We start from the raw sequence: 65787 nt of genomic DNA, 5'->3' as shown, positions 1-65787 counted from the left end.
ATTGCAATAGCTTTGTTAACTCTGTGTTTTGTGTACTTACAACTGTAAACCTACTTTTGCCCACACCTGAATATGTGTGTGTGTACATATGTATACATTCCATGATTTGTCACCTTTGTGTCGTTGTGACCCAGCACGGTGCCAGACAACGTGACAGATCAAGAATGCAATTAAATCAATGCACAAAGGAGTATGTGAATTCAAAAGGGAGGAGCTGGGGAAAGCTAAGAGACAGAAAAAGCAGGGAAGGGGCCAATATCTACCACTTAAAGAATAATCATGATGTTTCCAACTTGATGTGATCCAGACCTTGTTTACCTAAATAGCGCCAAAAGAAAGAACAGAAACACACACACACAACAAGCTCAACATACACCGGTAAGTTGCAGAGGCAGGATTTAGACCCAAGTCTTTTGGCTTCAGAGTTTTGGCTCTTAATTACTATGATTTTACCCATGATTCTCTGAAGATGGAAGATCCTGATTTTAGGGGAAGTTAATCACTACCTCCTACACAGCTGTAAGTGAGGTCTCGGCAGATACAATCTCACCAGGAAAGAATGACTATTTTCTAGATAACAGAGTAAGGACATATGCCCCAAATGTTTTGCTTGTGGATTTAGAATATAAAGCAATGACATTATTTTCTGAAGAGTCATTTATATCAAAGACTGTTACTGTTCATGGTCTTATCCATGGGACTAGGACAGATTAGAGTTAGGGGGTGGAAGGTAGCTGCTGATAGGAAGAAGGAATTAGGGGTGAGTTAAACCAGGGGCTGTAAATATGAGGGGATTAACTGGGATAATCTGTGAGCACATTAAACCAAAAACAGAGGTCACACAAAGCTGGGAAGACATTCAAAGCCAAGGGAAGAAATGCACCGGATCAAAGGAATAAGACAAGGACATGGTGGGACGAGAAGCAGAAGCAGAGCCGGGCGTGTTGGGATGGGATTAGTGAGCAAGGCACAGAGCTGGCGAGGCGGGACAGTTCGGGAAGCCAGGGCTGCAAACTCCAGTCGTGCTGGATTTGCTTGCACGCAGAGTCTGGTATGAGCAGTCAGAATGGGGTCCCTGAGCCGCATAACAGCCTCCTCTTCAGTCCCTCCTCGGCTAAATGGGATAAACTAGGCTGCCTCTGTCACTAGGTTGTGACCTGTTTGGGTGGCATAGAATTCTTGGGCTTGCCTTCTATTTGTGGCCCTTCTGTGCAGCTAACTGTTTAGAATTGATGTCCAGCCACATCAAGCATTACGACTCTTGTTAGGAACTGCCATGCAAGGGGCTATGGGAAGCAGGGAAAGGCCCCAACTGAGATGGATGTGGCGGAGGATGAGAGTACACCCATAGTAGGTGTCTGGAGGGGGTTGGAGGAGCTGGGAACTCTGGCTGCAGGGCAGATGGTCTCAGACTCCGAACCCGTGTCCTCCCTGGACGCCTGGGTGGTGTGGTTTTGGTGGGAGGAGAGATGAGCTGGTAGATAAAATCTAAACAAGAGCAACAATAATAATACTGATGATAGTAACGTTTAGAGAGTGCTTGCCATATGCCAGGCACTGAGGTGAGCATTTCATAAGAATTATTTATCCTTTGTGAGCCTGAAGAATGGATATTTTCCCAATTTTATGGAGAGTGAAACTAAGGCTTAGGAAATTAAATGATACACACCCAAGGTCTTATAGCTGGTGAGTGTGGGGGAGCCGGGTCTTGTCTGACCACAAAGATTTTGTCTTTACCACAATGATAATACATTATCTATGTTCTCCAAGGAGAGTGCACTCCTTGCTCTCCCTTAGAGTAAGGAATTCTAATCTCTTCTTAGATTAGGACTTGGGAGAACAATACCCACTACCAAATGGAGTCCAAAGTGAACAGAGGCCTGTTAGTGGAAAATGGAGCAAAGAATCAGAAACCGCACAGAGACCAGAGCAGTCAAGTGAAGCTGGAGAGGGTCCTTGCACTGCTGGGGGGTGGGGGGGCGCTTCACACCTTATGTGAGTGGGCAAGCCTGCGCAGCTTCTGGGGAGAGCAGGCAAAAAAAGTGGTCTTGGGGGGTGGGGAAAAGGGTGGGGGAATAGAAAATTAGCTGGAAGGGTTGGCGAGGGTAAGAAGGTACTTTGCCCTGATTGTCGAGGTACAAGAGGCTGGAATGAGGAGAGCAGCGAGGCTGGTGCCCCAGGATTTGAGAGGAGGACAGGGAGAGGGCGCCACCAAGAACACGGACCGCAGCCACAGCTCCTGCCCACAGCCGCCCTTTCTCCCAGAAGGAGTGCTGTCTGCCCATGGGTTCTAGAGCAGTGTTTTCAAAACAGTCACCCATTAATAGATTGTGAAATCAACTTAGAAGGTTGCAACTAGCATTTATTAGAAAATAAGTAGAAAATAACAGAGCATTGCACATAATAAGGGTAAGTACTGTTTTTGTTTCAGTGTGTGTGTGTGTACTCAGTTGCAATACGAAATGTGCTTCTTACTATGTAAGATTAAAAAAAAAAGAAAAAAAAGCCAATGGTCTGGAGCTTTCTTTGTAGATTTTGAGTATTAACCAGCTATTCCACTGAGTGAAGGCCGTTGTCACTCCATGCATTCCTGACTGTTGTATGCTAGTCATTAGCAAATCTTCAACCACAATATAGGACGGACCAACTGTCTAGATTAGTGAAAAGCCTGAATTAAATTCTACTACTTTAAAAGAACTTAGGGTTTATTATTTCTGAGTGAGTGGAAGCAAGCTAACCAACTGCTGCCTGGTACATGGGGTGGGTTTAGTCCTGGTGAATAGACAAGAGTAATTTGTAATTGACATTTCAAAGAAGCCTTAGAAATAGGCCAGCCTTTGTTTAAATCATAATTACCCTGTTTGTATGTAAAAGGATACTTCTAAAGCTTTTCAAAACAACTGGCTCTTTTAAGTAGATAATTATTCCCCTCCAATCTTGTTTATACTATTCGAAACTTTAGTGAACTCTCTCTTTTTTTTCCATAGATAGTACAAAGGTTAACTTCAGCCAGCCCTTCCTCAAATTATCACAAATTCCCAATTAGTGAATTCTAAACAGGGTTTCCCTGTAACAATATACTGGAGACTTGTACGATGTGTTCTTTATTGCTTTGAATAACATCTGACAAGTTTCCAAGTACCAGGCCACCTGGATATTCTCTGTCTGTCAGGAACATGTGGTCACAGAGGTACAAGGGGCGGTTGAAGGTGGTGGCAGGGGCGGGGGGGGCACAAACCTGCAGGCGTGGGGACCGAGACAAAGGGAGGAAATGCTTTTTGGGGGTACTGATCACATATCAACAATATTAAATTGTGGTCACTTTCTTAGTGTAAAACAGAGCTGCACTTTTCATCTAAATTTAACAAAGGTGCAGATGAAAATAGAAAACTGAAATTTTTGAAAAAATACAGTAAAGATGAAAAGAGTGATGTGAAAAAATAGAAAACAATTTTTTTTGTATGTCAACTGGAAGTTATTAGAGAGCCCTAGAGAAGCTGGTCAAGGAAGGCGTATTATGAAAAAATATATACTCGGCCTTTTCTGAATAACTTATTTCTCATTGCAAATTTCCACTCAGTGCACAAAAGGAAATGCATGACGTACTTTAAAAAACCAAAAAGCAGAAATGCTATCATCTAGGCAATACTGTTTTCTTGTTCTTATCCTTTTTTCCCATCTTCTGAGCTTGGCCTCTGTCACAGGCGGTTCCTCCTGCTGCCGTGTCTGTCGCACGGTCTGTTGTCCGCAGTCGTCTTTGTTTATTGGGGCCCTCTCTCACCCAGAAGTTTCACGTGTTCAAAATCTTGATTTAGCAGCGAGAACATCAGGCAGGGAGCCAGCTCTGCTACTAATTAGTATAAATCAAAATGGGGGAACCAGGAGATAAAAACTAGGTCCCAGGGGAAGGGTCTGCAGCCGGGGTTGGTAAGACTGACTGGCAGGTCAGAGTTGAGCAAGAGACAAAGGGGCTTGGAGAAACGCCACTTAGGGCCAGAGTCTTTTGTGTCTTTCCTCCGATTGCACCCCTTCAGATGCAGAAACGGTCGGTGGCAGCCTCCTTGGATTGTTTTCCTTCTATTCTAGCAGGCCCTCATTTTTGTTCCATGGCTCCACCCCCGGAAAGACTTAGAATTAGGTCCTGATTGGTCCAAGCCTCCCAGGGCAGTGCTGTTCCATCCAGGAGTGGTTTGTGCTCGGGTTCATGACCTAATTCTGGGAAGGGTAGTTTGCTGTTGGAGCCACTGTGAGAAAAGTTTCTTCGGTCTCCAGAAAGATTTGCACAGGGAAGAAATGGTCCCCCCCTTTTTTGGGTGGATAACGTCAAGTCTACACACGATGACTGCAACTGTGACAGCCACACGTGTCCACGAAGGCACTAGTCTGACAATGCAGGAGTGAGGGTGCGCACAAGACCAAGTCCTGGCGGCTGCATTAACAAACTCTGAAACCATTGTACAGCCAATAGAGGAGCTTCTTCTCTTCTCTAGTCTTTAAAGCAGCTCCTTTTCCCTAGAAAGCGCTCATAATGCTTCAGGTGTTAATGACTGAATACAATGCTCGTACTCCTTTGACGGGGCCTGTGGCTTTGTCCCTACTGGTGATAGTGAGAGCCGTTAATAGCTGAGGAAAGGTCTTTAAAAATGTTATGGGCCTTTTTTGGGTTGACTGCCTTACTCCTCTTCTTTCTGGGAGCCTCTTATTCCACACGTCTCGTGAATGTTGGTACACCATGATCCTGCCAGGTGGCATGGGGAAGCCCACCCAGACATACAGACTTCAGTAGGACTTTCTCACCAAATTCCCTTCCTGAGAATTTGGAAAGGTGACGGAGAAACAGATCAGCCTCTTCAGGTGACTGGACTTAGAGCAGGTTTTCATGGTCCACACTTCCTTCCACGCAGACTGGGAACCCGAGAAAGCAGGTTGGGTCTGAAAGAAAAGAATGAAACAAATGGAGAAGGACAGAGAGAGGCGATGCAAAGTCTGATGGGTTTGAAGTTCTCGGGTCGAGTTCCTTCCTGAGGCCCATGTGTTTACCCACTCGGAGGGGTCATGACACTTCACTAGCAGGTTCCTTTTTAAAAAATTATTGATTGATTGTAGAGAGAGAAGAAGGGAGAGAGAGAAACATGAATTTGTTGTATTCCACCCATTTGAGCACTTACTGATTGATTCCTGCATGTGTCCTGACCAGGGATCGAACCTGAAACCTTGGCATATCAGGATGATGCCCTGTCCAACTGAACCGCCTGGCCAGGGCTCACTAGCAGATTTTTATAATAAGTTTCCCCTTGTTCTTATGCTAGCTCAAGTGGGTCCCTATTATTGGAAACCAAACGGATTCTTAAAAAAGTGGTGTGTTGGTAAATGTTTAACAATAGGCTCTGATTGTTAAAAGCCCTGATTTTATTGCACTTGCTGATTTCCATGATATAAATACTCCCACTATTGCTTACTTCAAGCTACCAAAGTGACATCACTGAGTGTGGAGTTGGGAAGGGATGAGCGCATTGGCTCTGGAGAGACAGCTCCAGCTCACCACTCCCTAGAGAATACGACACGTAGCACGCTTCCCAGAAAACCCATAAGTTATGTAGGAGATTTGGGGCTACATACCGATGGCTGCTAAACTGGGAATTCTGGTATTAAAATCTTTTTAGTTAATTTAAAACATGCTGAGTCTTGGGGCTCAGGGAGTAGAGAAAGTAGGATTAAGTTTTTAAGTAATATTGAAATAACACTTTTTTCAGTATGATAATAATTCAGGTGTATTGGGGTGAGGTGGAAGGTACGGGGCTTGGACAGAGGAAAGGAAAGGGGCTGGTAAGGGGTGGGCCAAGGTGACCTATGTGAGGGCAGGGACCAGGCCTTGCAAAAAGGAGACCATTCTGCGAGTCAGGAGGGGCTTTCCAGGGGTTGAGAAGCCAAGGCCACCTGGTACTCCAGGTCACCACACCAACAAAGGGCTACATTTGGTCATTTGGCCAACTCCTATACAATCTCCTGACCTGCTCTGCTTCTGTCTGAGGTTCCTTTATAAAGGGAAAAGCCTGGTACTGCACAATTAAAGATAAGAAGGCATAAAATGCATATGCAGGGTTGCAGCAATGCTTTAATTGTGAGTGAGGTCAAATAATCAATCAGTGAGAGAACATTGGCATCAGAGCCGTCCTTCCTCTGAGGAGAGGAAGTTGGGAGGGGTGGAGAAGGGTAGTGTCAGGGCTTTAAGAAGGTCCTTTCCAGCTTAGCCACCTTCCCACACTTGATTCTTCTGCCTGGAAAGCCAGTCACAAAATCTTTGTGTGTGTGTTTTTAAGATTTTATTTAGAGAGAGGGGAAGGGAGGGAGAAAGAGAGAGAGAACTATCGAACACTTGCCTCTCAAACGCCCCCAGTTGGGGACCTGGCCTGCAACCCAGGCATGTGTCCTGACCCTGGAATGAACCAAACTGGCAACATTTTGTTTGGTGGAAGGACGCCCGACCCACTGAGCCACACCACTTAGGGCAAACCAGTCACCCAATCTTTAAATATTGGACTCTTCACAGTATAGATGGACCTGGAGAACATTATGCTAAGTGAAATAAGCCAGTCGGAGAAAGACAAATACCATATGATTTTACTCATATGTGGAATCTAGTGAACAAACTGAACTAACAAGCAAAACAGAGACAAACTCATAGATGGAGAGCAGATGACAGTGGGTGTGATATGGGCGGAGGTTAGTGGGTGGAGGGATGGGGAAAAAGAAAAAAGGACTCAGGGACATGGACAAGAGTGTGGTGATTGCTGGGGGGAGGGGCTGTAAGGGGATTAAATGGTAATGGAAAAAATACAGTAAAGATTAAATAACAAAATAAAGTGAAAAAATAAATATTGGACGCTTTGAGTGTTGAACTTCTTCTCAATTTTAAGACTAGTCTCAAAGATCACCCTTTCACCTTTCCCATGACTCTCCCAGAACAGCTGGCTTCCCACAGCAGAGGCCCCTGTCAGAGCCCTGATCATACCTCACTGTCATGCACCCCAGGCTTTCTTCTCCTAGATTTGCTGTTCCAGTATAACTGGAATTTTTGGACACTGGGCACTGACACTCCTCAATTCCCAGAACTTGCATTTTTGTACTTAAGCTCATAAATGGATTTTTTAAACAACTGCATTGTTTCATTTTACTGGCATCAATATTTTTGTGCATCAGTGTTTATACATCTATTTGAATATTTAGTCCTTGACATTTATACATGGAAAAGCAAATGTGTTGATGTTAGTGATAAGAAGACTGGATTTTCATAAATTGAGTGCAGTTGAGACAAAGCTGGAAATCATTAGGCATGTTGGAAAGGGTACATTTGAGCATCGATCACATATTTGGACTTAAGCCTGTTGACTCTGTTCATTTGTGGGGGGAAAAAAAGATCAAAATTAAAGAACACATATAAAATGTTGAAAAATATATTCCTGAAGAGTATATCTGAGAGGTGATGTGAACTAATTCCTTTTTATAAATATTAATTCCAGATGAAACAAGATTGAAAGATAAAACAAGAAAACCATAAAAGTACTAGAAAAAAGCACTAGTAAAGATTTTCTTAATCTCAAAGTAGGGAAGACTGGTCCAAGCAAAATATAAGTAAAACCCAGAAGCCTTAAAGGAAGAGGCTGATACTTGAACCACATAAAACATTGAAACCAAGAAAGAGAGAGGAGGAGGGGAGATGGAGGAAGAGAGAGAGACTCAGTAAATAAAGTGAAAAGACAAAGGCAAATGGGGAAAAACTTTGGAACACAAAATTAGGGCAAGCCCTAATACTCCCTAATACATAAAAAGTTTTAAAATAAGAAAAAGCCAAACAAGTTAGTAGAAAAATGGTCAGAGTATATGAATAGAAAGTTCACAGAAGAGGGATTCCAAATGACCAACAAATACATAAAAGATGCTCAACTTCACAAATAATTAAAGAAATACAAAATAAACAGTGAAATATTTTTCTTATTTTAGATTGGCCTAGGTCCAATATTTGATGATGCCAGTATGGGGAAGGTAGAGGAATCAGGCCCTTTCAAAGCAATGTTGGTGGGAAAGAGATTTGGTATAATTTCTTTGGAGGGCAACCTGAGAATATTAAAAAATGCTTGTACTTTGTGACCTAGCAATTCCCATATTAGGAATTGGCCCAACAGAAATATCCTTTCAACTGTACAAAAAAATATAGATATGTACTTATGGATATTATTCACTCAAGTACTGTATCTGCTTAGGTTATTATGTTCCTAGAATCTGCTTCTTAAAATGACATTTTTATTGTGTTGTTTTCTGATTAGAAGTACCCATGTGCATTATAAGAAATTCAAATGACAGCTATATTAAAATAGAAAGAAATAGGTTCCTGCCAAGATGGAGGTGTAGGTAGAAACCCTTCACTTCCTTGCACAACCAAAAGGAGGGTAACAAGCAATCTAAAAAGAATACACAAACAGAAGTGCCAGAAAATCAAACTGCATGGAACTCCAACAACCAAGGAATTAAAGAAACAGTCAACCAGACCAGTAAGACACTGAGAGAACCCGTGGCAAGGCAGTGGACTGAGGCCTGGCTGAACGGGAAACTGAGACTCAGAGCTGACGGTGGACTACCTAGGGGGTTGCCATGGTGGGAGAAACTCCCAGTCTCACAGGAGAATTCATTAGAAAGCAGTGAGTGTGGCATTGTTCCCTCTCTGATCCCTCCCCCATGGACAGCACCACAATGCAACAAAGAGGGTTGCCCCACTCTGGTGAATACCTAAGACTCCACCCCTCACAACATGACAGATACAGTGAGACAAGATATACGGCCCAAATGAAAGAACAGATCAACACTCCAGGAGAAGAGCAAAGCAACGAAGGGATAGCCAACCTATCAGATGCAGAATTCAAAACACTGGTAATCAAGATGCTCACAGAATTGATTGAGATTGGTTGCAAAATGAAGGAAGAAATGAAGGCTATACAAAGTGAAATAAAGGAAAATACACAGGGAGCCAACAGTGAAGGAAAGGAAACTGGGGCTCAAATCAATGATTTGGAACAAAAGGAAGAAATAAACATCTAACTGGAACAGAATGAAGAAATAAGAATTCAAAAAAATGAGGAGAGGCTTAGGAATCTCCAGGACAACTTTAAATGTTTCAACATCCAAATCATAGGGGTGCCAGAAAGAGAGGAGGAAGAGCAAGAAATTGAAAACTTATTTGAACAGATAATGAAGGAAAAGTTCCCCAATCTGGCCAAGGAAATAGACTTCCAGGAAGTCCAGAAAGCCCAGAGAGTCCCAAAGAATTTGGATCCAAGTAGGAACACACCAAGGCACACCATAATTAAATTACTCAAGATTAAAGATAAGGAAAAAATCTTAAAAGCAGCAAGAAGAAAGGAGAGAGTTACCTACAAAGGAGTGTCCATAAGACTATTGCTGATTTCTCAAGAGAAATCTTGTAGGCAAGAAGGGGCTGGAAAGAAGTATTCCAAGTCATGAAAGGCACGGACCTACATCCAAGATTACTCTATTCAGCAAAGCTTTCATTTAGAATACAAGGGCAGATAAGGTGCTTCCCAGATAAGGTCAAGTTAAAGGAGTTCATCATTATTAACCCCTTATTATATGAAATGTTAAAGGGACTTGCCTAAGAAATAGAAGAATCAAAAACTATGAATAGTAAAATGACAACAAACTCAGACCTATCAACAACTAAACCTAGAAAAACTAAACAAAATCTAAGGAAAGAACTAGAACAGGAACAGAATCACAGAAATGGAGATCACATGGAGGGTTATCAGTGGCGGGGGGAGGAGAAATGTACAGGGAAAAAGAAGCATAAATGGTAGGTACAAAATAGACAGGAGGAGGTTAAGAATAGTATGGGAAATGGAGAAGCCAAAGAACTTCTACGTACAATCCATAGACATGAGCTAAGGGGGGGGGTGAGGAATGCTGGAGCGTGGGTGGGTGCAGGCTGGAGGGGAACAAAGGGGAGAAAGAAAATGGGACAACTGTAACAGCATAATCAATAAAATATACTTAAAAATAAAAAATAATTAGAAAAATAAAAAAGATCCAGTCAGAAATGAAGGATACACTAACTGAAAAAAGGAACAATTTACAGGGAAACAACAGTAGGGTGGATGAAGCTTGAGGATCCAATCAATGATTTGGGACATAAGGAAGAAAAACAAACAAACAAGTACAACAAGAAGAAGAAAAAAAGAGTCCCCCAAAGTGAGGATTATGTAAGCAGCCTTTGTGACAACTCTAAGATGTCCAACATTCACATCATAGGGGTGCCAGAAGGAGAAGAGATGAGCAAGAAATTGGAAACCTATTTTAAAAAATAATGAAAGTAAATTTCCCTAATTTGGTGAAGAAAACAGACGTGCAAGTTCAGGAAGCACAGGGAATCCCACACAATATAGATGCAAAGAGGCCCACTCCAAGACACATAGTAATTAAATGCCAAAGGTTAAAGATAAAGAAAGAATCCTGAAAGCAGCAAGAGAAAAGCAGTTAAGTTACCCACAGGGAGTTCCCATAAGACTGTCAGCTGATTTCTCTAAGAAACTTTGCAGGCTAGAAGGGATTGGCAAGAAATATTCAAAGTCACAAAAAGTAGGGACCTACAGCCAAGATTGCTCTACCCAGCAAAGCTATCATTTAGAATCAAAGGGCAGATAAAGAGCTTCCTAGACAAGAAAACACTAAAGGAGTTCATCATGAGTGAACCATTACTATATGAAATGTTAAAGGTACTTATTTAAGACAAGGAAGATCAAAACTATGAACAGAAAAATGGGGAAAAAACCCAACCTATATCTATCAACAATTGAACTAAAAAATAAACTAATCAAATAAGAACAGTGACAGAATCATGGATATGGAGAGCATTTTAATGGTTGCCAGATGGGAGGGAGTGTGGAGGAATGGGTGAAGAGTGAAGAAGTACAAACAGGTAGACACAGAGTAGCCATGGGCATGTAAAGTACAGTACGGGAAACGGAGCAGCCGAAGAACCCATACCCATGACCCATGGACATGGTCTGGGGATTGCCTGAGGGAGTGGGGTTGCTGGGCAGAGGGGGCAAAGGGAGAAAAATCTAGACAACTGTAGTAGCATAAACAAAATATAATTTAATAGTAAAAAATAATAAAAAAGTATGCATTAGACTTTTGTTTTCATGTCTAAGAATCTAAATGTATGTTAGTAGAAGACTGTTTAGACATTACTTGTTTTCCCTCTAGACCAGTGGTATCCAATAAAAATTTAATGCAAGCCACATATGAAATTTTGAATATTCTAGCAACTGCATTAAAAATGTAGAATGAAGCAAGTGCAATCAATTTCAATAATATGTTTTATTAACCCAGATATCCAAAATACTATCATTTTGACAGGTAATGAATATAAAAATTATTAATGTGCTAGTCTACATTCTAATTTTCATACTAAGTCTTTGAAATCTGGTGTGTATTTTACATTTATAGCATGTCTCAATTTGGATGCTAAATTTTCAACAGTTACAGCGTGCTACCAAACTTAAAGTGTGTTTGGAGGAAAAATATTTTAAACAGCTTCAGTTTTAAAATTTAAGTTAAAAATTTTTTTTTAAAGATTTTATTTATTTATTTTTAGAGAGGGAAGGGAGGGAGAGAGAGAGAGAGAGAAAGAGAAACATCAATGTGTGGTTGCTGGGGGTTCTGGCCTGCAACCCAGGAATGTACCCTGGCTGGGAATCGAACCTGGGACACTTTGGTTCCCAGCCCATGCTCAATCCACTGAGCTACGCCAGCCAGGGTAAGTTAAAATTTATTAAAATTAAAAGTTCAGTTCCCCAGTCATACCAGCCACATTCCAAGTGGTCAATAGCCACACTTCTTTCTAGCGGCTACATTATTGGATGGCGCAGATACAGAACATTTCTGTCATCACAGGAAGGTCTATTGGACGGTGCCGATCTAGACGTTGAGCTCTTGGCTGATAAAATCTTATTCATCTTTTATAGTTTTTTATAGTTTTCCCAATTGCCACTAGCTGCCCTGTCATATTTTCCTGAATATTATCAATGGTTGGAAATCTCTTCCCTTTCAAAGGTGCTTTTAGTTTTGGGAAAAGCCAGCAGTCTCCGAGTGCCAAATCCAGGCTGCAGGGGTGGTGAGTCACCTGGGTAATTTGATGTTTCACCAAAAAACTCTGCACGAGATTGATGCATGAGTGACCATGTTGTCATGATGAAGCTGCCAGTCACCAGTTGCCCATAGTTGCAGCCTTTTCAATCATCCCAAGAGTTTCTGGGGAGGAATATTTAAGCCTAATGCAAAATCTGATGCAGATTTGCTGCTCTGCTTGCTCGGTCATTTTGAATGCAATGGCCACACAGTGTACATGCTCACTCAACGGCGTGTACTGCCCCCACTGACTAGTACAGCGAAGTCATCATTGTTCACACATGTGCATTCCAGTCCACTCTCCTTGGCTGCCAGGTTACATTGATGTGGCGCAAACCATTCTCATTATATTAATGACTGGGCTTCTTCCAGACAGTCCTTGATAAATTCTAGGTAAATCTTTGTGTGTGTTTATGAGGATTTCCTTAGAATAAATTCCTAAAAGTAGAATGGTAGGTGCAGAAGTCCATATCTGTAAGTTTGAGGATTTGAATTGCCAAATCCCTCTCTTGGAAGGTTGTAATAGTATATACTCTTCTACTAGTGCCCATTTTCCCCAAACCCTCACCAATTCCGGATAATATTAAAAACGAGTGTTGAATTTGTAGCTTGCTTTGGGTAGTATAGACATTTTAACGATGTTAATTCTTCTTATCCATGGGCACGGTAAATCTTTCCATTTATTTTTATTTTCTTCAGTTTATTTCTTCAATGTCCTATAGTTTCCAAACACAGGTCTTTTACTTCCTTGGTTAAATGTATTTCTAGACATGGGTGAGAAAGGTGAAAGAGATTAACAAGTACAAATTGCCAGTTATAAAAATACTAGGGTGTAAAGTACAACATAGGGAACACAGTCAATAATATTGTAAAAACTATTATGGTGTCAGATGGCTGGGTACCCAACTTACTGGGGTGATCACTTCATAAGGTATATAAATGTCTAGTCACTATGTTGTACACCCGAATCTAATATAACATTGTATGTCAATTGTCATTGGAAAATAAATCATAAAAAAACAAGCAAATAAACAAACAAGCAAAGATCAATTAAATAAAAAAAACCCAACAACTTTGCAAAGCGTTTTTGTCAGCTCTTGGTTCAGTCATGTGCCCAGTGATGGAGCGTGGGCGCCAGGGTGACGGATGACCCTGTAGTTGGGTCTTGGCGCTGATGCTGGTTCGCTGTGTGTCTTACGGAGACGCTTAACTTCTAAGCTTCATTGAACTCATCTGTGGAATGAGGACCATAGCACCCACCTATGGGTGGGTAGCAGAGTAAACATGAATTGAAAATAGAATCGATGGAAAAAGTGGCATCTCATTTTTTTAAAAGAGCGTTTCTTTGGTTGCTACAGATGTTGAACATTTTAAAATATCTGGCCATACATCTGGGTGTATGTGTGCGTGTGTGTTTGATCTGCCCACTTTTGTTACTGTCCATTCTCTACAAGATATGTTCTTCTAGAGTTTTGTAAGTGCTGCTTACACAGTAAGGATATTAACCCTGTGAAATACTCGCTGCTGTGAGGTTGGTCTTTCAGCATCAGCTACCCGTGACTCCAGTCATGGCGCCATGTCCTTACTTTCTTGGCTGCAAAAATAAATCAAATAAACTATATGTTGCAAATACTTCCCACCGTACATTGTTTGTATTTTCATTGTTCTTGCATGTGACTTCCCAGAAAGTTTTATTTTTTTAATACACTTTTAATTACAGAGTGATTTTTGGAATAACCTTGGATTTACAGAGAAGTTGCCACGGGAGCTTCTGTATGTCTTTCAGTCACCTCTCCCTGATATTCACGTCTGACACAACCGCGGCACGTTTGTGGAAACAAAGCAATCCCATACCGTTTTAGAGCGGCCCTGTTCATGTGCTGCAGAGAATCAAGCAGCTCTGATACAATGATCTTCCTCTGGTGGAAAATTTGGTTTAAAGTTCGGTTGATGGAAATTTGGACCTTTTTTTTCCCCAGAAAGCATGACTTTCTGTATTTTCTATTAAGAACACAGAAGTCTATCTAATTCATAATGTTCTGAAAAATATCATTCATAGTTAACTAACAGAGCTGTTGGATTCTTTTTACTGCAAGAAATATTGTTTCTACATGCAAAGACGTTCAGAGTTTGGATTTTGAAGTGCTTTGGAGTCTGGTAACTCTACTGGAGGATTTAATTCGTCGTTTATTCTCTGATGGTTCCGTTTAGTGTCTTACCCTCCCCACAGTTATGCTACTCACTTTCTGAGGTTAAAGGGCAAAAGTGAGAAGCGTCCCTAACATCACCCTTAATAGGAAGCAATAGGCCACTGGAGCACTTTTCTAAAGAGATCTATCACCTTTCTCTTCCGGAATTAGAGCTTCTAGGGAGAGGCTGGTAAGGAAGAGTTTGGTCGGAAATGATCCTTTCCTAGAGCTGAGTAGAATGACCTAAGATGACTGGACAGTCCAGAGCAGTGACCTGGGGTCGGGGGCCAGAGCTCCCAGCGCCTGCTCCAATCCTGGCTCAGCCCTGGGCCTTCCCAGCGAGACACTTCCCCGCTGCGGGTCTCCGTTCCTCGTCGGCAAAGCAAGGGGGCCCTAGGGATCTCTTTCTGGCTGGAAATTTTCTCCATGATTCTCAAAAACAGGTTTTATAGGGGGTAATGCCTATGTCTGTGATTGGGGTGATCGTTTCATCGGTGGGTACACATGTCAAAACTTACCAAGTGGCCTGTTTTAAATATTTAGTTTGTCGAATGTCATGCATACCTCAAAACAGCCACCTAAACAGATTCTATCCAGCTCCTAGAATGGTGAGGGGGCAGAGGAAGGATGGAACTCTGTTTGATAAGGCTCTGTTTGTGTCGTCAGAAACAACAGGGGCAGAGACGGCAGCGCTTCCTCGGGTTTTCCCTGGAGCCTCCTACTAAGGCTTGTGCTTTCTCTCCCCTGACTTCTTCTCTGTATTTTTTTATTACTATTTTCATCCGTTCCAGGGACTGTTCTCTTTCCTCACCTCAGGCATGATCCTGGAGTCCTCTCCCTTGTTTGGCCCTAGGCTCAGGAGAGAGGGGTCCAAGCTCACCTGCAACCCAAGAGTTGCAGGATCTCCCTGCAACTCTAGGCCTCATCCCCACTGTTCCTAACACTTATGGTAATTACAGTTCATCGGGCGGTACTTCTCAGAAAAAGTTCCTCTTTGAATTTTTGGAACTTCCCACAAGGTAACAGTTGGATGAGGAACTGCTCAGAGGCGGCCGTGGAAGTGGCTGTCTGCCCACTGTTGGCACCCTTTCCGCAACCTCTCCTACCCCGGTCAGGCACCAGTCACTCACCTTGGACTCGTGACACTCGCCCTGAAATACCTCTCTGAGCCTGCCTATCTCATGCATCCCCTCTGCTGCCACCTGGTCCAGATGTATCATTTTAAGTCCGGATTTCCCTAGAAATCTCCTCACGTGGCTTCCCGTTTAGAGTATTTCTGCTGGGAAATCCATCCTGGAAGCCTCGTCATTCTCAACACTGCCTTCCTCGCCACTTCCCTGCTCAGAAACCTTCCGGGGCTCCCCACGTCCCCCTCTCAGCAGGCGTCAACTCCTCTTCTCCTGGCCCCGCCTCCTCATGTTTCACCTTTCTCACCCTGTCCAAGGTCAAGTCTTCCTGCCTAACCCGACCACGTGTCACGTGTTTTCCCAGTTCTCTCCCTTTCTCATGTTTCCCCACCCCTAGAAATCCAGGCTCTCCTCGCCAGATCCTAGCCACCCTAAGGCTCAGTTCAAATCTCATCTTAGTTTGAACTCAGCCTCTTGATTTCAGGTTTTTTGTTTTGTTTTGTTTTGTTTTTACACACAAGAGATTAAAACAACAGCAAAAAACAAAACACAGGTTAATCCAGGAGTTTCTTAAACCAGAAATACCAGATATATGCCTTTCCCCTTCAGGTGGGTACTTGAGAATTCTAACCTGGGATTTAAAGTGTGTGCAAACTAAGAATTTGACACACGGAGGATAGATGAAAATTTCCTTGCATCCATTTGTGGTTGATTCTTGCTAGGCTGAGTATAATGTGTGTGAATGACGAAAATGCAATCAAGTATGATTCCTAAAAGTAGTTAGGTGTATTTTCTCCTTTTGCAATGAAGAGCAAGTTCAGATTAATATAGATCTATGTTTATAGACAAGAAAAAATCATCTTTGTTTTAATAAATATTTGTTTAGAAATCAGAATCCATGCACCCCTATCATCACTGCAACATTATTTACGACAGCCAAGATTTGGAAACAGCCTAAATGTCCATCAGTAAACGAGTGGATAAAACAGCTATGGTACCTTTATACAATGGAACACTACTCAGCGATAAAAAAGAAGAAAATCTCACCATTTGCAACAGCATGGATGGACCTGGAGAACATTATGCAAAGTGATATAAGCCAGTCAGAGAATGGCAAGTACCATATGATTTCACTCATATGTGGAACCTAATGAACACATTGAAGTAATAAGCAAAGTAGAGACCGACTCATAGATGGAGAGCAGACTGACAGCTCTGGGGGTGGGGGGCTGAAGGGTAGAGGGACTGAGCAAAAAAAGAGAGAGAGAGAGAGAGAGAGAGAAAGAACTCACAGACACAAGCAATAGCATGGTGATTGCAGCTGGGAGAGGAGTGGGTGGTGATGGAAGAGGGTGTGGGGGAATGAATGGTGATGGAAAAAAAACCCAAACACACAGAAATCAGATCATGATGCACTCTTCAATAAAACAAATTTCCAGCCCTGACCAGTGGTTGGGCATCATCCTGCAAAGTGAAACTCATTCGATTCCCAGTGGGGGCACATGCCTGGGTTACAGGCCAGGTCCCCAGCGGGGGGTGTGCGAGAGGCAACTGATTGATGTTCCTCTCTCATTTCGATGTTTCTCTCCCTTTCTGTCTCCCTCCCTTCCCCTCTCTCTAAAATAAATAAATAAAATCTTCTAAAAATTTTTCAAAGGAAAAAAATCAGAATCTATGATATAATTTTTTTGTTGTTTAAGGAAAAGCTGTAAAACGGAAGTTTGGAAAGATATACACCAAATGGTTTTCTTTGGGTGGAGAAATTATTGGTGATTACCGCTTAGTAAAACACCTCCATTTTATTGAAACTTGCCAGTACAAGCAATTTCATTGTCATAACCAGGGAGAGATTTTCATTTTGGGAAAAAGCACAGAAACAGAGACATCAATTTGACACAAATGCAGATGGATCACTTTAGAGACAGTTCAAAATTGAATATTAAAAGGCCTTCTGTTTTGTTTTAATGTAGAGTGAGAGCTGGACAGGGCCCCATCTACAGGGAGATTCCGCAGATGGGGACTCGGCCATTGCCCTGTTTAAGGGTAAACATTATAAAAATAAACAAATGAGCAAAGTAATGGAATGTGATAGACAGGATGCCCAGGTAATTGCTATAAATGTTGTGTCCTTTTGTTGTTGCTGTTGTTGTCAGAGACCTAGAAAGGACTTTAACCTCAAGGTCTATTAATCTGGCTCCTGTCCCTGAATAGAGCTAGTGGCACTTCATGTTCTAAATCATAAATACGTGATTTGCGCTTTGTAGGTTCTTTCCATTAAGTTTGTTATCTCATCGTAAGAATGGGAAATGTACACAGGTGGGTGTCTAAACCTTGAGAATTTGACCTGCAGGTGGGAATGTTACCATATGGGAATTCACTTGAGTTCTTAGACTGCTGACTGGTCAGCCTCAGCCATGGTCCCTATAAATAACCTCAGGAGTGACGCCGAGTTCTAGATTCTAGCAAGATCCTTGACCATGAGGTGGATCCTGTTTTTCGGTGCCCTTTGGGGGCATATCTACTGTCGAGAAACATTTGTGGGGTAAGTTATGCTTTCTGACGCCTGTTTGAGTTTTGCTTACTTGATTCAGAGTCTCTCACAGAGAGACAATTCTACAATTCTGCAGCAGAATTGAGGGTGGAAGTGTTAAGCATTTTCAGAGAGTTCTCTTAGACTTGGAGAGGAGATAGTGGGGTTAATAGAAATGAATGATCAGAGAGAGAGAAAGAGAAGAGAGAGGAGAGATGGAGAGATGGAGAGAGGGAGAGAGGGAGAGAGAGAGAGAGATGAATGACATTTAAAGAAAAAAACAAAAATGAAAACTGAACACATACACCCTATTTCTCTCTGTACTTCCTCATTTCTTCCTCTTATGATCAGGATATAAGGATGAAAGACATGAGTGAAAATAAAGCTGTTTGGCCATTTAGCTCAGTAAGTGAATGGATTGTTCTCCCACCGCTTCCTCCCTGCCTTCCTGGCCTTGTCGGCTCTTGTCCTCCCCATCTTCGGACCTAGGGCCTGAGTAGCAGAACCTCACGAAGTGGGAAGACGAGGGCGGCAGATTTCAGTCCAACTCTGACTCTCACGGCTTTGTAAGATTCATCTTTGCTCCGAAGTCCTTTGCTCCAAGACTCTCTGAAGTGCTTTAGGTGGCATTTCTTGAAGAGTGTTTTAGAGAACTAACAAAGTGGTCAAATAAATCTGGCCCCTTAAAGTGGGTGGTCAAATAAACTTGGGAATCTTAGGGTTCAATAAACTATAGGATTTCCAGGTTTGTTTTTTTCTTTAACTAAATTAGCACGTGCTTTAAATCTATGAGAGGAGTTCTAGGTTACTGCATCTACCCAATATTTTTGATCATAAAACTCTTCCTCGCTTTTTTTTACATGCGGATCAACTCAGCATTCAAACAGCTACTGTTCCTTAGCACACACACCAGGAAATATCAGCCTAATGTATTAACGTTTCCCAGTGCCTCTCCATTTTTAAGGAGGACTCCTGGGAGTAAAGGCATTAGTCAAAAAGAATGAGACTCAAATGGAAGAATTTTCAGACCATCTGTGGCAGGTGGGTGCTTGAAGGCAGGAGGGCTTTGCATATCTCATCCTATCACATGTATTCCACTCGAGTTCATTGGAAATTGCGTGGCACTTGGTTTCAGAAGACCTGAATTCTCATCCCTGTGTACGACTGTATGGCTCTTCGTACACATGAACAAGGCAGTCAGCCCACTTGGAGAAAGAGATAGAGGAGAAACATCTGTCCCCAAGGAAGAGTTATGAGCATCCCGCTCTACTACCCAACTTTTTACTAAGGACATGTGTTTGCAACTTCTTTTTCCTGCCGAGTATTCCTGGATATCCTTTATTCCCTCCCCACGATGTGTGTGTGGGGGTGGGGGGAGGAGAGAGAGGCACGCTGGGATTTTTCTGGGTTCCAGTTGTGCCTAGCTACGCCCCAACTTGGGGCTACACACATCTTATTCGGAGATGGAACTCTGATACATTTGAGATAACAACAGCAAAACAAACACACAAACAAAAACACCCCCACCCCCACCCCCACCATTCTAGGTCTCTCCAGATGTGAATTCAATTCCTCTTCCAAGCACCAAACTAATTATTCTACTTCAAAAGAAAAACAAAAACAAAAAAACCCCGTATTTCTGAAAAACAGGAACAAACAAGTTTTAAAAGCCAGTTCTTTAATGAGCCGCAGGTGTCATTTGAGAATAATCATTAGCTAAAGGAAAGGTAACTTGAATGTCAAGCTTCCTGCTAAGAGCAGGTATCCCTCTTAATTATTATTTAGATAACATACCCTTGGGGGGAGTAAAGCCATTCTATCAACTGCTCATTCTGAGGGTGTGGGTCAGTATACCGTTTATTAGTTTCCCGATGGTCAGAGAGGTTACTGGCTCCTGCATTAACCCCCCGGCACGAGGAGCCGAGCCGGGGCAGACAGCAACAGGAAGCAGGGTCCGGGTTTCGCTCTTTAAGGTCATGCCTGTGGTTATTATTCTTTAGAGACCAAGTTCTTGAGATCATACCAAGGAATGAAGAACAAATGAAAACTCTGGCGGAACTGGAGGCTGAGGAAGATCTTCAGGTATCTGTCCCAGAGGGACGGCTCCACAGGTAGCTGTGACAATCGCTACCTCTCACTTCGGATCTGCTCGTCTTCTCCGACTGTGTGGGAGGCCAGCTCGTGAAGCTGGGGTGCAGAACGCCTGGGCTCTTGTCCCAGCTCGGGGACACGGGGCAAGTCACCCACGTTTCCTGTGTCTCATTTTCCCATTGAGTCTAATGAGAATAAACAAACCATTCTTCTATCTCATAGGCTTATTGTAAGAATGAAAAGAGAGATTGAAGTTACTTTGAAAAAGTTCTGAACACTTTTAACGCATTATTTCCTTCCTAAAATAATTTATAGTATAACATTGTTATACAATGAATTAGATCACTTGAATGTCAACTGTTAAAAAAAAAAACCTGCCACAGTTTTAAATACTCTGTTCTTTCTGCCCATTTTAATAGCTAACTACGGTGGGGTGGTTATAAAACATATGCCAATGCTTGGCTATTTAAAACCTTTCTTGCAAAATTACAGTGATTCCACAGTGATTCCAGTCTTGTGGGCGTGAGATGAACTAGACAGGAATTGACTTCTTGAAATCTATCAGTGCGGAGCTGTCCATGCCTCTGACATGACCCATTCACTGCCTGGGCCTTTTCTCCCTTTCAGCTCGATTTCTGGAAATCACCCACCACACCAGGGGAGACAGTCCATGTCCGAGTGCCCTTTGTCAGTGTCCAGGCAGTGAAGGTTTTCTTGGAATCCCAGGACATTGCTTACTCCATCATGATTGAAGATGTTCAGGTAATTACCCCACAGGGCACCCTTCCAGAGTCTTGCTGGTCCATTTGAACAGAGGACCATCCTCTTTTGTCCTCAGGGACCCTCCGCCAGGGAAGGACCATCAGGGATGGGTGTGCGCCATCCCTGCAGAGTGGGCAGGGAGGCCCTGCCCCTCTCTCTTTTGCGTTTGGCCCCGACGGGATGTGGTAATAAAGAGTTTAAGGGCAAGGACAAGAGAGTCTCCAGCATGAAATGTAAACGGCAAACGGATGGGTATTAGTCAAAGTAGGTAAAAGTAAGATTTTATTCACCTAGCTTTTAATTGGAGGTTACCTTAGGCCCTGTGTCTGACCATGGGGCATAGATGTATTGGCCGCTGTATGAGAAGGCACTTTCTGAACAAAAGATGAGGCAGTCAACTCCACAGCCTATAACAGAATTTATCATAGGGTAGTTTACTTCCAGGAAGATTGGGCCAGAGCAGACAGAAATATATCCCAGGAGATTTGCGCAAATTACTCCCCGCTACCAGACCCCTGTTGCTGTACTGTGTGTGTGTGTGTGTTGTGTGGTGTACTAATGATTGACAGGACAAAGAAACAAAGAATGCTGTAGCTCCAGGGGCCACACCTCCTGGTGGTTTGTGATCAGTGATGTTCAACCAGTGTGCTGCACGAATTTTTAAAACACAGGCTACCCGACCGTTTTTTAGTCAGGGGCACTGACCTCTTTTCCTTTAGCCTGTCACATAAAAAAAAATGACAACAGCCAACACAATGATAGCCATCCGGTGTGGATGGATCAAAATTATACCTATTTTTTTTTTGTCGCATTGGCAGAAAACATATTTTCTGATGTGCTGCGGAATGTTAGTAATTAGTTCCTGGGCGCCACGAGATGAAAAGGGTTGAGAATCGCTGGGATAGGTAATTATTTATAATCGACACTATTACCAGTTTGATATTGATCCTGGTTGTCGTGGCGTGCCGGCTGTTCCTAATGAAAACATTCACAGCTACATTTTAAGGAACACAGACAGCCATCAACTAGCAAGCTCTGGTATGCCTGTTAAGGACTGTGAAGGTGGTCAAAGGTCACAGCGTGGAACTTAAGAAACGAAGTGAAATCTGGGACACAGAGATGGAGATGGTGGTGTTCACATCTCCATCTCTACAGCCTGGGTTCCCACGGAGGGAGGAGGAGCCATGAGATAACCAGGGGACCGGCTGTCATCCTGTATTTGCAGCATCTGGCTGGCCAGAAGCCCCACGAATGCCCCGTAGTCTTTCAGGGTGCTGCCGGAATGAGGCAAAGGCATGGCCCCAAAGCCTATAGGACAGGAAAAGGGATGCTTGGGACTGTGTTGAGCAGATGCAAGGGCACTGCTATCAGCTAATCGCAGGTATGATTGGTTTGTCTTAGGTTCTGTTGGACAGAGAGCATGAAGAAATGTTATTTAATCAGAGAAGAGAACGGAATGGTAACTTCAACTTTGAGGCTTATCACACCTTGGAAGAGGTAGGTGTTTCTAAAAGAACCTCTGAGAAATGGGCCCTTTTCTCCTCAGATGACAAAACCCATATTTCCCCTCGGTGACTTAATGGAAATGAGTCTCTCATTTCCTAACTCCTCCAAGTCTCCCAGCATTTCACAGCCGGTATGAAGTGTCACGGCCTTAAGGCACGACCTCCAGCCCACCTGCCCGTCCCAGCAGCCATCCCACGGTTTTCCAAGCAGCCGGAAGTGTCTTAAGCGAGCGCACGAACAGCCTCCCGTGGCCGACCGTGCTCTCTGCCCAAGGCCCCCTCGCTGATTTCTGGCGGGTGCTGCCTACGAAGCCATTTGAGAGCTGTGCTTCATGCTGTCACTGATGATAGAATCAGGGGACGCCTCTGACACCTCTGACTTCCAGCCAAGGGCCTGGTCTCCCACCCGCCCACGGCTCCCCCGCCTCACATCCGTGCTGTCTTTCCTGAGTTTTGCTGGAGTGATAACACCCCTTCCTCCCCGCGAGTCACACACTGACACCTGGGCACCCGGACAAGTCCGCACAGAACTTTTCCTGAGCCCACGGGGGCCTATTTGCACTGGCTGACTTGGGGGTGAGGGACGGAGGGGAGGGGCACGAGCAGATGGGAGTTGGGGGCCTAAGGGCGCAGGCGGGGAGCAGGAAAGAGCCATAGAGGAGGTTTTGGTAGGTGCTGATTCCCCAGAGCAGGAGTTATAAAATGCAAAAAAAAACCCTCCGAAAACAAAGCCCCCCCCCCGCCAATTTATTTGGTGGCACAACCTGACCTAAACTCATATGGGGGGGGTTATAAAATCTGACCTGGACCCACTTGCTACTCATTTGTGTCACTGCCAGAAATACCAGTGTATGTGAATATGGAGCAGTGTCACCGGTATAGTATATACACAGTGCACACTCTCGACCTTCCTAAAATCCGCCCCCCCCCCAAAATAAACCCCTTAATTTGAAAAAATGCGTACGGCCTCCAAGGATTTCAGATCAGGGGTGGTGGGTCGATGCAGCGAGGGAGAAGAGGGAGCACAGCCTCTCCCCCGCGGGCCCCGCAGAGCGGCGCGTGTCCCGCGCAGAGCCGACGCGGGCAACAGCTGGAGGAGCTGTGCTCCTGCTGTTCGCGCCCCAGACACGCCCAGGCACGTCTCGGTCCCGGCGACGGCTGCAGCCGGCGCCCCAGCTGCACCGCATTTCAATCAACTTTGCAAACTGGAGGCGACGTAGCTGCTGACATGTGCCTCCGAGGCGAGCACCCTGTCGCCCGGGCCCGAACCAGCCCCGCTGCCTTTTGTAATGCCGGTCTCCCCTCTAAATGCCACTTTTCGTGTGTGTGTGTGTGTGTGTGTGTGTGTGTGCGCGTGCGCGCGCGCTGCTACCATTTGTGTTCCTCTGCTAGTGAGCGCGAGCAGCTTTCTGACCCGGGCAGTTGCACGCCAGAGCTGGGCGGGGAAAGCCACAGGCAAGCCAGGAAAGTGCCATTTTGTTTCCAGCACAAAACTGGAAAGAGCCGGATCCGCAGCCGCAAAATGGCTTCCCGGGCTCCAGCCCCTGCAGAGGCCTGGGGGCTCGTGTCTCAGCTCTGATCCAAACGTCCCCAATCCCACAGCATCCGTCGCGCTGCCCTCTCTACTTTGTCCAGGGGGGATGAAAAAGGAGGGAGAGGGACATCGCGAATGGGTGCATCAGGTTATTCATTTGCAAACGTCTTATTTATTCATCTTAAACATTGCAGATTTCCCAAAAAATGGATGACCTCGTGGCTGAGTACCCCGATCTAGTGAGCAAAGTGAATATTGGTTCCTCTTTCGAAAATCGGCCCATGAACGTGCTCAAGGTACACACAGGTGCACGCGCCCAGAGCCTCACGCTCTCGGGCGGGATCTCAGTGCCGGCTCAGCCTGCAGAGCGTCCCCCCATCTCGGGCCCCCACCCTCGCCCCCCGGTCCCCGGTTCCCGGTTCCAACCGGTCCTTGCTGGTTTGGAGTATCCACCTCCGCACCCCCACCCCCGCCCCTTTTTCCTTTTCTCCTTCCTGTGCCGACTGACGCAGGTCTGCAGGAGTGAACTAGAGCTCTCATCTCGGGAGATTGGCTCGCAGGCGACCGGAGAGCAAGGCGCTAATAGGAACCGAGGGCTGGGGAGGCGGTGCGGGGGCCCGGGGTGGCTGGGGGGGAAGAGGTGAGGTATTCTGCAATAAATCAAGCTGGTAGTTCTGCGCCCCCCTTTTCTTTCCTCTTTCTTAAAAACAAAAAAAAGATCCCGAGAGATTTTTTTTTTTTAAGCAGTGAAGCCAGAGAGCCGCATTTCGAAAAAGAGTTCCCGCATTAAAAAGAGGGTTCCCGCAGTGGGCGAAAGGGGGACAGGCAAACGGAAATGCCCCCGAACAGGGCCTTCTGTAGGTATTCCAAACTGTTACCTCCAACAGAGATTTCAAGTTTTTTCACCTTGCCCTGAAAAAGAGAGAGAGATTTCCTAGAAAGAGTTTGTTAAGGAAAAAAAAAAAAAAGCAAAGAAAAGAAATGTCACAACTCCCTGCTAAATTTGGAAACGTTATGGCTGAGAACCAACGGACTCAGGACAGATGGATTTCTCCAGAATGTTTTCCTCCAAGAAGGCCTGAGAGGAGTGGTTTGCCAACTTATTGACACTGGGCCACATTTGCTAACATTCGCTACCTTCTTTTAAAAAATTTCCTCCTGCCTGTTTCTCCTGCAGCTGGGTCAGGAAACCGCAGCTCCCCCCGCTCGCTCCCCGCCTTGGATTTTCCTGGCCTTCCCTTCTCCAGGGTGGTTTGTGGTTGAGAATGTTATGTGTTTTTGAAAGTTCCCTGCTTTTTGCATTTGAACTCTTTGGAGGAAAAGGCACAGAATGTTTTGAGCAAAAAACTCTCAAAACCCATGAAATGTAATCTTTAGCAAGGATTTTCATTTCTCATTTACCTTATCTCCCATGTTTAGAATGCTGCACGGAGCTGGAAGTTGATGGTGCAAAAATAATCTTTTCTCCCCCATTTACTGATCCAGTTGGCAAAGCCGCTGCTCCAAAGAAAACTAAGTCACTTGGATCATAAAATTTCAGCTCTGGAAGGCACATTCAGAGCTTACCATCCTGTTATTATGAAGGGCTCCACAGGTTATCACGAGCATTTTTATTACAAAAATAGCACAATCATTGTAAAAAATTGGAGAATAGAGAAACAGACCAAAAAAAAAAAAACAGAAAAGAAAAACATCCCCATATTCCCAATTCCACAATTATGGAGTGGTAGCTATTAACATGTTGCAGTGTATCCTGCTTCCTTCTCTTTTCCTCTCTTTCACTCTTTGGGCATCTACATACATGCACATGAATTAGCATTTTTAAAAAAATAAAAATGGCATCGTACTATTCTATAACCTGTTCTTCAAAATTTACAACATACAATGAACATATTTCCATGGCATTACATTATCTGCTGTGATTTTTTTTTTACAGACATGAGAAAAGAAAAGGTATATGCTCTCATTACCCTGCAGTTAAGCTTGCATTAAAGGAAGGGGCCCACCAGAATCACGGGGAAGTGAGAAGAGTTAATAGGTGCTTCACTGTCTGCACCTCCTCCTCCTCACTCAATCACATGGAGTGCAGAAAGATGGACAGACAAGGCCCCGGGTAGAAGAGGAGGGACTGGGGGTCCGCAGTGGTTGAGTGTTCACATTTCCATGTTTCTTTTGCAGTTCAGTACCGGAGGAGACAAGCCGGCCATCTGGCTAGATGCTGGGATCCATGCTCGAGAGTGGGTTACACAAGCGACTGCACTGTGGACAGCAAATAAGGTCATCTTGCCTAAAAGTCCTTGATTATTTTGTCTTTCTGGGATCAGATCCTACCTAAGCATGCGACAGTCCCTGTGGCCCCAAGGGCTCATGCTCTCAGCCCAGTAGCTAACTTCTCTTCCCACACGGGCGGGAACAGACCCACTGCCGCTTTTTTGGTATTGCCCCAGCCAAGTACCCTGGCACTGTCCCTCAGGCAGGCCACCATGTACCTGTGAAAAGACACAGCGAGCTGGGAGAGATTGAAAGGGTAGCAAAGAAAGACCCCCGGGAGTCAGACTTCAGCATAAGATTGGACAAGAGAAAAATTGCTTTGCTGCCTTGAATTCCCAGGGCTGAGGCACAGTGTGCTAGAAATCTATAAAATCACGGAAGGGGCTCAAGATGGGAAATATATAAACAGGTGCGGAAAGATTTTACTTTGACCTGCAGATCCAAAGTGGAATTAGTAAGGTGTTTTGGTGGCTCTGAAATGTTTCCAAATCTGATTTTTGAAGTCAGGGTGTAGCTGTGCCTCTCTTCCACATGTTCATTGGAACTGGAGTCAGGACACCAGGCTGGGTATGACCTCGTCTGGTATTTCTTAAGTAATTCAAAAATGACACGCTATAAATCAGAATGTTAATTCACGAGCAAAGGAAATCAATCCACATCAGATCATTCAAGCATGTGCCACCACGTGCACACTGACTGATACATTTTTTCCCTTCAATTAAAATGCGGTTACCTTTAGGGTATTATGAAATGGATATTTAACAGTTGAATAATAATGCTTTAGGATGACTGAGCACAGGAAATGAGTAAATTTTAATCCAGCAGAAACTTCAACTCGACTGCAATTGATTGCAAGTAGAAATTTAATTCCTCAAATGGAATTTAACTGTTTCTCTGAATCTGTCGGAAAGTCTCCTCCACATAGTTAAGTTATCTGATGTTGGTCATGAGATCTTGGGAAACTATGCTGTGTGGTGATTAAGAAAAAATGTAAACAGTTCCTTGGTTTGTAGATCCCTATAAGCCACCGACACCATTGCCTACCATTGCAGAATTCCTCGCCAGAATTAATAGGGAGCATTCTCCTGCTTTTGAGAGAACATGGATAAGTAGTATCTGATTTTTAGTTAATATAAGTAAATTATTCTAACCAGAAATAAAAGTATAGGCATTGGCCTATGAAACACATTAACACGGCCGGGGATTAGAGCGAGTCCTGGAAGACTTTCATTGGCTAGCAGTGATATCTCATTCACATTTGGAAAAAACACCTTGCCGTACTATTCCGTCCCGTATGCCCTGGTGAAAGGAAAGTATGAGCTTGGCCTCTGTGTTGTTGTCTCTGCTCAGATTGCCTCTGATTATGGAAACGATCCATCCATCACATCCATTTTGGACACAATGGATATCTTCCTGCTGCCCGTCACAAACCCCGATGGATATGTGTTCTCTCAAACCAAAGTAAGCCTGGACTTTTTCTCTTCTTAGAACAGGAATCGAAGGAGCTGTGTAGGATCTTCGAAAACAAGATAAAAGTAATCTTTCTGTCCTTGATTTACCCTAAACAGAATGCTTCATCTCTCCATAGTGGCCCCAAACGGAGGCGTGCAGTGGAATTTATAATCACTTATTCCAGCACATGATGTCTTCACATATTGCCTCCGTCAGAGCCTTATTTCAGCTGTTAGGCTGGGCTGTTAGAGTTCAGCGTTCGCAGTGAGTCACCTAGGAGATTTGTTCCAATTATCTCTGTGTTTTTGTGGTAGGATTGATAGAAAAGAGGGGGCGGATGTTACCTGCTGACAATTAGATTTGCAGTGGGATTTAGGTAGGCAGTACAATACATCTAACATTTTGCTTAAAATCTGTAGAAGAAATCCTCTGGAGTATTACTAAAAGGAGTTAGGTGTGTGTGTGTGTTTTTTTTTTCTTTTTAAAATCTCATTACAAAACACCATTGTGGCAACCGTGACCCCATGTATGTTCAAAATGAGTGAGAGTTTCAAGTTTATTTTTGGAGAGATCTGACTACAATAGCGTTTTTCAATGTGTTTAAAAGGAACTCGTACAAATTCTAGTACTCATCTTATGAGATACCCTGTGAATAAAGGTTCCACGCTCAAGTTTGGGAAATATCGTCCACTGTATCTTTCTCTCTTGGATTTTCATTAAAAAAAAAAAAAATCAGAGCGTTAAAAGACCCTTAGAAGTTCTAAAGTAAATCAGCCAGCTGAGCTCTATATTTTCCCAAAATATTCTGTCACAAAACCCTCGCTCCCTCCCCACTCTTTGAGTTTTTGTTGTTGCCATTGAATAGCACTGGTGTTTTCCGGAACACGGTTTGGCAGGTCTTCATTTGAGGAGACAGGAGAAATGTCTACTTTTCTGTGTGTGAGACAGCTTAGAAGCTCCAAGCACAACTCTGTGTGAGGACCGTTCCACACCTCTGTGGGGAGGGGAGTTCGTGCAGCTCCAAAGGGCCTTCCGGAGGGGTGGGGGGACATGAACAAAATTCTAAAGAGACCTCCTCATCAGGCTGAATGAGCGCTCCCCCCCACCCCCATTCTCTTTTGTTTGGATTTTAAAGAATCGCATGTGGCGGAAGACCCGGTCCAAAGTATCTGGAAGCCGCTGTGTGGGTGTTGATCCTAACCGGAACTGGGACGCAGGTTTTGGAGGTGAGCGCCCCGGGACTTGCCTCCAGGGACGGTCAGACGTTGTCTGGCCCGCTGGCTGTTTTGCATGGCTCTGCAGGGCTGTCAGCCTGCTAAGCCCATTCAGGATTCAAGCCATTTAAAAACCTATTTGAAAAACACTTAACTGAATTCCCTTCACAGGCACGCAGTGCTGTCACAGAGCTCTGAGCAGCATTTAATATATTTTGTCTCACATCTTGGTTTTCCCACAAGCTGTAGCCGCCCCGGCTTCCGAGCTCTCACAGCAAGCCATTGCGCAATGGAGGGAAGCCGCCGGGAGCCCCGAACCAACCACTAGAGGGGGTTAGCATCTATTTGGAAGAGAAGCATTACATCATCTATGGATGCTTCGAGAAAGAAAACTAAAGTACAAGTAGGATTAAGAAACTGATTTTCAACATAGATTCAAAAGAGAAAATACTAGCTTGCTGCTCTGGCTCTGTTGACGTGCAGCTGTAATTTTTCGGAGTTCAGTGGCAGTCTGGTCGGGGCACGGCTTTATGCTTTCAGGCATCAGTTAGAACCCCTCCTCTCTCTCTCATCCCAGAATTGCAATTTGTTTGGTTTTTCCTCAGAAGGTACGGTAACAGTGAGGTGAGAAACTTGATCTCTTCCACTGCAGTTTTCCTAACACCTAGCACAGTGTCTGGAACAGAGAAGGCAAATCACTAAGTATTTGTAAGACAAATAAATTAGCGAGACTCATGGAACCCAGAAAGAACACACTAGGGACTCACGACAGGATACGGATGAATGGCCACTTCTTCATTCATCAATTTTATCGATTTTACAATAGTTTTCTTTTTTTTTAGTGTAGGGAAAAAAATCAAAACATCAGCTCCTCAATAATGTTGCCCTTATAAAATAATCCTAAAATAAAGCTGACAGGCTATGTTTATCCTTTGTTCATATCACTTAGAGACCCTCGGAAGTCCCGGGCCCTGCCCACGCCCTCAGAGTGTCTCTGGCGTTGTAGCCCTGGCCAGGCCACTGTGAACCACCTTCAGTGGTTATGGGTCATTCTAGTTGCTGAGGAAATCAAGGCCAAAGGTGGCCTTGTGGTCAAAAGGGCTTGTGATTTCCCCACTGTAGAAGGGGCGTCCGAGGTTCCCTGCATCTGTGGTTTTGTGACTTGGAGGTACAGATGCACAGCCTCTTCTACTCTTGGACTCGAAGAACTGGAAGGGATCCCAGAAAATGAACTTGCTTAACTCCCACCCAACGCAGGAATTTCATCTATAATATTAAACCTAGTTTTCCTTCCAATAACTCCCACAGAGAGGAGATGATCTAATTTGATAGCTCTTTTTGCCATATAGAAGAACCGTATTTTAAAGGATGTCCAGAGTCACTTCAGTTTGACTTCCTGACTCTGACATTCTTGCTCTGATTTCCAGAGGAGGAGCTTAGTGATGTGTGGTAGTTGGCTTCACACAGTGTCTTCTGAAATCTCACTGTTCTCTTTGCGCTTCTTCTGCATGCCATCAGGACCCGGAGCATCCAGCAATCCTTGCTCTGATTCATACCATGGACCCAGTGCCAACTCCGAAGTTGAAGTGAAATCCATAGTGGACTTCATCAAGAGTCACGGAAAAGTCAAGGCCTTCATTACCCTCCACAGCTACTCCCAGCTGCTGATGTTCCCCTATGGGTATAAATGCAGCAAGTTAAATAACTTTGATGAGCTGGTGAGTTTCTGAAACTTCATGTCAGCTCAGCCACCAATATCCATTGTGCAGACGAATAAGTTGCAGTCCTAAAGTTAGGAGCCGAGATGGGAGTGCATGGGGGAGGGACAGGTTATAAAGATGAATGAGGCATGATATGTCCAACCACTGAGAAAACTGTGATGTGGACTTTCCTAAATGAGGTTTCCTTAGGAAATAGAATTCACAAAATTATTATTGCCTTCATGTAGATGAGCAAGACCCTGATTTGAACATAAATTCCCAGGATGTGCTTTCTGTTGCTTAGGAAATAACCACTTGGATTTGGCCCTGAGGCTCTCGGATCTAGTGTCAGGTGCTCTGTGCCGATTTCCAGCTCCTGGCCTAGTACCTTCCTGCTGCCCTCAGCTCTATGACCCCGCCGTCATGGTGCACTGGTGTTTGACGTTGGGCGTAACACACTCACTTCCCTAACTTCGATATCCTCCATTGTCTTTCCTGTTTGAGGGATACGTGAAGTGGTAGCAGCCTCAAGTCAGACGGTGACATCTCAGGTGGCTGCTTACAAATGACCAAGAACTATCCCCAGCTGCAGAGCATGTGCAAATATTTCCAATTTGGCTTTTAGGCTTAATTTTTGAAACCTGTGTGCTAGAGATAAGCCCTGAGATGCGACCTTTTGGTTAATTTACTTTCAAATACATTATTGTCAACAGCTCCTGGCAGAAATGGAATAGATTATTCCAATTCAGGTGTATCTTTCATCCCATCAGTTGAATTTTTGCACTGTGGGGCAGTTTTCAGGGTTTTGTTGGTGTGTCAAGGTTGAGTCGGGGAAAGAGAATGTCAGGGTTGAAAAGAGCCTAAAAGGTACTTTTAGTAGATCTAGATCACCTTAAATTATCCACACCTGGTGCTCGAATCTCTGCCAGATAGTTGTTCATCCTGGGATTGGACGGTTTCCTGGCTTTAAGGACCTATTCCAAGTTGGGGCATATTTGATTGTTTGCTCTCTTCCTTAGAGAGAGCCAAACCAACTCCTTATGGTTTTTACCTGTCAGCCCTGATTTATTGTCGGGCTCCATGGAGCACGTTTATTTCTCTTTGAGAGGCAAATCCACTAGCAACCTGCCGCTCCCAGGTTTTTCTTATCTCCACTATTGCAAATACCGCTAGTTCTTCCGGGCCCTCATAATAGGGTCCCAAGTTTCCATAACACTCGGCTCGCTGTGTTCCAAACGTGCTTTGGTTTGCCTGTGTACTTCAAGAGTAGCTCCCAGAAGTGGATGTAAAGCTCGCGCTGAGGGTTAACTAGCACAGCGGAGCGTGACCATAACCGCCCTCAACCGGACTGAGCTCTTCTGCTCACGCAGTTGAGGGTCAGTTTATTGGCAGGAGCCCTGGCCTGTTGACTCACGTTGGGCTTATTGACAACTGAAACCCCCGGGCTCTCCGAGGAGTCTGCCGAGCCAGGTTCCCCCCATCTGGTAATTGTGCAGTTGTTTTCCTGGACCCGAGTTTAAGACCTGACATTTATCCCTAGCGAGGATAGTAAAGCCTCAATCAGTCAAAATTGGAACCCTCAAATAATGGAAAATATTTTGCTGAGCTCTACTTCTTGGAAAAAGAGACAATCACAGGGAAATAAGCCAATGTAAGGATGTAGCAAAAAAAAAAAATCACCTTTCTAGGGAAATCCTAGGGTCAGTACACATTCTATTACGGCCCTTACTCCATCCCCCAGCCCCCGGCCCCTCCCTGCCCATTTCTGTCCAGAGCCCTGAACAAGAAGTTTGTGGCAGAATAATAACCCCGGTCATTATTAATCCAAATGTGCGGATGATCAAATAAACAATGAGGGTGTCCATGTTGTATTTTAAAAGCCAACAGAAGTGACCTGTGCTTACTGCTCAGTGAAAATGGCTGAAACATAAAGGGCGCTGTGCTTATTCCTCAGTTAATGAGAGAGTCGGTCAGTCAGGGTGTCCCCTTCGGCATTCTGCTCTTCGGCGTCTGTTCTGTTCTTCCAGGAGATGAGTGTGACCCATTCTCCTTTCCTTGGTTCTCTCACTCCAGAATGAAGTGGCCCAAAAGGCCGCCGAATCTCTGACAAGCCTGCATGGCACCAAGTACAAGGTGGGACCTATCTGCTCAGTCATCTGTGAGTATCTAATGTGTCTGTACAAATGATGCACTGAGATAGCCGGCACCATGTGATTTGGGGCCAAAGCGTTTAAGTGGATGATGTAAAATGGATGCCCCTTCATGCACGAGACCCAGCCTTGTCCAGGGTCCCTCAGTGAGGCCGGGTCTCCTCCCTGACATATTTCCTGCGTGATACCGACAACAAAGAACTTCCAAAATATGGCAGTTGTGTGCTCTCTGCCCTGCTTGTCCTGATCCTTACTGCACACTCTTAGCGTGTGAAATCTGTGCCTGAAAACAGACCTTCGCCAGACCCTGGTCCTAAATCATCACTTTTATTAATGACACTTATCTTGGCCAGACTTCCTGAGATCCCCCCCTCCCCCACGGTGGCCTGGGATAAAAATAAGAAATGTCTGCAGTGCTGTGGGAAAGCCCAGTGCACCCTCATGCAGATTCTGAATCCCCCAAAGGCATCCCTCCAGTTCCTATGGACACAGCCAGAAACTCGAGGCCTTGGGAGTGAATGCCCGGAGTTCCCTAGTGTTCCCCTGGCCATGATCCTTTGGAAACAAACGCTTCTTACAGGCACCCACTCTGTTCAACACACTTCTATTAAGCATCTTCTAAGCGCTAATCATTATGCCGAGTACCAGAAACATAATGAACCACAGAGTCCTCACTTGGATGTGGGAGATGAAGAAGAAGTCAGTGAACTTCAGTATGACATGTGCAGTAGCCTGGAAATGCTCCAGAAGTATTAGAAAGTTGGGGGGATCTGGCAGTGGCAGAGTCAGGAAAAGTGTCATGTAGGGAGAGGGCAGGGTTTTGAGGGCCGATCCCCAGAGAGCTAGAGAAGGGAACGAGGGATGGGGCCCTCTGGCCCCTTCACAGCACGTGCAACGGTGCAGAGGGATGAAGCTGGATGACGGGCCCTGGGAACCACACGGAGGCTTGGGGCTGCTGGAATGAAAGTGGTAAGAAGGGGAGTAGGGGCGTTCAGGGTTTCATGTATGTACCACGCTAATGAGTTTAGGTTTTGAACCTGAAGGATTCTGGAAGCCTCTGGGGAGTTTTCAGCAGGGCATGGAGCATGTCGAGGCGTTGTGTTTTAATTTAGGCAAAACATTTTAGTTTCAGTGTGGCGGATGAAGTGATAATGGACTGGATGTAGGAGCATCCCATTGAAAGAGTAGGAAGAGCTCTGGAGAGAGATGCTCTCCAACCAGGGCAGTGAGGATGGGAGGGAGACATTGAAGAGGGAAAGCCAAAGGTTTTTGCCATGAATTGGATGTGGGGAGTTTCTCACCGAAGGACATTGCCTGGCACCATTAACTAAGGGAGACATCCAGGAAGGTGAAACGGGTAGGGGTTGGAAAGATAGTGAGTTTAGCTCTAGAAATACTGAGTTGTTTTTTTTTTTTAAAGATTTTATTTATTTATTTTTAGAAAGACGGAAAGAGAGGGAGAGAAAAATCAATGTGTGGTGGCCTCTCACACACCCCCTACTGGGGACCTGGTCCACAACCCAGGCATGTGCCCTGACTGGGAATTGAACCAACGACCCTTTGGTTCACAGACTGGCACTCAGTCCACCGAGCCACACCAGCCAGGTCTTGAGGTTGTTTTCAAGTGGGGATGCCCTGCAGGCTTTGGGCTGCATGGCCCCGACATTCTGCAGAGAGAAAGAGAGAGAGAGATTCGGGGATGGTTGACACAGAGAGGAAGGTTGGTACGAGACAGCAGGAGCAGGAAGAGCCATGGGTTGGGGAGGGGAGTGAGACGTTAGGAGATGAGGTTAGTGGTCAGGGAGGGGGCCGCAGCACTGCTGGGCATCGCGGAGACAGAGCTCCACGTTCAGCAATTGTTGGACGGGAGGCAGCGTTCAACAACGACAAAGGCCACAGAAAGGCTAACTATTACAAGGACAGAATGTTTACCATTGGATTTTCATCACTAGTGTTAAAAAACAAAATTCAACTGAGTAAATTTGAAGATCTAATGGGCTTTTTAAAGCAATTCATGAATTGAGCAGCATCCCATCTCGCAACCAAAAGGGCACTCTGGGGGTTGTACAGAATGGAAGATTTTACAGGCAGAAAGAGGGTGGACCAAGAAGTTAAGAGCGGATTATTTCTGGCAAGGACACCTTTTCTTAGGGGAAGGCAGGGGGTCTCACCAGGTAGATTAACTCACTGGTGTGGGTCAGGAAATTCCAAGCTGATTTGTTTAAAATGCCACTCCTGGGAGAGGCTTAAACTGCAATTAGGTTAGGTATTAAATCTAGGTTTGGTGTCATGGGCTTTTAGCACAAGTGATGCCATTTTGGGCCTGTGGTTTTCTCTTTTTTAACACTAGTGTGGGGGAGGAAGAAATTTTCCTGTATCCTCAAGGTTCTTTCAGCTGGTTTAATAAATAGACATGAGGCAGATTAACAAGAGAAAATGACTGAATTTAATTACATACATATATATATGGGAACCCCATATCCATGAGAGGTTCAGTGGCAGAAAGGGAAAGTTTAAATAGATGCATGCAGAAGGTTATTGTGGGACAGTATGAGCAGATGTTCTGTAAACTAAAGTGTGCCCTGCCCTATAGATAAGTCAAAAAAAGAAAAAAGGTTATCTCTGATAATCTTTAATTATGGGTAAGGCCCCTAATTTATATTCTTCTAGGTAGTTAAGTAGGGGAGGGCAGAAGTTTCTCTTACTCCCACAGGGTCCTGGTTGCTTTTAGCTCAGAACAGTCTGCATACCGCACAGGCACATCTTGGGGTAACTTGTTTTGAACCCCTACACGAGCTTATTGGTGACCGTGACAGAGAAGTTTCTGGAGCGGGGTAAGAGGAGCTGAAGGAGCCCTGGGGTGGGGGAGAGGCTGCACTTGTGAGCAGACAGCTCTTTGGAGGAACCTGGATGTAAAGGGAAGGAGAGATAGGAATCAAGGATTCCTTTATTTAAAAAAAATTTTTTTTAAGTTTTTTTACATTTTATATTGCTTTTTTCCCATTACCATTTCTCCTATACCCATTATTACTGTTTTTTGGTTTTTTTTTTTAGATAAGAGACTTATTTACTGACTGGGGAAGGATTAAGAGAGGGAACTATGAAAGATGCAGGAGAAAGAAAGAAGAAATGACCAGTGTGATACTTTGCAGAGTGGGAGAGGAGCGGGGCAAGACAGGGACAAGCAGAGGTGGGCAGATCAGGCTTGAACCAGAGCGGAGTCTGTAGCCACATTGGGGGCAAAGTCAGCTGTCTGTACGAGGGTGGTGGCGGCAGAAATCTGAGGGTATGCACACTTAAGAGGCATGGTTTTCTTTCTCTTCATGTATTTTTAGGCAGAGGGGAAGGGAGAGAGAAAGAGAGGGAGAGAGAAAAGTCAATGTGTAGTTGCCTCTCATGCACACCCTACTGGGGACCTGGCCTGCAACCCAGGCATGTGCCCTGACTTGGAATCGAACCAGCGATCCTTTGGTTCACAGACTGGCACTCAATTCACTGAGCCATACCAGCCAGCGCCGAGGCATGGTTTTTTTTAACCATTGAAAAATAAAATTCAACCCTGTAACTTTGAAGATCTAATTGGCTTTACTAAGCAATTCATGAATTGGGCAGCATCCCTGGAAGGGCACTCTGGGGGTTGTACACGATGGATGGTTTTTATAGGCAGAAAGAGGCTGGACCAAGAAGTTAAGAGCGGATTATTTCAGGCAAGGACACCTTTTCTTGAGGGAAGGCAGGGGGTCTCACCAGGCAGGTCACCTCACTGGTGTGGGCCAGGAAATTCCAAGCTGATTTGTTTAAAATGCCACTCCTGGGAGAGGCTTAAACTGCAATTAGATCAGGTGTTAAATGTAGGTTTGGTGTCATGGGCTTTTAGCACAAGCGATGCCATTTTGGGCCTCTGCCTTTCTCTTTAACGGAGTCTTGGAGAGCAGAGAAGTAACAGTGTACGCATCCTATCTAGAACACTTCATGAAAATCCAGAAACTACTGATCTGGTGATATTTCAGATGATGACAGTTCTTTTTTTTTCCAGATCATGATTTTTCGTTTCTTTTTTTCTATTATGATGCATTTAAAAACTTCATAGAAAAACAGAATCCAATAACCAACGTCTTAATTTTCAGTTTCAATTTCATTAATGGTTTTGTCAATGGACACAAATACATTAATCCAGCATGTCCATATAAGAACATTCAAGCCTATAGAGAATTTTTACAGTAATTTATTTGAACCAAGCAGAGGATGCACCTGGAAGTGGAATCTCAACAGACTGAGCAAAATGCTTTGGATGATAAGAGTCTGCAGTTTCTTCCATGCGTTTGAGACTGAGGAGGGGGGTAAGGAAGGTCATGTAGAGGTGAGAGGAGGCAGGGTGGGTGGGGGGACGCGATGGTTCAGATGGATTACACGGGCCCTCTTGAGGGTGGTCCCGCTTAGAAGGAGGGGTTTGAAAGGTGCGTTAACCTAGATGCACAGGGTGGACTTGGCTTGCCCAAGGCAAGGAGAAGCCTTTTACGGCCCTGGGATGTGACTCCCCACCACGACCTGCCCCGTTAGGAATTTATGGCCAGATCACGCTGTGAGGTTACTCTCCGTAGATCCTCTTTCCCGCCCGCAAGCTGTCAGCCAGAGTTCCAGTGTGCGTCCAGATCTTTTCAGTTAGCATTATTTCCTGTATCATTTTATGTTTTTCCACTCTAGGTATTTGTTTTTCCCATTTTAGTGCTGTGTCCCGGTTACCGGGCCTTCGGATTGTTTTAACTTCTTGTGAAACATGCTACTGTGAACGCGTCGGTACAAGCCCCCCCTTTCTTTTAGGTCTCTCTGGTATAGCACCCCAAGGCGAGAATTCCAAGTCAAATAGAACGAACAGCTTTGGAGCTCATGCTGTCCTCTGGGAAGACTGAGCTGCCTACAGTGGCCCAGACCTTTGAAGCCACTCTCCACGTGGGACGGTCCCCCACTTTGGTGGGGGCACCTCTAGGGAGGAGGGCCTCCCGAGCCAAGGCCGCAGGGCCGACGGGCGCACGCTTCCTCCATGGGGCGGCCTGTGGGCAGAGGCCGGAGTTCAGAATGTCAGCAGAGTGGCCTCAGCCATTTTGTAACTGGGGATCCAGTTTCCCCCCCTCCTTAGCTGAGGTATTTACAAGTAAGGTGGACATAGGAAGGCTGAGGTTCGGTATGTTTTTCTTGGTAAGGTCACAGATATTGAAGACATTTTCAATAAGCAAATATCAGAGGAGTATAGGGTTTGCCGTCTGATATTTTTGGAACCTGACCATTAGTGGTCAAGCAAGTCCTGGCTGCACCTCTGCCCCGAGTCGCCGCTGTTATCTTCGATCCTGGTCTCATTCCAGCTGAGGCGAGCGCTGCCTCTGGGAACTAGTCCTGATGAAGTGCTTCTGGCCGCCTGCCCCGGGCTGGTATGCGGCCCTGGGCCGAGCACCTGCCTCACTCCACCCAGAGGCGGCTGGACTTCTGTGGTGGGCGAGACATTCCCCAGGCAGTTTCTCATCTGGAAAGGGCTGAGGAGCTCTGCCTCAACAGGTGTTTGTCCAGGAGGAGTTGAGACTTGAGTTCTTCCTCAGAGAGGGGTAGGGGACACAAACAACATAGACCTTGGGGACAGGGGAATGGAACCAAGTAACTTCGGGCAGGTTACTCATCCTCCCTTGGTTTCTTCACCTGTGAAGTGGGTTGTTGAGAATCTCAAAAGGTAGAAAGGAGGTTTAAAGTGTCCACTAACTCGAAGGCACTAGGTAAGTGTTCTTTGTCAGTTTTTCGGTGAACTGCTCCCCTCCATGTACCTCTTGTCCTTGATGTGGCCCAGCTTTTCTGATAGGATCCTAGTCACACTTAGAGTCACCACTGACATTTGTTGAGTACCCACTTTACAGACATTACCCCCGCTCCTTCATCTAATCTCTCTGGACCTCAGCTTTTTATCTATAAGATGGAAATAAGAGTAATATGTACTTTGTGACTCAGTGGTGACTATTTAGCATAGTGCCTAACACATTTAGTTAAGCACTCAACAAGTGTTGGAATAATAAACATTGTATTATTCCACGTAATTCTCATTGCTCTGCAAAATAAGTAATAGTATTATCCCTATGTGACAGAGGGGGCATTGGGACTCGGTGAGATAAGCAATGTGTCGTAGGTCACCAGCTAAATGGCAGAATCAGGATTCAGTCTGAAGCTAGCATTCTGTCTGCTGTGAACTTCTTTTCTTTCCTTCTTTTTCTTTTTTTCCCCAAATCCTCACCCAAGGATATGTTTATTGATTTCAGAGAGAGGAAGGAGGGGGGGAGAGGGAGAGACAGAGGGAGAGACAGATCAACAGACATCAATGTGAGAGCGAAACATTGATTGGTTGCTTCCTGTATGCTCCCTGACTAAACCTGAAACCTAGGTGTGTGTCCTGACTGGGAATCGAACCCGCAGCATTTTAGTGAACAGGATGATTCTCCAACCAACTGAGCCACCTGGCCAGGACCCACTATGGACTTTTCGTGGGATTGGCTCTGTCATGTAGCCACACCAAAGGCATAAGTTAGCAGTTTTGGCACCCAGGAAGGCTCAGTTCATGTCAGAAACCTTTCGGTATCTGCCGTTTACCAGGCGCTACCATAGCCGCTGTAAGTGAAGACAGACACTGGTCAGAGGAGTCGTGTTCATTCACAGTGTTAACTGTGATGTTAACTGTGAGCCCTGCCCCTCCCTGGTACAGCCTCCCGGGTCTTCCCCTTTGCCCGCCCCGTTCTTAGGGACGAGGTGACTTCCTCTATCTCTGCCTCAGCCGCCACCTTCAGCTGACCTCTGCCTGCCCTCTCTGGGCGGGGCCTCAAGCAGGTCCATCACTCAGCTCTTCTGAGTCATTATCACCCCAAGTCTTTGTAGGCTAACGCCACCTTCCTTCATCACGTGTCTTGTCAGCGGCCCCGCATGACACAGGTGCACGTTACTCTATCGGATGAGTCCATCACACATAAGTACTGGGCTTGTTGTTTTATACAGAACAAGGTGTGTTCGGCTCTTACGCTGAAAGTTCCCTGAGGTCAGGGACCAAATTTTTTCTTCTATTTGTAATCCCTCCTCTCCCTCTAGAGAAAACAGTGTCCACGCCAGCACTCTTCCCAAGAAGGAAATGGGGTGGCCTCCAGAGTTCCAGGCGATGCCAACTAGGAGGGCAGGCAGGGTTCCCAATGGGTGGGAGAGGCAGAGGCGCCTAAGAACACCAGGGGAAGGCTGAGCACAGTGTCCCTCTACACAGCACCTTTTGCTTTTCGAATGAATCTTGTGTTTTTTCATAAGCATGCTCCCCTACTAAGCTATCCCTGCTCTCAAGGCCCACCCAAGCAGACAGGGGCCCAACTTATCTTTGTGATAATGGTTGAACTTCACACAGAGGTTATATAGCTGTGAGAGGCCGGTGGGAACAGCATAACCAGACTTGAATCTCATGTGCCCTTCAGACCAAGCCAGCGGAGGAAGCATTGACTGGGCCTACGACTCTGGCATCAAATACTCGTTTGCCTTTGAACTGAGAGACACGGGTCGGTACGGCTTCCTCCTGCCTGCCAAGCAGATCCTGCCCACCGCCCAAGAGACCTGGCGTGGCTTGAAGACCATCATGGAGCACGTGCGAGACCATCCCTATTAGGGTCGTGGGGGAACAAACACCATTAAAACTCTCTGGCTTGAAGCAAAGTTGTGGAGTGGTGATTCTTTTTTTCTAATCTTGATATAGGAGGATTATTTCTTCAATTTATGTTGCCCCAAAATACAGCAGACAGCTGAGTGGTACCCCTTCACCTTTTTAAAAAAACGCATCCTTAGCAAAATGCTCCCAACGTCCTTTCAATATTTAAAAAAAACATCTTGGTAAAATAGACATAAAATTGACCACTTTAACCAGTTTTAAGTGTACAGTTATCACCACCATCCATCTCCGGAACTTTTACATTATCCTGAATGGAAACTTCATATCCGCTGAGCAGTAACTCTCTGTTCTCACTGCCTCTGGCCCCTGGCAGCCCCTTGTCTATTCTGTGCCTACGAATTTGCCTGTTTTAGGTGCCACGTATCAATGGAATGATAGATGAAGGAGGACCTTCCAGAAGCCGGACTTTATTTATAAAAAATTGTGTATTTATTCTTACAGGTTTAAATTGCAGTCCCCTTCCAAGTCCTCTCCTTTTGGTGCAGTACACCTGCGGAGATGTTTTCTCTGCTGCTCTAAACGGTTTTTGAACTTGTCAATTCTGATGCCTTTTAGTGCTTCTGCCATTTTTTGTTTCACTTCTTCCACATCGGCAAAAACGTTTCCATTTGAAGAGTTTTTCCATCCAGGGAAACAAACAAAAAAGGTCGTTCCACGGGCTCCCAGTAGATCCGGTGAGTAGGGAAGGTGGGGCCCCGGGGGTCACGGCTGTTTTGGTCAAAAACTGCTGAACACGCAGTGCAGTGCGGGCAGGTGCACTCATAAATCACCCATCATGAAATGGGTAAACACGTTGAAAGAGTCTTCAAAAAAAATTTGCTGAAGCTGCACTCAGCTTCTCACCGCAACGGCAGCTGGTGCACTGATACAGATGGGCCCCCAGAACACCCCCCTAGTGGGGAAGCCTGGACTACCAGGGGCCTGCCCTCCAGAGGTAATTCTGTTTTCTGGGGGGTCTCTCTCACAGCATTTGTCCTTTTGTGACTGGCTTATTTAGCATAATGTTTCCAAGGTTCATCCATGTCGCGGCACATGTGTCGGCTCCTTCATCTTAATCAAGTAGCATTTTAGAGCTAGAAAGGGACTTATGAGTTCATTTTTTCAATAAATACTAATTAAGCAACTACATTGTTCCAAGCATTATGCTAGGTACTGTGTCCTCTGGTTTCGTTATTGCCTTTGCTTTCCCGTTTCTGGTGTGCCGCATTATAAAAACTGGCGGGGACCCGAGCCAATGACACCCCTTCTTCGTGATTGCCTCATCACGTCTGGGCTTCAGACTCCATATAATTTCTCTTTAGACATTTACTTCTATTAGGGGTTGAAATTTTCTTCATGTGGATGGTTTTCTCTGAAGAGGAGGGGATGGGAAGTGAATTTCAGCTTGCCTAGAATTCTGGGTACTTGATTTTTTTTTTAATGCTCAGCCGAGGATATGTTTATGGATTTTAGAGAGACAGGAAGGGAGAGGGGTAGAGCGGGGGGCAACTACTGGCTGCTTCCCGCATGCATCCTGACTGGGGATCGAACTCACAGCATTTCGGTACACGGGAAGACACTCCAAGTAACTGAGAACTGAGTCACCCAGTCAGGGTGGGTATTTGATTCTTTAGCTCACATTTCTTGCAGATTCAGGTCTCAGCTTTTCTTGTTACTAATTTCAAAGCTGAAATTCATCCTGGTGAAGGAGAGCCCAGTCTTTTGAGATGGATCGGGATGGGCAAAGGGGTTCCCTTTCAGCCTGGGAAGGATAGAAGAGCTCTGGTAGGGACCCCAGGCCCACAGCTCCGGACAAAGACTCTCCTTGACCAAACCTTAGACGGGCTCCTCTGAGTCCTCTTTTTGACTAGGCTTATGCTTGGGCCCTAGGTTGGTCTCAGCAAAGAGTCCTGCTAAAGACACTGTCCCCTAAGCCTTGCTATCTGATCAAGCTCCTTATCTTCCACTTCTGATGTTTCAATCCTTGGCCTGCCTTGAGCAAGAATCCCGTGAGGCCAGTTAGGCGAGTACGCCCTTACTCGCGATGTCTCCTCTTAGCAGTCGTCCATCCGCTGACCCCTCACTCCATTGTCTTTACAGTGCCCAGGGTCGGGCACAATCACTTTCCCCAGTTACATCACCCCTAGTGCAGTAATTTTGAATAATGTCTTCCTTACAGTTCTAACAAATATCAGAATACTTTTTCTTTATCCCGATCACCACCCCTGGTTATAGCCACTCCCCTTAGCAAGTGCAGAGAGAGTGCGGACCGCGGGGCAGTGGGGAGGGGGAGGCCGGCGGGATTTGGGGCTCCCACGATCGACTCAGAGGCCCTGGAGCCCGTGAAGAAGCTGTGGAGGTCACAGGTGACTTCCGTTTATTCTGCTGTGACTCGGGGGCAAGGCCACTAGAGACTCAGAGCCTCACACATGTAAGAAGATCTTACTTTTCATAATGCCATGAAGCCTTCATGTTAGCTTAGGCCCTAAGGAAAACGGGTAATTTATTCAGACTAACACATTCTTCCTATACCTTTTACCTCATATATTTCCACTTTCTTACTGGGGTCCTAGGAGTTACGCATCGGACTCCTAACAGAGGCCGCCGCACGCTGTGCTTGCGGTGACCTGCTCCGGTGGGCTCTCTCACGGGGCTGGTCCAGGGTGTGGTCTCGGAGCTGGCTGCGCATTTCTTTGCTAGTCTTCACTTTTTTTTTTTAACTCCAGAGGTGGCTCTGTCTGAAGTTTACAACCTGGCCTCCCCTATTAGCATGAATTCTTTTCAGCACTGTGGGACTTCCTATTTAGTTAAAAAACACTATTTAAATACGGTGTTGAGCAATCTATATTGCACCTTCGGCACAGAGTTTTCCAGCCTGAGCAGCAAGTTCCTGATCCTGTAAATCAGGAGGCTGGCCTTTATCACGCTAAAGGAATGGCAGAGTCATGCAAGGCTGCTTGGGAATCTCACTAGCATTTCTAAGCACCTGAGTCTGCCTCAGACTCCTTATAAATACAGCTTGACTCAGCCACGGTGTAACTGACACCCTTGGGACATGAAGTGGATACTGCTCTTTGGGGCCCTTATTGTGCCCAGTATCTGTGGCCGAGAAAAATTTTCTGGGTAAGTTCCTTTTGGACTTATTATTATTACTCAGTTTGTTCAGCAATATGGGAGTCAAGTGGATTTGGAAACTAATGGCTGGTGATACTTCCAGTGGTGTGGCCCTGAGAAAGAAGGCCCGGGCTCCTATCCCAGCCCTGCTGTGTCATCCTGGACAACTTACTTGCCTCTCGGGCTCAGTGGTACCTGTGACATCAGGACCAGGTGGCCTCTGTGGTCCTCCCTCGCTCCCTCACCTCCTGCCAGTTCTTTTCCTTCCTAGTTCTTATTCGTAAGGTCATTTCCAGGCATCTTTTTCTTACTCCTATGCTATGAATTACCCAGAATGACCGGAAATTGTTTCTGATTTCCGTTCTGTGTGAGGGAAAACCTGGGTCTTAGGCCTTTTGGTTCCACCTCCCTGTTAGTAGTGAAGGCTCATAGAGCCGGTCCTGTCTGGGACACGGAGGTTTGGGAGGAGACCCCTGTGCTCTGTGCACACACGTGCTCTGTGGTGTGAGGGGAGAGGGCACTGGGGGTAGAAGAGGTGAAAGGGCGCCATGGCACCCCGCTGGCAGGCTCAATTCTAGTAACTCATTACTGCGTAAATGCTTCGCCGTTGGCAAAAAGCTTTCGTGTGCTTTATCTTTTGGATCACACAACTCTGCCAGGCAGGGGTGTTATTTTCCTTAATTTAAACATGGGGGAAAAAACACAAAAAAACCCCCCTCAGCCTTAGAAAGATTAAGAAACCAGCCCAAGGCCACGTAGCTGGTAAGTGGTGGAGCTGGAACTCTAAATGTAAATCCCGTCCCCTTTTGCTGTAACGCGGCAAGGCGATCTCCAGATAGAATCCTGTATCTCACCGATCCATCTACGTCTACTAGTTTGCTCTATTATGCTGTATGGCCAAAGGGACTTTGGGCTCATTTGCTGGGGTAATCACAATAGTTTCCCCTTATCTGTGGGGGACACATCCCAAGACCCCCAGTGGATGCCTGAAACCAAGGATAGTACCGAACCGCATACGCACTGTGTTTTTTTTACACATTCGTACTCATGATAAAGTTTACTTTATAAATTAGGCACAATAAGAGGTTGACAATAACAGCTAATAATAAAATAAAACAATGATAACAATACGCTGCAATAAAAGCTATGTGCGCGTGATCTTTCCCTCTCAAAGTATTTTACTGTACTGTGCTCACCCTCTGTCCTGTGATGGCCTGAAGGCATGTGATGGGATGAAGTGAGGTGCTCAGCCCAGCGTGTAATTGAAAACTTACAAATTGTTTATTTCTGGAACTTTTCAGCTAATATTTTCGGACCACGTTCTCGGGTAACTGAAACCATGGAAGCCAAACCTCGGATAAGGGGGAAACGATACACTTCTAGGAAATTGAGTAATTTTTATGGTGATGACTTCTGGTCACACCTGGCGTCTACTGTCAAGTAGCTTGGAGGCATGAGGCTCAGCAGGTGGCCAGGGAAGGAGACGGCTCCGCAGGCAGCGCAGTGCAGCAGCCACGCGCCGCCATATGGGCTGCTGCGTGGAGCTGTGAGCTCCCACTGCAGCTATTCACTCGGCTGAAAAATCTTCATTTCTTAGGATGCAGACTTCTCTGATGATGCAGCGGGGCAGCCGGGTTGAGATGGCTGGGCCGGGCCCTGCAGTCCTCGCCACAGGACGGGCACAGAAAGGGCCGCGTGCCTGGGCTGACGGCAGACGGTTTTAAACCATCGGTACCATCCTCACCCCTGCCCCCAAATCTGGTCTCACCCCAGCGTGGGGAACCCAGCAGAAGTGGAATTCTTCCTGGGGTCCATAGACATGTCCCAGAAGGCGAACATTTATTTTATTTTTATTCGTATATTTTTTTCCAGAAGGTGAACATTTAGAGCAAGTGGAAACTGGCCTCTAAGCGTTCAAGTGGTTGGGAAGCCAGGACACAGGTTGGCTTGGAGGGGTTACAGTGCTGAGGAGATGAAGGTGATGGCCTCCCCCCCAAAACCCTCTCCAGTTCTAGCCCCTGTTCTTTCTACTTCACTCACCCACTTCCCTAGTCTCTCTCACTCGGCGGGTGTCTGCTGCGCTGGTCTGCAGCCATCGTAAGGGCTGGATGGAGGCCAGGATGCCTAGCGGCGCGGGGCAGGCAGAGAGCAGGAAATGGCTGCAGAACTGGCCGCAGCATCAGCAGTAGTTGCGGGCATTGAAGAGTTCGGTGCAGCCCGCTCTCAGCACTTGTGGTGGATGCTCCGCCTGGCTGGGGATGCAGGTGAGAAAGGCGTGAAGACCAGGCCACTTGGGAGGGAGAGAAGCACAGCACCAAGGTGACTTGTCCAGAACACGGGATCAGCGACCATGCGGAGGCAGTGGCGGGACAGCTTGGGTGTCGGAGAGTGCCAGAGTTAGGAAGAGCTGTAATAATACCTGTGTGGAGTGGCGGGGTGAGCGTGGCTACCTGCACATCCCATCATATGCCCCCTCCCAGGCCAACCTTCCACAGTCAGAACGAGTTTAGGGTCTTTAAATGGATTTCCAGATGGTGGAGATAGGCTGTGTCCAGCTCCGCACACTGGGAAGGACGTTTTCCCAATAGACAAGGACGACGAGGGCGAGGAAAAGGCTGCCTTTCACCGGGCACCCACTTACGTTCTCTCTGCTCCCAGGTTTTGATGGGCATAATATTGAATTTTGAATAATGTGGGGCAACCCGTTGTCCCCAGTTTCAGTGTCATCTGAAGACTGTCCCTCACCATGCCTCTGGGTGGGGAAAACCTCATGGGCGATGGGAGTTGGTGCTAAAGCCTGGGTGGAGATTGCCAGGCACCTAAGGAGAAGGGCTGGGCATCCAGGCAGAGGGAACTGCCTGTGCGAAGGCGTACACAGGCAAAGTACGTAGTGGATTTGGGGTTTCATTGAGGCTGGAGCCAAGAAGGTGCAGGAAGGAGAGGCAGGTGGGCAAGGACTCGACTCTGCACCAGCCCTTTGTCAACGGGAGAACTTCTGAACCCGCAGAGAACTTTTGTAAGAGTTGATGGGAGTTTATCTGAGCCAAAGAGATGATGTGCCAGGGAAGCAAGATCTCAAATGCTCCTGAAAACGACCGTTTGGCGCCTTCTTTTATCCGTTTGGAATTAAGGAGGGCCAGCAAGAAAGGTTACATGAAGGTGGGGATTACAGGACAGTTAACAAGATTATGTGCTCCCTCCAGGGGTCTGAAGCAGAGGCATTCCAGGATGGACCGGGCTTTGCTTCAGGTGCAGATAAGCCTTTTGTAGACCTGGGACGTGACTACTACCCACCCTGACCTGCCCAGTTAGGAATTTGTAATCAGATTACTCTGCGAGGTTACTTTGGGTTACATTGCAGGGCCCCCTTCGAGCCCACATCTTCCCCACCGCCTGCCTGGATACTACGGCTGCGTGTCTGTAGCTGGGCTGGTTCGGGCGCCATGAAGTGGGCTGCGGACTCAGTCGTCATGGGGCCGTGAGATTCCCTGGGACCCCTCGTTGGCGTGGACTCCCAGGAGTCCGGAAGTTCTGTCGTGAAGTAACCGCTTTGCAAAAAGTAAAGCGAATGCTCTGTGTGAATGCAGAACATGATTTGCACACTTCTGAGAGCTCCTCATTCTTAGGCTCCCCTTTTTCCCTCTTCCTGTCCTTGTCCCCTCCCCTGCTTCTCTGTGATTGCTCTTGTCACTGCTGTCTTTTACAAACACCTAATTTTGCCAGTATCGGCGCACAGGCGCTTTCTAGAACACCACCCCTAAGACGTTCTTTCACTGCAGGGCTGGGGGTGGGTTGTGACAGTGCATGAGTTTGGCAGATGGGCCCTGGTATTCAGCCAGGAGTAAGGATTTCCCTTCTGTTTTAAACTCTTCCCTTTTCTGTGAGGCTGCCTGCCTGTGTCAGTGAAATGGTGGTTTGACTCCTCATCTTCCCGGGGCTACAGTCCGACTCCTAGCAAGCCTGTAGGGTTCAGACTGAGACCTGCCCGGCCAGTGGCTTCTCCCAATGGCCCCAGCAGCATCCCTGGGTGCGGTTGGCTGCCCACCTCCCGGGACCCTGTGGAGGGCAGGCGAGTTGGGAGAAAGTGAACCTCTTGGCACGGGCATTTTCTCCAGACCTGCCACCTGTGGCGGAAGCAACTCTTCAGGGGACCTTGCCTCCTTGGGGCTGGACTAGACCTCCCCCTACCCCCACAGAGATCCTGGAGAAGCTTCCAGAACAAAGTTACACCCCGAGAGTGCATCCAGATCAAGCTGGCTTTCTGATGAGGAGATGCTGATCTGCCACGTGAGGCTGCACGTTTAGCTCCCTGTGACAGAACCATTTTCCCTGTCAACAGGTCCTTCAGCCCACAGCTCTCTCCACCAGCTCTTCCCGCATTCATTCATGTCAAAGGGATGACGCATGTGACAGCGTCGAGTGCGGATTTTTTCGGCCTGTCACCTAGCAACGGCTTAATGGCTCCCCTGGCTACTTGAGCCTGCCAGAGCACAAAGGAAGCTTTTCAGGCTCGGCCTTCTCCCACCCACACACAGGACTTCGGGGGGCCTCTACCCCTGCCTCGGCTGGGCTGCGGATGCTAAACAGTGTGTTTGAAACAAGTGCAGGACCAACACAAAGGGGAGCTCGGGACCACTGGCTCCCTCTGGCCCCCCGTCAGGCGCCCCTCGGGAGGACTGAGTCCCGAGTTCAGCCTCAGCCCCTTGGCCCTCACCTCTGAATTTTTACAGGGTGCTGGAGCTGGATGAGCTTGAAAGAGCACCCAGCCTCTCCCCCCGTTTGCTAAGAGGAAAATAGCTAACTCTTCAGGGACGGAAGTTCTGTTCTCTTTCCCAGCCTCTTCCCAGCACGGACCTGGGGCCAGAGTTTCAGCCTCAGCCCCTGACAGTGAAAAAGTGCTTCTTTATGTCTTGAGTTAGCTTTGCGTGTAACTCAGGAACATTCCTTTCTGCAAAATATATATGTTTTTCATTATAAAGTAATACGACCGCATTACAGAAAACAGATACAAGGGGGGAAAGTCAGTCATCCATAACCCGGCGACCCGAGCATAAGCACTGTCAGCATTTGCTGTATTTCCGTTTCTGTCTTTCTTCCAGTGCATCTGCTTTTTCCATACCGGAGATCGTGGCATACGTACAATTTTGTGTCCTGCTCTTTCACTTAATTTTTCCCTTAAAGTTATACCATAAGCACTTTTTCACATTTGCCACGTAGTCTTGTTTTTAATGGCTATACATAGTAACCAAAGACTAGACCATTTCCTCTCATTTGGCGCAGTTATGTCTGGGGTAGTAGGTTTGGGGTTTATTTGCCAGCCAGAAAGCTCACCATTATCTTCTGCTTTCTCCCCCCCCCCCCCACTTTTTTTCCCTCTCTCCCTCCAGGGGCCAAGTGTTTAGGATTAATGTCAGAAATGGAGACGAGATCAGCAAACTAAATGAGCTAGTGAATTCAGACCACTTGAAGGTAACTGGACGTCTTGGGTATCTTCTGATTTTGGTGGGAGAAGACTTGCACCACTGACATTATTTCTGAAGAGCTTCTGGGTGTCACCTTGTACTGGTCCATGCTCCTCCCCCTCGCCGAGAGGGCTGATGGGGAGGAAGGGCCGTATATCATAGCAGGGCTGGGAGATGGAAGGCCTCAGCAGCGGGCTCCCTCTTCTCATCTGCCCCTGACTTAGCATTTCTTGGCCTTTGCCAGGCATTGCCTGCTGGACAGGCCTGCACCCAGCTCCTCAGAGATCACCCTGGCTTTTGGCAGTTGTTCCAGAAGAATGGGCTCATCATACCGTTTACCTGAACTGTCCTTTAACCTGTTTTTCTTGCTGTTATCTTCAGCTCAACCTCTGGAAATCTCCCTCCACCTTGGGCCTTCCTGTGGATGTCCTGGTCCCATCTGCCAGTCTGCAGGCAGTCACAGTCTTCCTCCAGTCCCAAGGCTTAGATTACTCCGTGACGATTGAAGACCTGCAGGTGGGTCAACCAAGGCCCTTCACTTGTCCTGCATAGTGCACAGCAGCCAGAACGGAATATTCTGAAGTTCTGGTCTTGTGTTCCTCCGTTTTGCAGGTGAAGACACTGAGGAGTGTGGGAATGAAGTGCAGTGGCCTGTGAGAGGAGCATGTTGTGGTAGAAAGGGCATACGTAGGGTAGGGAACCAGATAGGCCCAAATCTTGATTTTGTTAACTGCTAGCTGTGCGACTTTGGACATGCTTTTAATCTCTTTCTTTCTTTAAAAACAAAAACAAAAACAAAAACAAAATCTTTTTCTAAAATTTGAGAGAGAGAGAGAAAGAGAAAGGAACATCGATTTGTTATCCCACTTATGTATGCATTCATTGGTTGATTCTTGTATGTGCTCTGACTGGGGATTGAACTCACAACCTTGGCCCATCGGGATGACACTCTAACCACCTGAGCTACCTGGCCAGGGCAAGCTTTTAACCTCTTGAGCCTCTGTTTCTTTGCTGGGAGAATGGTAATAGTGATAACCACTTCATGCAATTTATTGAGAAGAGCGATTAAGTGCATGTACAAAGTGCATGTACAGTGACTGGCGTTTCAGAGATACCCACAAGTATTGAGTCTCTCTCCCTTTCCCTACAGGAGGGAAGAACAGAGTGGGGTGGGTGTTGGAGACCAGCCATAAAAAGCATCCTTTGAGAAACAGGGGATGTCACCAGCACCCTCAGTCGAGGGAACAGCACCACCCTAGCCAGGCACCAGCCTCACGACCTGTATCTGAACAGCAGGACAGTGTCTGGCTCATTTTCTCCCCTTCATCGAGGTGGGTTATGGACTAATTGGTGATTTGGCCCAGGAGTTTCCTGATGGCGTGAGCAGCTGTGAGCTTATTAATCATCCTCACATGTCATAGACATCTGCCAGGAGCCTTCAAAGTATGAGTGGTTATAAGAATTTCTTTGTTTCTGAATGGTTTCCCGAGCTGTATATTTCAGAGGCACTGGATACCAGATGCAGGCTGATGTCTATAGGGTTCATAGTATAGAATAACAAAATAGCACATGTACTGCTTCCAGGGAGTAAGGAGGTTTTGAACGGGGTAACGTGCAGTGGGCACCAAGTGTTAAGATTTTATAGGCATGTGGAAGATGTCTGACCTTTCACACCTTGGCATTTGTGCTATTTGACATGTGTGCTAAAGGCGCCGCCATCTTGGTTGGCCCACGGGCGAGGACGTGGCAGAAACGACATGGACCCCCACCTCCGATGGACCACCTCGCAGTGTTGCCATGTCTGTTTCAGGCCCTTTTAGATGAAGAACATGAAGAAATGCAACACAACGAAGAGCAAGAACGGAGCAATAGTAACTTCAACTATGGGGCCTACCATTCCTTGGAAGCTGTAAGTGTTTCTGAGCGGGTTAAGATCAAGGCTATCAGTGTCCTGGGTTTTGTGACCCCTTTCCTTCCTTCCAGGAGGGATTTGTCTTTAGCATGACATCCCTTCACTGAGGGACTCAAATGTGCACACTGGATTCTTTTCCAGTTCTTGGGTTGCTTAACTCCCACCAGCACCTAAGAGCATAGTGAGAAGACGAACTGAACATTTTCTTCCACGTTTCATTCTTTTCTTAAGCAACCCCTCAAAGGAGGCCTTGAACTAACTGCAGTCGTTTCTAGTGCTTGGAATTTAACCTCCTTGTACCCTGCCATAATCCTTGTATTGTGTTTACCCAAGTTAGAATATTACTTATTCCAGGCAAATAGACAAGTGGTTATTTCAAGGTTAACCAAGTATTTCCCCTCATTTATCACAACGACTCATAACGTATATTTGTTCCATAATGCATTTTGGTGCTGTGTTTAGTTAGAAACCACTTTATATAGACGACTGACTTTCAAGGTAAGCCAACCCTTCAAATGAAAAACTTGGAGCAGAATAATTTAATATGATATTGGAACTTGAGGAATCAAGAGGAACTAATAGAATGAACTGCATCATGTCCAATGTAGTTCTGTTAGGTCCCTTCAATGTCTTCTTCATTAATCTGGAATCGGCGGGCTTAGGAACACACCCCAAATCTAAGTTGGTATCTCCTCCCTGTATCTCAATGCACATTGTTCTTTCGATCCAAAGACATGCTTCTTCATGAGGCATGTACTTTTGAGTTGTTTTTCTTCTAGTGAGTGAGGGATTACCTCAAAGTCTGATCATTTGCACTTTTTTCTCCTGATCATCAGTAGCTTTGTTTATTTTGTACACTCCCAGCTGCATCGCCCCTCGATCCTTCTTGTGACCAATGACATACATCTGCGAAACAGCTGGACAAAGTTCAGACCAGGGCCATGGACAAAAGCAGAGTTCAGGGTCCAAGTGGAGCTCGGGGTCCAAAGAGGGGTTAAACCCGGATGTTAACTTCATTAACACTGGACACTCCCTAGCGGGCTAACCAGTCCCAAATGTTACCCAAGATCCCGGAAACTCCATCCGCTCACCCGCCTGCCCTGGGAAGCTCACTTCCTTATCCGCTGGCTTTTGGCTTTCGTCCTCTGGCCTTAGGTGTCATTGTCATCTGGTTTACAGCTGTCTCTTTTTTCCCGAGAGGCCTTTCCACTGTGGATGGGTGTACCATGGTCTCCCTTTGGCTTGATCATATTCAGTGTTTTTTTTTTTCTAAAAACACCTTTTAAGAGCTCATATCCTACAACCACTTAGCTCTTCGTTCTCTAGTTGGAATTTCGTGTTTGCTTCTACCAGGGTTTCTAGTTTCAGAGGCTTCCTATGTGTTGGGGTTGCTGTTATTTCTGCTGGGTTCTCAGGTGAGTTTCCCTCTGATGTTGGCTGTGTGAATTGGACCCCCTCCCCAGGCTCAGCTGGGTGTTCTAACCTTTCCTGGGTGACACTCTTTCCTCTCGTGGCTCAGGGCAGGCATCTGACTTTTGCGCCACTTTCTAGGGTCAGTGGATAGAATTTCCAGGCCCCTTTCATGGCTCGTTTGCCAATTCCCAGCTCTCGGGTTCCAGCTCCTTGCCCCGCACTGGGTCCCATGCCCTCGGTTCTTGTTCCCGGTTTGCTGTAAACCCTCAGCACCTAAGGCCGCTGCGTGGGCTTCATCCTGTGCCCTCCGCTTGGCCAGCGTGTTCCCTCTTCATTTCTGGCACCTACAATTTCCCCCTTTTTAGCTTTTAACTTGGCTGCGCATAATCTTCACTGTATTTTATCTGGCTTGCCTTTGTGTTTGGGGAGTGGTGTCTTGCTTCAATTTGCCATATTGATTGCAACTCTGATAAACCCTTTGAGCCTGGTATTATTCTGTGTATTGATTGCACATTTTCCTCCCCTGTAAGGGCCCTCCTTCCAGTTTTAGGTCTAAATATAAATCTGTTTACTTCCTTCTTTTGACCATCAAAAGGTTTGAGCAACATCGACGGGTGAACTCTATTTAAGTCAGCCATGGCCACGGCGGGCAGCTCTCCACTCGTTCTCGTAGGGCCTGGAGGAGTCGCCTCTGACGGGAGGGCCTGTCCGCTGGGGTGGGGGAGACGCCATTGCAACTTCTACATATATATTTATTAATGTGACCGTGAAACTGTTTTGCTTTATAATCTACTAAATATATAAGTATATATAAATAATATTTTTTTAACTGATGGAGAAAGTGATCAAAAAAGTTTGGAGTGCACTGATTGCAAGAACCCCGGCTAAATGGGGCCGCAGGGCCAGTCTAGGATGGTTCCGAGGGCCACTCTGTTGGAGCTGTGGCTTAGTTTAGAGGGCTGTAATTTTGTGGACGGATACAAATGGGTTCTTCTCTAGAAAATGTGTAGAAAAGGACTCTTTAGGCCCTTCTTCAAGAATAAGCATTCCGTGATGATGACGTTGTCAGCCCCAAGGTCAGGGGCTAGAAGACATCGTTAAGTCTGCAGATACCTAGCCGGAGCCGAACAAACACTAAAAATGCCTCTGGGTCCACTTTTCCGTGCTTCAGATTTACCAGGAGATGGACAGGATCGCCGGAGACTTCCCCGATCTGGCGAGCAGGGTGAAGATCGGACGTTCGTTTGAAAACAGGCCGATGTATGTACTGAAGGTGAGGCCCTGAGCCCTTTGGAGAGCCGGGCTGGACGGCAGCTCCTGGGTCCTTGCATCCCATCCCGGACCCAGCCGTCGGCCTCCTCCAGGGGCAGCTTTGTAGGACCTCTTAGACTTCGGGGAGGAAGGTGAGGTGGAGAGACTGGACCGGGGTTTGAGTTTGGTCTGACGGACAGAGACAGTCCCCTACTTGCACGTCTCACTCCAGGCTTTGCCGGAAGGGCCGGGTCAGGGATGCCTATGGGAGGAGGTTAGTATTCCAGAAAGCTCTCAGGGCACAGTCCTTCGCCTTCATTCCCACCTTCTGTAAATAGCACGGCAAATTGGGAGAGTTCTACAAATGCTACTCTGCTTCTAGGGGCGCCTATTTAAAAAGCAATCCAGGAGGCTAATTTTAGGGCTGATGTAATTTTAAGCCCAGCCTATGATCCTTGGCTGCACAAAGCCTAATTTCCAGATATTTCTAACAGGTTCAGGTCTCTATTGGCAGAGGAGGTAGAGAATTTATGGCAATAGCAGAAATCACATACATAATCCAGCCGGATGAATAAAAAAGAACTTGGAGATGCAAACCATGGAATGACCGGCGATGCTGAGAGCTTGTCCCACCCGTAGCCCCCTCTCAGCCCTGGAGAACGCAGGCTCAGGGAAGTCGTTCAACTACCAGGGAGAGGAGACCTTCCAACGAGCTGCTTGCTCTAAAATAATCTTTACAAATTTGCCAATCTAATGGAGACCCTGGAGTCATTAGCACCAAGTTCTGTCCTGGGCGGTGGGGGGGTGGGGTGGGAGGGGGACCCACTAGAAAGCAAGAGCCAGAATTCACTTAATGCCATTTACCAAGAGCTCTAGCGAACCCCTCTTCCTCTTTTTAAAAATCGAATTCATTTATTGCAGCCACCAGAACAGGCTGGTTCGCGCACTCTTGTCTCTCTCTGTTGGGATACCGTTTGAGGTTTTCCCAGGGACACAGTATTATTTCTAATCACACTGGCATTATCATTCACAACAGCAATTGTTTCCCCTTCCTATTCGCTTCCAACCCTGGAGCACTGGCTGGGCCCGCCAGCCAGCCAGCCAATTAAGCTCCCTAGTCACGGATAAACTGATAAATAGATGGTGACCTCAGGAACATTTGGTCTCTGAATTGTCTTAAATAGATTAAATGAATAGGGGCGAGCTGGAGAGGGGAGAGGTGAGCTGAGAATGGGGCTGGAGGGTCATTTTCTGGTCTCTTTTTCCTTCCACAGTTCAGCACCGGAAAGGGCAGTCAGCGGCCGGCCATTTGGCTGAACGCAGGCATCCATTCCCGGGAGTGGATCTCACAGGCCACGGCCATGTGGACCGCGAGGAAGGTCATGTCGCCTGGTGTTAGGCCAGAACTCTGGGGAGCCCGGGGGGGCCCCTGAAGCCTCCCATGAGGCAGGGCCCAGGGGATGAGGTGGGAAGACACGGTGGGCTGGAGGCCTTTTCATTTCAGAGAAGCAAAAGGTCAGAGCTCCTTGGTCAAGCCACTGTGGCTAAATGACAGAGCGCATTCAGGGCAGTGAGCAAGCTAATGAGCTCCAGGGGTGGCCCCAAAACACAGACCCACGGTCAGCCCCGCAGAAAGGGAGTGGAGCCTTGGCAGCAGCAAAACTCAGCTGAGTTTTGCCTTTGGCCCCTTCCCAGCCCCCCAGGCCCCCAGGGACCTCATGCTGTCTCCGTATGCCCCTGGGAAGCCTGCTTTAAGCCAGCCCGGGAGAGGAAGGGTGGTGCGCGTGGAGGACCCATCTTCCCTACGCCTAGCACGGGGGCTCAGATTCCCAATAACTGCTGTGATGTGTGGCCCTCCGCTCCCCTGTTCCCACCCCCTGGGAGGAATGAGTAAACCAGCCAGCCCAGGGCTCGCTGCGGTTGAGGTCATCCTGCAGCCATGTTCCCCCAGGTTTTTAAGTGCTCTGAGGACCTTGCAGAGAGCTGTGTCTTTGGCGGTGGCGGGGAGGCTGCAGAGGGTGCTGTTCCAGCAGCTGGGCATGTGGGGGAGATACACGGGCTTAGGCCTAACCATCCAGCCCGCAAGGGCGTAGCTGACAAACTCGTTATCTCTGCTTAGATTGTATCTGATTACGGGAAGGATCCAGCCGTCACCTCCATCTTGGAGAAAATGGATATTTTCTTGTTGCCAGTCGCCAATCCTGATGGATATGTATATACGCACGCTCAAGTGAGCAATACCCAATGGGCTGCTTGGAGTTAAGGCTTGCTTGTGGAATGCCTTGCTTTGCCACTAAATATTTGCATGACCTTGGGGAAAACTTCCACAATGTGTTGTAATGAGCTTCCTTGGGGGTCTTGTTCTCCAGGCATTCTCTCAGCTGGGAATCACCAGGGAGTGTTTTTTCTTAGAGACACTAGTCTCATAAACTTCCTGCATGGATCCTGGACGATTGTCAGCCCTCTGCCAATCTCCTTCGCATTCCTTTCCCTCCCACGCATATTTTTCCTGACATTTTAAAGCAAATCCCAGACATCAAGTGATTTCACCCAAGATTTCTTTCGTACACATCTCTAGCTAATGATAGTTAAAACAAAGAACCGAACAGCACACCGCTATCACCTTCACAAAGGTAATGGAAATTCTCTTTAAGTCTGCTTGTTGCAGTCAGGGTCCAGAGAAGGATCTGCGCCTGCGCGGGGTTGTTACGGCACCGCAGACGTTTTCATTCTGTAGTACTGAGCGCCGTCCCACGCACGTCTTTTAAAAATAGCATTCATTTTTGGGGAAACCAAGTAGAGTGCCCCGCGGCACGTCTGGCATTCTGAACTCGGCTGATGGCCTCTCTGTTGCGTGCCATTTAACGTGTTCTCTCAGCCCCGTGTACCCTACGTGCTGGTGATCAGATCTAGAGGCATGCTTGGATTCGCATGACTTTTTTAGGCAAGAACACAATAGTTGTGCGCTTCTGAACATGTCGGTGATCATGCAGGTGCGTAATGGCCATTCGTCCCACCTTTCCCGAAGCCAGAAGTTCCTCAGTGGGTGCAAGTGCCATCAGCCTGGTTCTTGTATCATAGAGTGCTCATCGGGCCGTTTTGAGGGCACCCGTGTCTCAGAGCCAGCAGGGCCCTGAGGGGAGAGGACGGGAGCCCCGACAATCCTCCGGGCAGAACTGTTAAGCAGCTCGCCCCGTCCACAATGCCCATCCCCATCTTTGGCCTCAGAAAGAAACCCTTCACCTCTCTTGTGCCCTGACCCACCTCTGGATGCTTTGTTCCTTCCTTGGTGCACTTTGCAGAACCGACTTTGGAGGAAGACACGGTCCCTACATCCCGGAAGCTCCTGCATCGGTGTTGATCCAAACAGAAACTGGAATGCTAGCTTTGCGGGTAGGTTGGAGAGCCGCTTCTCACACCCTGTTGCCCCCGGGTCGCCTGGTCCACGGGGCTCTAAATGGATCCATTGCTGATTCGCTGAGAAACTTGGTAAATCCCTTATGCCCTCCATGTCTCGTTTTTAAATTTTTTTTCTTTTATAGTTTTGAAAGGGAACAACTCTGCAATTCCTATTCTCCTGAGAGAATGCTAATATTGAAAAATCATCATAATCTTTTTTAAAAAAAGAGTTTATTTATCTACTTTTAGAGAGAGGGGAAGGGAGGAAGAAAGAGAGGGAGAGAAACATCAGTGTATGAGAGATACATTGACTGGTTGCCTCTCGCACGCCCCCAACTGGGGACCTGGCCCACAACCCAGGCATGTGCCCTGACTGGGAATCGAACCAGCGACCTTTCGAAAAACCATCACAGTCTTAGACATACACATCCATGCCTCTTCCTTATACCCTGCTCACCCCAGCTTGTGGGTGGAAGGGCTCCTGAGGCAGCCCAGAAGGGAACAGTTAGCACTGTTCCTGTAACAGGCAAGATCACATGTGTTGAGAATTAAACTCCAGCAGTTTACCCTTAGATGTATAAATATGAACCTCCACTCTTTGATGTGATGGAAAGACAATGAATGAGGAGACTTGGGTTCTGAGTTCCCTGTATTTAAAAATCATCCTCACAATTGTGCCAACAGGCACTTTCCCATGCATTATCTTATTCACCATTCTTCTGACCTGAAGAGTGAATTTTAGCATCTGAAATGAGACCATGGACACTCAGAGACGATCTCAAGAGTTTATGGTTAAGAGTTGGATCTGAACTCCCCTTGTGATTCCAACTCCCAACAGTTCTCCCTCACTGTTCTACAGATGTTTTGTTCTTTCACTTGCACAGAAAGAGCACGCAAACCATGGGGGTGGGCGGGAATAACGTGACCGTGGGAAAGGAGCTGATAGAAATTTAGGTCAGCTATTCCACACCTGGGCTGGTTTTGCACACACCAGATACCTCGGGGAACTATACAGGGAAGTAATATTGAAGACAATATTTCTGAACACCTGTCACATAATCAAGAGATTTTAGCCACAACAATAGATTATTTTTGGCAGCGCTCTGCCATTAGGATCTGAACCAAGAGAACGAGCTGACACCAGAATAAATGGAGTCATTTTCATTATTAATTGGTATTCATATTAATTATCTCGACTACTTATTAATTACATCTCATTGTCAGGTGTGATATTAATGATTTATGACAGTTGTTAGTGATACAATATAAGGTCAACTTTACCCTTTGCAAGGAACCCTGCCAGTTTTCTCTCTCAGCTGTTGCAGATCCGGCACCCCGAATTCCCGCTCCTGCACCCTCCCCTTACCGTCCCCACCGTGGCCTAGGTTCCTGGGGGCACCGAGCAGTGTCCCGCCCATTGCTGGCACCTTCTGCCCTTCCCCTGGATTGTGGGTTCTGCACTTCTGTTTTCTTGGCCTTTGGGTTAACTAACGTTTCTGCCTGAGCCACTCCCCGCCCCACAGGTGGGGGAGCCAGCGACAACCCTTGCTCCGAAGTGTACCATGGACCCCACGCCAATTCCGAAGTGGAGGTGAGATCGGTGGCAGATTTCATTCAAGAGCATGGGAATTTCAAATGCTTCGTCGACCTGCACAGCTACTCGCAGCTGCTGATGTATCCGTACGCGTACACAGACAAAAAGGCCCCCGATGCTGATGAGCTGGTGAGTGACGGGCTGGCCCGCAGCCATCCCCAGGCCTGCTTGGCCCTCGCCTGCTGCCGAGGTGGTTGGTTGTTCTGCAGCTTTCCAAGGAAAGTCCAGGAGCCTGGGCTTATTTCATTAAGGGTCCCATCTTCTCTCCCTGCCTTCTCAGGCCTACTGGCAATAGGAAGAAGATGTGCCCTTATCTGTGCTCTGTGCTTGCTGTGACTTCCAAGAACCACACTTCTGATCCCTGCCTTTCCTTCTCACTTGTGTTTCGCCCAAAACCCCAAACCCATTGCAGACCCACTGGCTGCCAAGAGCTGGGGGTGGCATTGTGTTGCGAGAGGGGGAGGCGCTCCTCACTCCACATGAGGTGGAGTTTGAGTAGCGTGTGAGCCACCGCCTAGCGGTGCTCTTTGCCACGTACAGTGGCTCATCCTAGGATGTGAACAGGCACGGACAGTGGGCTGTCGGAGCTGGGCTGGCATCTGCAGAGTGACCGCAAGCCTCCCGCTCTGTGCTGGTGGGCTGGTGGGCTGTGGCCCTTCTGCCCAGGGCCACAGCTAGTACATAAACCTCCCAGCACATACGGGGCTCATGGTGGCAAGGTGTGGGCTGGATTCTGGCCTCAAGCAGACGCTCTGCATAGGACAATGGCAGCCCTGTCCCTACTCCACTCTGGAATACCCAACTCCAAGGTTTTCTCTCGAACATACTCGGCCTTCCCTCACATTCTCGAACCTGACACTTCCTCCCCTTAGGACCGGTGAAGATGGTGTTGCCTGTACTAGATTCCTAAGGGGCTGTGAGCAGCCTTCCAGGTCTTTGGAGAGCTTGAGTGTGTAATATACACGGTTGCAGGACGCATGTGCGTCTTCTCTCACCTCCCTCTTTATCCCCTTCCCTGAACTGGAAGTAAAGAACTGGGGATGTGATGGGAGATGGAGTTCCCCTCACTTTGGAATCGGGCCTCGACTTCAGTGGGGTGGGGGGCGGGGAAGAAGAGGAGACCCGAAGGGTAAGTCGGGGGAGGGGCCGGGAACCTTCCAAACCACTGCAGTGCAGAAGAGCAGAGGCACCTCAGGCTGCGGCACCCGGTCTCTCTTACTCCGCCCACTTCCCCGTCCTAGGACAAGGTGGCGAAGCGCGCGGCCAAAGCGCTGGCCTCCCTGTCGGGCACCCGGTACCACGTGGGCTCCATCTGCAGCACTGTCTGTAAGTATTCGTCCACTCTCTAGGGAAGGCTTTGAGAGGGACCTCGACGTGGAGCAGGAGAAGGGCTGCAAGTCAGACGCTGCAATCTGATTGTTTCTGTTGTTAGTGGGTTGTTTTGTTGTTAGTGATGGACTGGAGTTATGTCAAGCCTGTGTGGTAATAGCTGTTGCAGGCAGTCATCTTCATCTTCATCATCATCATCACTACTGTCATGCTGTTTATCATGTGCCCATGATGACTTGTTCCGCCAGCGCAGGACAGCCTGCGTTCCTTATCTCCCATTAACGATCCTGACACGGTTTATCAGGAACTCCCCCAGCCCATCATTCCAGGGCGGTGAAAACCCACCTGTGGATTGGCAGATGCCGGTGGTGGTGGTGGGGTGGCTAGGATTCCCGCACTTGCTGTCAGAAATGAACACGGGTTGGGGTGTGGCAGGGTGGGAGCTGAGTTAGGGGGTCTCCCCAACGATGCTTAGCATCAAGCCAAAAAAAAAAACCCACCAAAATTCTACCAAGACCCCAAATCTGAAGATAGTCTTGAGGCTCATTATCCAAAGCCACAACCTCATTTCGAGGAAATACATTTTGTTTTGGTTTCTCGGTGGAGTGTTTCATCTGAAAAACTCACTCTGTTCCTGCTGAGACCCTTCCAGTCCCTGGTCTCTAACTGTAAAAACAGAAGAAAACCTCGCTTCTCCAGGCCCTTGCTATCAATGGGAAACGTACATACAAATGCGGGGAGCTGGTGCTGACCCCCTTTAAGCTCATGCCCTTCTTTTTCCCCCGCTGCTGCCTCCCCTGTCCCCTCCCCTCCCCCCCAGGAACCCCAGCAGACCTGCTGATCCTGGATTTCTTTCCGCTTCCTCACTGTACCTCGCTCTCCCACCTTCTCGCATCACCTCCCACTGCCTGTCCCCTTCCGCCGTCCTCTTCTGGGAAGTCTCTCCGTCTCCCTCCAGGGCCCTCTGATCTCAGCACTTGTCTGTGTTTCAGGAGCCACCGTGTGGCATGAGGCCGTCAGCATGATGTTAGTGTTTGTGTTGCTAATTGCAGCAACAATCCATTAATTATTCATGGTTTATTATTATTAGTGTTGTTAAATGGGAACTCCTCAGAGAACAAGCACATCAGGAGAGTGTCTCCACCCTCCGCTTAATTAGTCGGAATTGTGTCCCAGACCGAAGAGAGCTAAACAGACTTGGTGGGTGGTAGGAGTCCTCTGCGGACAGCCTCTCAGAAGATCTCTCTGGGTCACCAGGATCCTGGCCTTGGGGTCAGATAAAGTTGAAAACGTGACCTTGTCCCCTCCCATCCAACGCGTCCTTCTCCTTCACATCAAGAAACACTCATCAAATTCCTCCAAGAGGAGGAGAGGAAGGCTCTGTTGAGGGTGCCCAGGACACATACTGCAATATTCCCTACCTCTTTCAAGAGCCCGTCCTCTGTATTCTTGCAGGGTGTCCCACCCGTGGGCCGCATGCAGGCCAGGATGGCTATGAATGCGGCCCAATGCAGAATCGTCAATTTACTTAAAACCTTTTTTTGCTCATCAGTTTTCGTTAGTGTTTGTGTATTTAAGGTGTGGCCCAAGACAACTCTTCCTCTTCCAGTGTGGTCCAGAGACTCCAAAAGGCTGGATGCCCCTGCAGGCTTTGTCTGCCCTCCTTGCTTTTCAAAAACGTAGTCCATTTTTGTATAATAACACTCCAGCCCCATGGGTTATGGAATATGCTACGCAAGTAGTTGCTGTTTCTCCTTCTAGTGCTGGACCTTTTCTTAGGTTTACCATTTTAGATGAATATCATTCTAAAATTAATGAAACTCATTCTAAAATGGATTTCAACTTTCTTGCCTGTTAAAACAGAGCATGTTGCCCTGGCTGGTGTGGCTCAGTGGATTGGGTGCTGGCCTGTGAACCAAAGGGTCACTGGTTCGATTCCCAGTCAGGGCACATGCCTGGGTTGCGGGCCAGGTCCCCAGTAGGGGGTGCATGAGAGGCAACCACACATTGATATTTCTCTCCCTCTCTTTCTCCCTCTTTTCCCCTCTAAAAATAAATAAGTAAAAAAGAAAAAATAAAACAGATCATGTAGAGGAGACTTAAACTCCTTTCTTTAAGACTCAGTGGCTTCCTGAATGTCAGCTGTTATGCCCTGAAGGCTGAGTGTGCCCTGTTGGACTGGGTAGTTCCTGTGCTAGCAAACTCCGGCTGGTTTTGCTTCTTTAATTCTTGTGTCTGCTTTTTAGAGCTTTCTCGTCTTCTTCTTCTGGTCAAACTGTACTGCTTTCAGGCCATCTGCCTCCAGCAACCTTTCCTCTTACTGACTCTGGTCTACCAGGGGCTTGGAAACAAGTTCTTTGGGCTGGTTCGGCTCATGAGACTGTGGGTATTAAGGACGGTCTGACAGCATTGTCTATAGTCTCCAATGACTGGTAACCCACGAAAGACCGCTAAGCATCACATGTTCATCAGGAGAGTGCTGGATAGAAACGCATTTGGTGCAGTCATCAGGGAAGCAGCCCTTACATGAATGAGGCGAGTCTGTATGTGCTAACAGGCAGTGACCTTCAGATGTTAGTTCAAAGGTACAGCGTGCAGAACAGTGTAAATAGTATGTTCCCATTTGTGGGTTTGTTTTTTCTTTTTAAAGAAGAGTAGACTTTGAGCAGGGGCCCAGATAAAGTGAACTCCATGAACTTGATCACTTCACTCAGCAGAGGTCTTCTTGCCTCCTTCCTGAGTTTTAAATGTGTCCTGAAATACTTAAGTCTGCTGTGTATGTAACCTCCAGAAACCTCTGGTACCTCGGCCTGTTTTTAATTCAGCATTTTCTCAGAAGAGAGAGAGGCTGTGGGAACCATGCAAGGATCTCAGAGAGCGTAGGAGAGCGTGCTCCCTCACCCAGGGAGCAGGTAGTCTCAGTGGAACCAGCATGTCTAGAAAAATGGCAAATGGTATGAGAACCAGTCCTCAGGACAATGGAGAAACAAAAGGACCTGTCTAATTGTGTAACTGACATGTAATACACCGAACAGACTAGAAGGAGGCTGAAGAAAGCAAGGGCTTCCTCATCAGATGGACTTGGGTTTAAATTCCACCCTTGCCACTTTCCATCTACACGTCCTCAGATAAATTACTCAGATAAATTATCCATCCTCAGATAAATTACTCATCCTCAGCCTGGATTTCCTCACCTGGGAAACAAGGACAACAGTACCGACCCTCACTGGGTTTTTCAAGGTTAAATGGGGTCATAAATGTAAACTTTCCAGTATCACGACTGGCTCGTGGGAGATGTACAATAAGTGATAGCTGCCATCGGCATCATCATTTTATTAATCAATATCGTCTACACTCTGCACCCTGACCCAATTTCTACTCTAGCGTAGTTTGAGGAGAAGCAGAAAAACAGGCCGGCCGCCTTTCCCCAGCGTTCTCAGTGTTTTGGCAAAGGGGAAGTCCGAGGGCTGTGCTGCTTTCTTTCTGTATGTGCCATCTTTTGCTCTGTGGAAGCTATCTTAAAACCTCGCAGCTTAAAACAATAGAGTTATTTTCTTAACCAGTGGCCTTGCTGGGTGGCTCTGGCTCAGGGTCTCTCGAGGCTGCAGTCAAGACGCCTTCCAAGGCTACAGCCGTCTCAAGGCTGCACAGGGCCGGAGGGCCTGTGTCTTGGTAGCTCCCGCAGGTGCCTGGCGAGTGAGTGCTGATTTTGGGTGGGAGCCCTCCCTCCTTCACCACGTGAACCTCCTCTAAAGGCTGCTGAGTGTCCTTACCACATGACAGCTGGCTGTCCCCAGAGCAAGTGAGCCGAGAGAGGGCAGGGTGGAAGCCACAGTGTCCTTTATGGCCCGGCCTTGAAGGTCACACACCTGCGTCTCTGCAGTCTCTTGTTGGTGACACAGCCAGGTAAGCCCCCACCAGAGTACAAGGGCACTGTGCAAGGACATGGATGTGCCAAGGGACGCGGCTCACGGGGACTGTGTCTCACATTCCTGGAGGCTGTCTACTGTGTTCTGTCTCTGTGAGCACTGGTTTCGAGGGACCGCAGGGGTCTTCAGAGTGACTGAGTGATCAGGTGGGGATGAAGGTTTGAAATCTCTTGATCGGAGACTAGCGGAGACCCTTGTGGTGCGGGGCAGCCTGAGACACATACGGGCGAGGCCAGTGTTCTGTGTCTCCGGCCTAATGATCTGCCGAAAGAACTCTGGACCCCTCCTGGCCCCTTCTCCCCTCACCCCGAGAGGAACTGGGCTTGAAAGGCGTGTGCTCTTCCGATCTGCAGATAAGGCCAGCGGCAGCAGCACGGACTGGGCGTATGAAAACGGCATCAAGTACTCGTTCACTTTTGAGTTAAGAGATACTGGGCACTACGGCTTCCTCCTTCCAGCCAACCAGATCATTCCCACCGCAAAGGAGACCTGGCTGGGGCTGAAGACCATCATGCAGTATGCGCGGGACCACCTCTACTAGATGAGGAGCCCTCTCCGTCTACACGTATTGATCCCCACGTATGTACACACACGGAAGCCACTATTAAAGGGAGCTTGTTCTTTCCCCCGTGAGCCAGAGCCCTGTGGCTTTGTAGAAGTGGTCAGCCCCTCTCCAGCCCCGCTCCCTGAACTTCCTGCGCTGGCGCTGTCGTGGAGCACCTGAGGGAAGGGCTTCTGTCACCTGCGGTACTCTGGTCCTGCTGCTGGGGGAAGCCCTTTCTTTGCACACCTCTCCTACACCCCCGCAGGTCCAGCGAGCGGAGGGTAGGACCGCCCCTTCCTGGTGGCTGGCTCCGCCCCATTTTTAGAACAAAAGAGTATCTGTGGTGGTTCTCCAGCCTCACCCAATCTCACCAGGCCTGGTGATCCTGCTCTGCGGGGCGGGGCAGGCAGGTGCTGTGGGAAACAAAGTGATTGGTCTCGAAGTTGATGCAGAAGGAACTTCCTTTAATTTATCGCACTCCTTCTTGACCATGTTTTTCTTTGAAAAACAGTTCCTGCAGGGTCATCAGCAGAGGTCATCCCTGCCCCGCCCCCTGTTTTGTTTTTGTATGCTTTTGGTCTGAATACCAAGTAGAGGATCGCTTGTCATCGCTGGACCCCAAATTCCCCGATACCGCAGTTCTGATCATACCCTTCCTTCTATTACTCAGGGTCACCGGGCTCCCGGGAGAAAATCTGCGCCACACTGTAGGTGCCGCTCACCCAGAAACCCTCCACAAAGCAACGACCTCATAGCAGGACGGCTAAATTGTCTCCACCTGTTCCATGGGTTCACCTCCACTTTGCCTTTGAACTTCAAAGATCCCATCCTCACCCTACAAGTCCTAAATCACTCCCCTGGCCTGGATGATCTCACTGCCTGGGCGCATTCCTGTCTGTACCTGGTGTTTGCTTCTTCTTTTTTTGGGCGGGGGTGTGTGGTCTTTAAAGTCGTCATCTTCCACTTGCACCCTGGACCCTGGGTACCAAGGTGAAGCAAGGCTTCATCCATCAGGCTCTGTTCCATCCGGCCTCAGCAGGTACCAGGTGCCCCCCGCCCCCCTTGTTTTTGCTTTCGTCAAACATGTTTATAAATCTTATCCTTCTGCCTGGGATTTGTGCAGCATCTGGTGTGTGCTCAAAAGCCAATAAATATTCAATGTTAGTCTTATGATTGTCTCCTCTTCTTCGCCTTCACCTGAATAGAACCAAGCCATGGTTGTGAATATGCAGCTCTTTATAACGTCAGAAGCCAATTTTAATCCCTGTTCGTATTGTGTGACATGCAAGAAGACCTTCTCCATCAGGCCCAGGGGCCTCCGGGGCAGTGTTACCTTGGTGACTGTGTTCTGGTCTGGGGTCTGGTTCTTAGCTTTTCCGCTCAGAAGCGTGATGTTCTCACCGTCCGTG

The 65787-nt window shown here is 47.0% G+C and overlaps 2 protein-coding genes across 2 annotated transcripts; both read left to right on the top strand.

The window, feature by feature from the left end:
* Positions 1-17925: 17925 nt before the first annotated feature.
* On the top strand, positions 17926-40439 carry CPA2 (carboxypeptidase A2). Its single transcript, XM_045855707.1, has 11 exons — positions 17926-18056; positions 20045-20126; positions 20763-20897; positions 22299-22394; positions 24131-24232; positions 26115-26213; positions 27558-27668; positions 28795-28885; positions 30392-30591; positions 32647-32731; positions 40205-40439. Exons 1-11 carry the CDS (start codon positions 17992-17994, stop codon positions 40390-40392), a joined length of 1254 nt encoding a protein of 417 aa, XP_045711663.1. The 5' UTR covers positions 17926-17991; the 3' UTR covers positions 40393-40439.
* Positions 40440-43486: 3047 nt separating this feature from the next.
* Positions 43487-65529, top strand: CPA4 (carboxypeptidase A4). The gene is made up of 12 exons (XM_045855680.1): positions 43487-43554; positions 48933-49014; positions 49389-49523; positions 50818-50916; positions 53504-53605; positions 54858-54962; positions 55703-55813; positions 56886-56976; positions 58506-58705; positions 59818-59902; positions 64188-64413; positions 65049-65529. The coding sequence occupies exons 1-11, from the start codon at positions 43487-43489 to the stop codon at positions 64373-64375; spliced, it is 1266 nt and encodes a 421-aa protein (XP_045711636.1). The 3' UTR covers positions 64376-64413; positions 65049-65529.
* The last annotated feature ends 258 nt before the right edge of the window (positions 65530-65787 follow it).

The sequence above is a fragment of the Phyllostomus hastatus genome, unplaced genomic scaffold (genome assembly GCF_019186645.2).
Source record: "Phyllostomus hastatus isolate PE091 unplaced genomic scaffold, TTU_PhHast_1.1 phas_scaffold_114, whole genome shotgun sequence".
Taxonomy (NCBI): domain Eukaryota; kingdom Metazoa; phylum Chordata; class Mammalia; order Chiroptera; family Phyllostomidae; genus Phyllostomus; species Phyllostomus hastatus.
Note: the sequence above shows the minus strand (reverse complement) of the source record. Positions and strands in the feature narration are given on the sequence as shown.

What these genes read in the sequence shown, in the direction of transcription:
- CPA2 (XM_045855707.1), top strand. Translation starts at nt 17,992, where the DNA reads ATGAGGTGGATCCTGTTTTTCGGTGCCCTTTGGGGGCATATCTACTGT. An exon ending in AGGCTGAGGAAGATCTTCAG is followed by an intron (nt 20,127 to 20,762) that starts GTATCTGTCCCA and finishes TCTCCCTTTCAG; the next exon opens with CTCGATTTCTGGAAATCACC. An exon ending in ATGTGTTCTCTCAAACCAAA is followed by an intron (nt 27,669 to 28,794) that starts GTAAGCCTGGAC and finishes TGGATTTTAAAG; the next exon opens with AATCGCATGTGGCGGAAGAC.
- CPA4 (XM_045855680.1), top strand. Translation starts at nt 43,487, where the DNA reads ATGAAGTGGATACTGCTCTTTGGGGCCCTTATTGTGCCCAGTATCTGT. An exon ending in CCCCCGATGCTGATGAGCTG is followed by an intron (nt 58,706 to 59,817) that starts GTGAGTGACGGG and finishes TCCCCGTCCTAG; the next exon opens with GACAAGGTGGCGAAGCGCGC. An exon ending in CTCCATCTGCAGCACTGTCT is followed by an intron (nt 59,903 to 64,187) that starts GTAAGTATTCGT and finishes TCCGATCTGCAG; the next exon opens with ATAAGGCCAGCGGCAGCAGC.